General features: G+C 38.3%; 1 protein-coding gene across 1 annotated transcript; it reads left to right on the forward strand.

The window, feature by feature from the left end:
• Positions 1–18,042: 18,042 nt before the first annotated feature.
• On the forward strand, positions 18,043–54,485 carry LOC110893462 (stress response protein NST1-like). The gene is made up of 4 exons (XM_035981352.1): positions 18,043–18,497; positions 52,242–52,314; positions 52,398–52,547; positions 54,402–54,485. The coding sequence occupies exons 1-4, from the start codon at positions 18,043–18,045 to the stop codon at positions 54,483–54,485; spliced, it is 762 nt and encodes a 253-aa protein (XP_035837245.1).
• The last annotated feature ends 17,604 nt before the right edge of the window (positions 54,486–72,089 follow it).

Genomic DNA, 72,089 nt, shown 5'->3' on the forward strand with positions numbered 1-72,089 from the left:
TGTAATGAAAAGGGGCACATCAAAAGTAACTGCCCTAAGTATGCCAAGAAGGCGGAAGAAACCAAGAAGTCAAATGCGAGAGTTTTTCGCATGGATGCAAAGGAAGCGGTCCAGAACGACAACGTGCTTACAGGTACTTTTCTCGTAAATAATATATTTGCAAGAGTACTATTCGATTCTGGCGCTGATAAATCCTTTGTAGACCAGAAATTTTGCCAACTACTAAATATGCCTATCAAAACCCTTGATGCGAAATACGAAGTAGAGTTAGCAGACGGCACGATAGAAACCGTCTCCACTGTCTTAGAGGGATGTGAAATATCCATTAGGAACCATTCTTTTCCCCTATCTCTACTTCCCTTCAAACTAGCGGGTTTCGACATAGTCCTAGGCATGGACTGGTTATCCCGTAATCAGGCCCAAATCATTTGCGGCAAAAGGAAGATAGTTTTAAAGACTCCGAGTGGTGAATCTCTTACCATTCGAGGAGATACGCAGTACGGGTTACCCGAGGACGTATCTATGCTCAAAGCTTCAAGGTGTTTGAACAGAGGCTGCGTAATTTACATGGCTCAGGTGATAATAGAAGAACCTAAGCAGAAGATCGAGGATCTTCCTGTCATTTCTGAATACCCCGAAGTTTTTCCTGAAGAACTACCTGGTTTGCCACCAGGTAGACAAGTGGAGTTCAGAATAGACATCATTCCTGGAGCGGCTCCGATAGCAAGAGCGCCTTACAGGCTAGCTCCAACGGAAATGAAAGAACTGAGGACCCAGTTGGATGAACTGCTGACGAAAGGTTTTATCAGACCTAGTTCATCTCCCTGGGGAGCACCAGTCCTATTTGTAAAGAAGAAGGACGGATCGATGCGGTTGTGCATCGACTATCGAGAGCTAAATAAAGTTACCATAAAGAACAGATATCCTTTGCCAAGGATCGATGATCTGTTCGACCAGCTGCAAGGAGCAAGCTATTTCTCGAAGATCGACTTGAGGTCGGGTTATCATCAGCTAAGGGTCAGAGATGAAGATGTACATAAGACAGCATTTAGGACTCGCTATGGTCATTACGAGTTCCTAGTGATGCCTTTTGGGCTCACGAATGCACCGGCTGCGTTCATGGATCTCATGAATCGCGTCTGCAAGCCGTATTTGGACAAATTTGTCATAGTCTTCATCGACGATATCCTTATATATTCCAAGAACCAAACTGACCACGAGAAGCACCTCCGTTGCATTCTCGAATTACTACAGCGTGAGAAACTCTACGCCAAATTCTCGAAGTGTGAATTCTGGCTACGAGAGGTTCAGTTTTTAGCTCACGTTGTGAGTGAGCGTGGTATCCAAGTGGATCCCGCTAAGGTAGAGGCAGTCATGAACTGGCCAGAGCCAAAGACGCCTACCGAAATTCGTAGTTTCCTGGGGTTAGCAGGATACTACAGGAGGTTTATTGAAAATTTTTCGAGGATTGCTGCGCCCTTGCCTTCCCTAACCAGGAAGAAAGAAAAGTTTATTTGGGGCCCAAAGCAGCAAGAGTCCTTCGAAATACTGAAGCAAAAGCTAAGCAACGCACCTGTGTTGACCTTACCTGAGGGTACAGAAGAATTCGTAGTTTACTGCGATGCATCACACACAGGCATGGGGTGTGTGCTTATGCAGAAGGGCAAGGTTATTGCCTACGCTTCACGACAATTAAAGGTGCACGAAAAGAATTACACCACCCATGATTTGGAGTTGGGTGCCGTTGTATTTGCACTAAAATTGTGGAGGCATTACCTTTATGGTATTAAATTTGTGATTTATTCTGATCACAAAAGCCTCCAGCACCTGTTCAACCAGAAGGAGTTGAACATGAGGCAGCGCCGTTGGATGGAAACCTTGAATGACTATGATTGCGAGATCAGGTACCATCCCGGCAAGGCGAATGTAGTCGCTGATGCCTTAAGCAGGAAAGAAAGGGTAAAACCTATTCGAATCAATGCCAAAAGCATTGAGGTCAAGAACAATTTAATTGAAAGGATTTTAGCTGCACAGCGAGAGGCTGTGTTGGAAGCTAATTATCCTAATGAAAAGTTAGGAGTAACTGAGGAGCAGTTGACTCTTAGCAAGGATGGAATCCTTAGACTGAACGGACGTATATGGGTTCCGATTTATGGAGGACTACGAGATGTTATCCTCCAGGAAGCCCATAGTTCCAAATACTCAGTCCATCCTGGAGCAGACAAGATGTATCAAGATTTAAAGGCAAACTATTGGTGGATAGGCTTGAAAAAGTCTGTGGCCGCCCACGTAGCAAAGTGCTTGACTTGTGCTCAAGTCAAAGCCGAGCACCAAAAGCCGTCTGGCTTCCTACAACAGCCTGAACTTCCCGAGTGGAAGTGGGAATGCGTAACTATGGACTTCATAACCAAGTTACCCAAAACCAGGAAAGGAAACGATACAATATGGGTCATAGTTGATAGGCTGACTAAATCAGCTCATTTTCTACCCATCAAGGAGACGTATAGCTCCGATATGTTAGCCCAACTTTATGTTGATAAGATTGTAGCTTTACACGGCATACCTGTGACTATTATCTCCGACAGGGATACCAGGTACACGTCTCACTTCTGGAAGAGTTTCCAGCAATCTTTGGGCACGCGTTTGAACTTTAGTACGGCTTACCATCCACAGACGGACGGTCAGAGTGAGCGTACCATTCAAACGCTAGAAGACATGCTTCGTGCATGCGCGATCGATTTAGGTGGTAACTGGGATAAGAACCTACCCCTAATCGAATTCTCCTACAATAATAGCTACCACACCAGCATAAAGGCTGCGCCTTTCGAGGCATTATACGGTAGGAAATGTAGATCGCCTGTTTGTTGGGCGGAAGTAGGAGAGGTCCAATTATCAGGACCAGAGATTGTTTTCCAGACAACGGACAAGATTGTCCAGATCTGGGAATGTCTCAAGGCTGCCCGCGATAGGCAGAAAAGCTACGCTGATCCAAAACGTAAGGATCTTCACTTCGAAGTAGGTGAAAAAGTGTTGCTTAAGGTATCACCCTGGAAGGGGGTGATGCGTTTCGGCAAGAAAGGCAAACTGAGTCCGAGATACATAGGACCTTTTGAGTTCATTGAACGTGTCGGATCAGTCGCCTATAAGTTGAACTTGCCTGAAGAGCTCAATGGAATTCATAACGTATTCCACATCTGCAATCTCAAAAAGTGCTTCGCCGATGAATCATTAGTGATTCCACATACAGATGTGCATATAGATGAGAGCTTAAATTTTATAGAAAGACCTTTGTCGATCGAAGATCGACAGGTAAAGAAGATTCACAGAAAACACGTACCGATCGTAAAGGTAAAATGGGATGCTCGTAGAGGTCCCGAATATACGTGGGAAGTCGAAGACACAATGAAAGAAAAGTACCCCTATTTATTTGAGTAAATCTCGGGTCGAGATTTATTTTAAGGGGGTGAGGATGTAACACCTCGAATTTTTGTGTCCAATAATGTGCTAACACGTGTCATTTGTTTACACGTGGCATTAATATTAAATAAAGGACTAATTTTGACAAACCTTGAAAGTATATAAATTCGAGGGTTATAAATGTCAACAAAGGTAAATATACTGTATAGTAACCCTAAATAAATGCTTGAACCTTCAAACGAATGTATCATAGATCGTACGAAAGCGAAACACGAAAGAAAGTGAGAGATTACAAGCTACAGGGGTTAACTGTGTCAACATGTTTAATTATACTTCTGAGTGACCCTTTAACGTTCCCAAGGCTTTGTAACGGTATTATACACTCACTAAAATATAACATATAAATTTCACGAAGTTTCGTTATGAAACGAGAAAGTTACGATCGAATTCGTAGGAGAAGGGTTAAAAGCGTCAATAATGAAAGTGAAGGCTTTCTGAATAAATTAATAAACTAACCGGGGACTTAACAACGCGGGTAAATAACACGAGGTCCTTAGTTGTAATTAACCGAGGGCCAAACCGCAAAGTTACCCCTTCAAACCCGAAAGGTCAGGTAAATCATTACGAAAGATTTCGTTATCAATTACCAGGATTTCATAATCATTACAAAAGATTTTAAAAACCTGAAAAACAGACCTCTCGCGACCCGCGTGAAGGTTAGGCTTAAGTTGAGGCGGGCCGCGAGTCACCTCAATTACGCGCCTGATGTTCTAAACTCAGGCGACCCGCGTAAAAGAGGCATGGAATGTCCATGCGGGCCGCGTGGGACGCCCAGATGCAGAAACTTTGTGTTTTCTTTCCTTTTGAGCATTATGAACGATCAAACCTCAATAAATGAGGCATGGGCACCCTACACTTGACCCATATCACTTAGGGACACCTGCCCATGATCCATGATCAAATATAGACTGAGTTGTGATGATCTTGAGGTGTTTTGAACATTATAAATAGCCACACTTGGCTCATAAGTTCACCACACTTCAAACACACTCAACTGTTCATTCCAAGAGCTCTCTAGCATTCCTCTGTGTTCTTAAGTCTTCTCTCAAACTTCTGTAAGTGATCCAACCCTTTGTGGTTTCACATTTCCTTAGTAAATAGCTAAAAACCAAACCGTCGTAAATACGGTTTGACTTTAAAATAAATCAGTGATGGTTCAGTCTTATGACGAATCAAAAGTAGTTTTGAGTTGGTATTTATGTGGGTAATAAACCCCTAAAAGGGTTCCCTCTGATCACCAATCTAACTATGTCAAATATCGAGTCAAACACGCACTTAAAAAGTCAACAGAAAGTCATTTTTGCCGTTTTCTACATAATCTGTAATGTATACGTTATGAAACCTGTTTTGATGTTCATAAAACATGATATTAAGCATATAAACTTGTTTGCGCTCGTTTGAATCGACCATTTGCTATATTGACCCGGTTCGGAGCCGAATGTTGCAAAAGTTTGACTTTTGCTTTGACTTCAGTACTGACCCGTTTTAGTGAGGTATAGATATGCCTTAGGACTCTCTTAGGACCAGGTTACATGATGGTATAAACCTCTGTGATCGGTTCATGAGTTATCCGAGTCTTTTGCGCATTTCCGTTAATCGCCTAAAAGTTGACCGTAACGCCATTTTTAAAATAAAACGAGTATTTCGGACACGTGTATGGACCAGAACCTTGCTTAGTAAATTATAAGCATGTCCTTAAAGTTTCACGTCAATCCGAGGTCTAGAATGAGAGTTATGCTAATTAGCGCAATTAAAATAAACTTTTGTAATAAACGGCGCAATTAGCATAACGCCTATCTAAACCAAGATTTCGTCACCAAAACTTTTACCCACTGTTATAAATTAATATTTTGGGAATTTTAAAGATTTTTAATAATTTTTACCTTGCTCATAACCTGCGGTTATGGCTACGGTTCGGTAAATACCGAATATGCCCTTTTCGGCCAAAACATGAGTTCTACAAGGTCTTTTGACCCGATTCCAGTTGCTACTGGTTCCAAATAATAAATAAAGTATTTTAGAATTTATAAACTGTTCGGGAAACTCAGATTTCCTGTAGAACTCGAAAAGCTCTTTAAAAGTCTTTAAAATGACCAAAAAGCCCCTACGGGGCATAATATTAACTTAAACTCGTTACGGGCATCACGGAAGGTATCCTACTGATACCACAACCTCTTTAAGGCGTATTGACTTAGGAAATAAGAGTAAGACTCTCATGGTTAACCGATTCGCCACGGTTCGGCTTATGAAACTAGTTTTCATAAATTAGCCGATACGGGTCAAATAATATTATTTGAACCCCAAAATCCAGAGTGTGAACCATAAACCCATATAAAACAAGTCTCTAAACTTGTTGGGTCAGAATCACACTCCATTCTCGGTTTTCGCCTTTTCGCGCGATTAAACCATATTTATATTCCGGAACCAACCGGTCTAGGCTACGGCCAATATAAAGACCCGTTAGGATTCTAAGAGGTTAATTAAAACCTTCGTTCCAGATTAGGAGCCCCGGTAAAAGCTATCGGCGATTTAATCGAACTAAGGATAATACTTGCAAAGGTAAATACTTTAACTTATTTCCCCTATATGGGCTTGGGTTACGGTATGTTAATACCGCTTGATTGAGCATTATATTTTTCCATCGCTTAGGTGGTTAATTAAATAATATGATCGGCTCATTTAAACAGTTTTGTTTCTTAAAAGCCTTTGGGGGGTTTAATGACCGTTGTCCCGGATATCCTTGGCATCATTTTACGAAATGGCCACGACCATCGACATCCCGGTGTAGGCGTACACCCGGTATATATTGTCGACATTAAATTAAAAGACGTAGCCGTTGGTTTTTATACTATGGTTTTACGCAATGTGGTGTGTCTATAAATCTTTAACCCGGCACGACCCGGGCTACTGAACGCATAAAAGAACATGTAAAACGTTCATAAGATTTTAATAATTTTCCCAAGTTATAAAAGAGTTTGTGCCTTGTGCATTCAAATCAATTTTAATACACATTTTCAAATGTGTCAGTTGAACGTATTTACCAGTGTAAACTGACGTATTTTCCCCAAAAAGATTAAGTGCAGGTACTATACGAAATGGGCTGGTATAGGCGTCCTAAGCATCGTACATAGTCTCGCAAACTCGATGCTGCATCTGAATGAACAATATTTATTATTTTGATCCACTGTGGATATATTCAACTTCTGTAATACATTTGATATTACAACCAGAGGTTGAAGTTTATATATTTATCTTAAGCTTCCGCTGTGCATTATATAATTGTGTGGTTTGACTATATTGTTGCCAACATCGTCACGTTAATCCCCCACCGGGCCCACCGGTGAAACACGTGGAAACAGGGGTGTGACACTTTCCCTTCTTACCAAAACGAACTACTCCCTTCCAGGGAGATACCTTAAGAAGAACCCAATCACCGACATCAAAATCCAGAGGCTTGCGCCTTTTATCAGAATTGTTGGTGCAGTTGTATGTCGACTTTATCTTCGTTCGAGTCTTAGATCAGATATGGCAGACCATGACACGTTTTACGAGATAACAACAAAATTAAAGTTAAAGTTAATTCCGCACGGAATTACCAAGGGTAATTCCGCACGGAATTATCCATCCTAATTCCGCATGAAAGTGTTAATATCGTTTGTATTCTAATTCCGTGTGAACCTGTAATTCCGCATGAAACATTTTCATGCGAAATTACTTGTCTATAAATAGTGGTTAGGTCTTGTCATTCCGTACGAAATTAGTTCCGGTGAGCCGAAGTGCTGCCGAAGTGTCTCCAAGTCTGTAATTGCATTATTATCAATACAAGAGACAGTTAATAGTGACTCCAGTGTCATATAAGCTAAAAAAAGACTGAATCAATGAATTCCGCCTCTGATTCAGTCTGAGATCTCTTCTGAACGACTCATTAGGTCGCCAAACCGATCCTACAAGAATAGCTCTTTTGTCTGCTCCTAGCCTTGATCAAGTTATCACGGCTCTTAAGAATCTTATCCGTTGTATCTTGAATAATTTCAGGGCCAGTAAGTTGCTTGTCACCAATCTCATGCCAGCTGAGAGGAGATCGGCACTTGCGACCATACAAGGCTTCGAAAGGAGCCATCTGATTACTGGAATGATAGTTGTTGTTGTACGTGAACTCTATCAATGGTAAATGTACATCCCAGTTACCACCAAAGTCGATGACACAAGAACGGAGCATATCTTCTAGGGTTTGAATAGTACGTTCGGTCTGTCCATCCGTTTGAGGATGAAAGGTCGTACTAAGATTCAAATGAGAACCCATAGCGGACTGAAAGGTTTGCCAGAGACGTGAAGTAAAACGACCATCACGGTCAGAGATTATGTCAAGAGGTTTGCCATGATGACATATAATCTGACCGGTATAGATTCGAGCAAGCTTCTCCACTTTATAATCTTCGCGAATAGGAAGAAAGCGGGCAAATTTAGTCAAATGGTCAATGATTACTCAAATACTATCATGACCAGCAGGTGTACGGGGTAGTTTAGTAATAAACTCTATAGCGATGCTATCCCGTTTCCAAACGGGAATTTCGGGTTGTTCTAAGAGTCCTGAAGGACGTTGGTGTTCAGCCTTAACCTTCGCGCAAGTAAGGAATTTTGAGACGTAAGCAGCAATGTCCTTCTTCATACCAGGCCACCAATAAGTCATACGCAAGTCATGGTACATCTTATCGGCACCTGGATGAATAGAGTAACGGGATTTGTGAGCCTCATTCATAATGAGCTCACGGAGGTTATCATGATCTGGCACCCAGATGCGATTAAGGTAGTATTGAAGTCCATCACACTTAGTTTCGTATTGATCCACAGTAGCACCACGTATTTCAATAAATAGACTACCTTCGTTAGCTGACGAATACTAAGGTCACGAATACAAGTATGAAGATCACTAGAGATTTGATAACAACGAATAGTATTAACATAAGTCTTACGACTAAAAGCGTTGGCCACTACATTCCCTTTGCCAGGATGATAGCAAATCTCGCAGTCGTAGTTGTTAAGCAATTCCACCCAACGTCTCTGTCGCATGTTCAGCTCTTATGGTCAGTGAAAACCACACACTTAGTTCCATATAGGTAGTGTCACCAGATCTTTAACGCAAACACAACTGCACCAAGCTCCAGATCGTGAGTAGTATAGTTTTTCTCATGTATCTTGAGTTGATGGGAGGCATAAGCAATAACCTTGTCCCCCTGCATGAGCACACAGCCCAGGCCATGGTTCGAGGCATCACAATATACTACGAAGTCGTCATTCCCATCCGGGAGAGCAAGCACAGGGGTGTCACACAGAAGAGTCTTAAGGGTCTGAAAAGATTCCTCTTGCTCGGGACCCCAAGCAAAAGGTTTCTCTTTTTGAGTCAAAGAAGTGAGAGGGACGGCGATCTTAGAAAAGTCTAAGATGAATCGGTGGTAATAACTCGCCAATCCTAGGAAGGAACGAATCTCAGATGCAGACTTAGGCGTACTCCAATTCTTCACAGCCTCGATTTTAGAAGGGTCAACATGAATACCTTGCTTACTAAAAACGTGACCAAGAAATTGCACCTCATTAATCCAAAACTCACACTTAGAGAACTTAGCATATAAGCGTTCACCACGTAACAGCTCAAGCGTCAAGCGTAAATGACGAGCATGATCAGCCCTAGTTTTCGAATAAATGAGAATATCATCAATAAAGACTATCACAAAACGATCCAAATAAGGTTTACAAACACGATTCATAAGATCCATGAACACAGAAGGTGCGTTGGTCAAGCCAAAAGGCATAACCACGAACTCGTAGTGCCCATAACGAGTGCGAAAAGCGGTTTTAGGTACATCATCTTCAAGAACACGTAGCTGATGATAACCAGATCGAAGGTCAATCTTCGAGAAATAGAACACACCTTGTAGTTGGTCAAACAGATCATCAATACGAGGGAGAGGGTAACGATTCTTAACGGTAAGCTTGTTTAGTTCACGGTAGTCGATACACATACGGAACGAACCATATTTTTTCTTGACGAATAACACAAGAGCACCCCACGGAGAGGTACTTGGACGGATGAATCACTTGTTGAGCAATTCTTGAAGTTGGCTGGATAGTTCCTGTATCTCGGAAGGTGCAAGTCAATAAGGAGCCTTGGCGACAGGAGTCACACCAGGTATGAGATCAATACGAAAGTCAACGGATCTAGGGGGAGGAAGACCGGGAAGATCTTCAGGAAAGACATCAGGGAAATCACATACTACTGGAACATCGCTTATGTTCTTCCCCTTTCCCTTTTGTTCCACCACGTGGGCTAAGAAGGCAAAGTTTTGTTTACGCAAGCATTTGTTCGCTTGAGTGTATTACATCAACTTCAGTCCCCTAGAAGGTCGGTCCCCATAGACGTGTAAAATATCACCGGACGGAAGAGGAAGATGAACAAACTTCTCGTGACAAGCAATCTCGGCATGATTATTACGCAACCAATCCATGCCGATGATGACATCAAAGCTACACAATTGCATGGGTATTAGATCAATAGTAAATACGTGGTCGTTAAGAGTCAAGGAACGACCACTGAGAATAGAATCAACTAGGATCGATTTACGATCGGCAATCTGCACTGAAAATGACTTAGGTAACTTAGAGCGTGCATAGTTTAACAAAGATTCGAATTCTACTGACACAAAGCTTTTGTCGGCACCAGTATCAAATAGTATCGAAGCGTAAAGGTTATTGACGAGAAACATACCATTAACGACATCATCGTCGTTACGAGCCTGATTAGCATTAAGATTGAACGCTCATCCACGAGCGGCTGGCTGTTGATCCTGGTTTAGCTGAGGACACTGGTTACGAAGATGAGTAGCATCTCCACACTTGTAGCATTCACAAACATCATTGACTGGCTTTGGATTTTGCTGTGGAGCTAGAAGTGCTGGTAGAGCTGCCTGAACTAGGGCTTGCTGAGCTGGTTGGGCCGGGTTGACTTGACGACAGTACGGAGTCGTGTGACCATAGCGATTACAGTTGGTGCACAAACGACAAACAGAAGTAGCAGGATGGTGAAAGTTGTAAGTTGCTCACTTGGGATGAGGCCCGGTGTACTGCTTTTTGATTTCAGGAGCAGGAGGGTTTGGAACAGCAGCAGCAGGAGCAGGCTTAGCAGCAGGGACAATTGCATTGCATCCTGAACCCTGAGACTTTCTCCTCTTGTTCTTGCTGCCACTTGGCTACTGAGTAACCTGGTCTGCTGACTTAGAGGGAGCAGGTGTAGCAAAATGTTTGTCACGGATGCGGTTGTTGTTTAAGCTTGCGGCCAGATGGTAAACTTCTTCAATAGTCTCCAGTTGAGCTGCTTCGATCGAATCACGCATCACAGGAGGTGACCATTGATGTACTTGGTTATCATGCACTTTGGAGTAGAAACCAAGTGAGGAACAATTAAGCTGAGCTACTTGAAATGGGTAGTATAAGCCAGATTGTCATCACCAATCTGCTTGAGATGCCAGAACTCTTCTTCAAGCTTCTGTTGTTCATGGGGGGGGGGGCAGAATTCAAGCATCATTAATTCTTGCACCTCGTACCATGGAAGAGCATAGGCTTCTTCATTTGAGCGGATGTTTCTCTCATTCGACCACCACTCCAGAGCTCTGCCTTGAAACATTCCCGTTGCACTCCTAGTCTTTAAATGCTCTGGGCACTCGCTGTTAATGAAGGTAACCTCGATGCTATCAAACCATTCCAGCATAGCAGTCACCCCATCACTGCCCATGAAAGGCTTAGGGTTGCAGGAGACGAAATGTTTGTAGCTGAACTTTGTAGGCTTTAGCTTCTTGCCCTTAGATTCCACAGAGGATGAATGTCATCTTTTTCTGAGACTTCTCACTGGATCTCTTGAGAGTGTCGGATAGCTTACGGGAAGACATCTAAAGATCCAACAAGAGGATCGATAAGTCTAGATCATAAGTCTCACATCAAATAGATTCACACATGGTAGCTTAAAGACTCAAGTTTCAACAAGTTTCATGTAGTTTAAAGATTTGAGTTTCCAATAAGTTTCACATAGATTCTAGTAGATTCAACATCCGCAAACCCATGACCTTCGCATGGAACGTTGTATGAAGGTTCGGCAACATGTCAGAAACACTTATATATAAGAAGTACCAGCGGCGTATCCACCACGTTTCGGGCAGATCACTTCCGCCTCGTATTCGGTGTCATGTTACGTGTCGCATTTGCCCACCATAACAAATACACTCATCATCATCATCACATACGTATTTTAATCAAATAGTTTCACATAGATTAGCGTTCAACATTCTCACCATAGTCCACAAAACAATGAATTCCCACATGGCACGTTCTACAAAAGTTCGGCAACATGATGGAAGCACTTACATATAGGAAGTACTTACATATAGGAAGTACCAGCAGCCTATCCACCATGCTTCAATCATGCCATGTCCGTCTCGTCATCGGTGGCATATTTCGCAAATCATAACATTAACTCCATCATTCTCACAAGACTTTCAAATAGGCTAACCAAAAAGTTTCAACAACTTCACGACGACCTTGCAAAACTACAAACTTCACTTAGCGCATGGTACGAAGGTTTGGTAACATGCCAGAAACAATTATATACAGGAAGTACTAGCGGTGTATCCACCATGTTTCGGACATGCCACATCCGCCTCGTCTTTGGCACTAGGCTTCAATTCGTATTTTGTCACTCAAAACAACACATACGTACTAGAGTACACATGGATTACATATAGGTTACACAAGTAGTTTCTCATAGCTTAGAGTTCACCATTCCTATCACCGGCCTGCAAAGCACTAAATCTCGCATGGCACGTGGTACGAAATTTGGTAACATGTCAGAAACACTTATATATAGGAAGTACCAGCGACATATCCACCATGTTTCGTCCATGTTACTTCTGTCTCGTCTTTCTGTGCCATGTTACGTTTAGTGTCTTGCTACCATAATAACTCATAGATTCCTCAGGTAGTTTCACATAGTATCATAGTCGATCAAGATTCTCACATAGATTAGCACGATGAATAAAGCTTCATAAATTTAGTTTGATTCCGAGACATTAGAATTATTGTTTTAGGTTGCCGACATACGTGCGATTTGTGTAAAAAGTTTTAAAATAAACGAAGAATCAAGTTTAAAACCACATATAAAGATCGAGATAACATAAAAGATAGGCACATAATACATAGGATTGTTCCGGGTAGAGGAACGTTGACTAACCAAAGTGATTCAAACCCCTCTCGGATTGAGGCAACGTGTCTTGACTTACTTAGACAAATACGACATCGATGTTAGGCCTACGATATTCGTCCTTTTGGTCATTTCACGTTCCTAATTGATTCGGAATTTTGAGACTTTGGCGAGACATATTAGAAAATCAAAGAGTGGGACTAGTCATCAAGGTATGAGTTTCACCTCTATCTTGACAACATCGTACCTAATAGCGTCGGTACTTATCAACATATAAGACCTACTAGGATATAATGTGGAAATTTCCCATCAAGGTTCGGATGTCACTCCTAACTTGAGGGCAAATATCGTGCAAAATAAAAACACTGATTAGCAGTGTTTTCAAAGTATCCAAGTGTATGTTGTGTCAGCCTTAGGAATGGCATGTAAGCTTAACAGGAAATGTGCTGCTAGGAAGCAGATACGGTAGAATGCATAAGTCTTAAACAACAAATAAGAGTCAAGATTCCTAGAACTACAGACTAGCCAAAGTATTCCTACTTTTCCTAATTCCCTATAGTTATGGCTCAGATACCAATCTGCCACACCCCAACCGATGGCGGAAACATCGGGGCGCGGCACTAAGCGTTCAGATTGCTCAAAAGTTTCCATAACACTAGATATTTCGATATAGATTAAGTAGATTCAAACATTGTCTAAGACCATCCATGAATCAAACAAAAGTATCACATACAAATCATTAAATATTGTTTTCAAGTTTCTAGGTTAACTAGGCGTGAGTTTCTATCAGCAACCTAACTTGTTTTCTTGAGTCCAGCATCTTATCAGCCTGCAGCATATATTAAAATAATGTCAATACAACAATATACTAGCGATTATACATGTCTGAGTATATAGCATATTAGTTTAAAAAGACTCATATCCATCATGTAAACGATAAAATAGTTTCAGCCATGCTAGTGTTCGCAGTCCAAGTGATAGCCCAAGTGTCCCAATGCATTTACCACTTTCCCAAGAATCAAGGAAAATCCTCCTAACAATACCCCCGAGAATAATGGGAGGTGCATTCTCCTATAGCGTTACTATTGTTAAGGCGGAACTACACACAAGGATTAAACGTTCACATAGCATAAAGAATCAAGAATCCAAAAGTATCAAGTTTCACATTTACATAGGATAGAGTAAGATTTGAATAGTTTCAAGTTTCATAGAATACATGTTGCATCCCAAAAGTTTAAAACGAAAAGGGATCGAGTATACTCACAGCGGTGCTAAGTATCGACACCTACTACTAGGATTAAAGGGAGCTCTGAGATTAGCCTGATTATAGATTAACAGATAAGTGTCGGCAGAATAACGAGAATCGTACAAAGTGTCTGATCAGTCTTCTGATCGTATGGCCATCCGGATGGATGGTCATCCGGTTGGATGACATATAGATGGGACGGATCACCATCCGATCGGATGGTCATCCGGGCGGATGGACATTCAATCGAATGGTCATTCGATCCAAAATGAGTTTCCAAAAAGTTTATCTATTGAAATTTTCATTGTAACAAAATTACAAGTCGTTTGATCGGATGGTCATCCGATCGGATCACCGTTCGGTCGAATGACTCTTCGAGTGTAACTTTAAAAGTTAAAGATTCTGATTTAAAATAGTCCAAGTGTTGAAGTTTATAGAGACAGTCCACCTGGTCGGTCGGTCAATCGATTGGATGGCCGTCCTATCGGATGGTCGTTAGTCCTTGGTGTTCTTGTCTCTTTGAAACGTTGTAAAATTTCTAAGTTTTGAGTTTAACTGAGACGGCCTGGAAACCTATCAAGACAACGGAAACCTGCTAAGGTTCAGCTCGTCTGATCGGTTAGGAATCACCCCGTTCGATCGGACGGCTGTTCTTGAGTAAGTTTCATGTCTGGCCCATAATTCCGGTCATCTTCTCCGGTGATGATCCATTTCCAACTTGGCTCCAGACTATACACCAATTCTACAGCCCCTTTGGGTCCGGATTTCACCATTTCAAATTGAAAGTTTAAGGAAGTTTAAAGATAGACATAAAATCGACTGAAAAAACCTTGATTTAGTAAAGATTCGGTGCAAAAGCACATGAAATCCCTTAGATCTGAGCTAAAGCTTGACAGGAACGACATCACATAGCCGTTTGTACAAATCGCCATGATGAAGTCATCCTCAAGAGCTCGAGTCTTAGAGATTTCGGGGTGAAAAGTGGATTTCGAGGAAGAATCATGTGAGGAATAGTGCATAGATTGAAGTTGTACAAGATTTAAGTTGAAAACTTACAAGAATCGGCCTAAAATCGAAGAAAAGTGCCTGAGAATGAGAGTGCGTGCGTCTGGATCAGAGGGCTCTGTCACATCAGTGAGGAATGATGTGATAGGTCCTATTTATAGTGTAAGAGGAGAAGTGAGGCGGTGCGCAGACGGATCGGATGGCTGTTCGGTCGAAGGGCCCTCCGATCGGATGTCCATTCAGACAGTCCAATCCGTTTTGCAACTTTTCCGTCTTTAGTTCGTTTTGCGAGTTAGATTGAGTGTTGCGTTGCATATTATTGTGTAATTTTATCACATAACAAGATTATTTAATTAACACAAAAGTTTCCAAGTTTACATAAGTATCAAGTCTCAAGTCTCTCGTTTAACCAAGTCTCAAGTTTCACGAGTCTCAAGAGTCAAGAGTCAAGAGTCAAGAATCTAGTTTCAAAGTATCAAGTATCAAGAATCAAGTCTTCAATAATCAAATATCAAGTATCAAGAATCTAGTATTAAGAATCAAGTATCTAGAATCAAGTAGCAAGTATCAAGAATCTAATATTAAGAATCAAGTATCTAGAATCAAGTGTCATAGTATTAAGTATCAAGAATCAAGTGTCTAGTGTTAAGCATCAAGTATCACCAAGATTCAAGTTTCAAAGAATCAAGATTCATAAAGTATCAAAAGAGTCAAGTCTCACATATTATAAGGACCAAATTTGACAAAAGCTAAAAGTTCAGGGACGCAGGGCGTTACATATGTAGTCAAGAACGGATTTATTTGTTCCTCTTATTCATTGGGAGTAAGATGTCTAAGGCCTGCTAAAGTTAAATCAACAGAGAGTGATCACTCTATGTCTCTTGATTTAACATGACATCTGTAACGAAAGGATAAATGATAGATTCACCTAAATCATGTTCAAGTAAGGGACTTGGAGGGGATGATGTTATTGAATGGCACTTAGTCATACGTATTAGGGTAGTAAACTATAGTTAGGTGGTATTTACTGCTTGCATCAATCTTTTATGTATCTTGTGCAAGTGGGAGATTGTTCGACTCTGTATGCCCAAGACACATATTAAATTGATGTGGCTAGTACGTTATGATCCAAGTCAGGTCATACTCAATAACAAGCTAGACAAACACTTATAATATTTATTTATGATATGATCAAACAAATAAATATTAACAATTCGAACATTTATAAATTGGTTTTCTAAATAATTGCACTTGAGAAACTAATAAATTATATGGATAATTTATTTTGAGAGAATATTTTATTGTTAGTGCAGTTGTCTGTCGACTACATCTTCGTTCGAGTCTCTCAAATAGAAAGTCAAGTCGCTACGAGTTTCACTACGGATTGTCTACGGCAATATCCAAGGGGGAGATTGTTGATGCATTTCATGTCTATCGCCTTCGTCAATCCGAGTTGTAGTGAAAAGCCGGAAGAAAGCGAAGCGCATAACGTTATATCTAGTTAGAAATGGCAAGGTGGCAAACTTGTAATTAATGTGAATGTTCATTTAGTTGCCTTGACCATATAAATAGGGATTATGTCACTAAGTTAGGAAGAGACTTTGGTAGATCTTGAGTTAGAATTTGGAGAAGACTTGGAGAGAAGATTCTAGAGAGAGAAAGTAGAGAGAGAAAGTAGTGTAAACGTGATATCTTGTACCGAATTGTCACATCTATCAATGAAATCACGTTAGTAGTACGTTATCGTGTGTTCGGTCACGTTCGTTCACGGATTCCGCACGTGAAACGTTCGTTACGCAATCGAACGGTCACCAAACCGGTCCTACAAGTGGTATCAGAGCTAGAAGCTCGATTGCTTGATCAAACACGTCGTTCTCGTACAGATTTCAGCCGATTCAGAGCCAAATCAGATCCGAATTTCATCAATTTCATCACTTTCTACTCATTCTTTACGTTTTTTACTGAAAAACGTCAAATTGAACAGGTAAATACAGTCCAAATCATCTGATTTTTGGATATATTGTGCGTTTTGTCCCGATCTAAAACCCTACCAAGTTTCAGCTCGAAATTCCGAGCCGTTTAGGAGTAATTGCGATTTTTCTGTCCGAGTTTACGTAAACTTTCAGCTTGGAACCGCCTTTGTGAACACCTCTGGAACCGCTCATAATCAGTTGATGTGGAACCGCTCGAAAATACTGTCTGGAACCGCTCGTAATTAGTTGGTTGGAACCGCTCATAAGTACGTGTTGGTTCGCTCGTAATTAGTTGGTTGGAACCGCTTATAAGTCACCGTTGAACCGCCTTTGTGATCAGGTTGTGGTCCGCTCAAAAAGCTTTATTAACCCAGATCGCTTATTAGTCATCGTTCTCATGAGTGTCTGAACTTTTACAGGTTGTCGGCCATTTGATGTTTGTCTGTTCTAAAAAAGGAATACTTATCCATTGACCCAATCCATTAATAATATCACCAAACCCACCGCCCCTCTTGTCCAATCCCATGTTTGTCAGTTCATTAAAACAACCGCCCAAGTAATCCAACAGTTAAAAGGCTTTTCCATCGCCCCATTTATTGAATCAATATAGTAAACACACCGACCCATTAGATTCATCTCCCAATCACAGCCCACTTGTCCACCGCCACGTTATTTTCAAAATTCAGGCCCATGTGAAGCCCTCTTATAAATTTGTTGTTGATATTGATTAGTTTACCCAAAATTTTTTTAAAACTGATCGTTTTTTTTAAAAAAAAGTTTAAAAAATTAAAATGATGATGTTTAAGTGATGTTGTGAGCCGAAATTTTTGAGGGGATTTGTATTAACAGTGCACATTCATTGGAACGGGTTCACGGATTTTCGACACGAGTTCTAAATCAATTCCATCGACACATACTTTTACGGTTTCAGTTCAGTTTAAACTGATTGTTTACTTGTGTGTTTGCAGGTAATCCAAGGTGTTTGTCAAAGAATAGGATCCTCGCCCGAGAGAATCCTCACTCGATTTGTTGATCTTTGTTATTCGAATTTCATTATTAATTGAGAATTCGTTTTTGTGAATCGTTTGATAACGAAAATGGATTTTGCAATTAATATTGTACTGAACAAGTTCAATAATTTTTCAGGTATCGATGGAGAATCGATTGAAGAATTGATCGAAAGGTATGTCGAGCTGTATTGGATAATGGTGAGTTTGAAGATAACCAAGACAAATGAGGAATGGGTTAACAAACTGGAAAATGCTTTACCGGGTGATGAATGGAGAACGTATCTGTCAGATTGGAAGACGAGATACTTAGAAGTGAGTTTGGGTGAGTTTATCGATAAGATTAAAGAGCGAGAACTTGAACTAGAAAAGATTAGAAGTGAAGCAACTGATGAAGCAAAATGTAAATCTGATGAAAATGTTCGAGAGGTAGAGGAACAGGTTAAAGAAATTTCAGCGATCAAGCTTGAGAAGAAAGCTGAGGATGTAAAGATGACCGAGAAGTGTTCAAGATGTGACAAATTTGAATCAGACAATGTCAAACTGTTAAGTGATTTGGACAGTTTGACATTGGAAAACAAAATTTTGAAAGAAAAAGATTCGAAAGTTGGAGAATCTGTGAAGAATGCATCAATATGTTTCAAATGTGACAACTTTAAGACCGATAATGACAAACTCATAAAAGGTGCAAAAATTTTGGCATTGGAGATCAAGAAGTTGACAGATGAGAAGCAAGCTGATGATAAACAGATTCTTATGATTCAGGAAATTTGTGAGAAACTGAAAGTTGAAAATGACAAACTGTTGGGTAATTTGAACAGTTTGACATCAGAAAACAAGGTTTTGAAAGAGAAAGAAAAAGACTTAGAAAATGAAGATTTCTGGATTAAGTTGGAAAACAAGAATTTGAAAGCGAACGAATCAAAATTCCAAGAACAGTTAAAAATTTTGGAAATTGAAAAATCTGTTCTTGAAAATTTGAAAAATGAGAATGAAAAATCAATCAAGTCTCATCTTGAAAAAATCTCTCGGCTTGAAAGTGAAGCTGAGAATTCAAGAGTCAAGATCGAAGAACTTGAAAAGAAGTTGATCGGTTTTGTGACTTCATCTGACAAGTTGAATATTCCTTGTCCAAAACCAATCAATTGTATTCCAATAAGTGACAGTGTCACAAACTTTGACAATGTCAAAGTTGAAGATTGCGATGAGAAATCTGATGATGAAAATACAAAAATTGAAAAACAAAAATTGTTTTTAGAATTAAAAGAAAAATTCAAAAATACTGTTTTGCAATCTACTGAAACAGGTGAATGCTCAACGCAAAAACCTGTTAAGAAGATTGTAGAACAGAAACAAAAAGTTAAAAATTTGAAAAATGCTCAAAAAGAAAATAAAAGCTCATCAGATCGATCATCCAATCGAAATCAAAAACCAAAAAAATTGAAAACCGAAAACTCAAAAATTGTTGGTAATAAGTGGTGCAGGTCAGACCACAGTGCTCAAAAGCCAAATCCAACAATCAAGAAGAGGAAAGAGTATCACCAAGCCAAACAATGCTTTGATCTAAGCGTTTGGTATGACAATGGTGATTGGTATGATAACAGAGTGTGCTACAAATGTGGATATCAAGGACACATTGCTGTTAACTGCCAGAGACAGAGATTTGAGACAAGAAGATGCTATAATTGCCAAATCGAAGGACACATTGCCAGGGATTGCCCAAGGAAATCAAGTGAAAGATTGAGGGTTAATTCTCAGAAGTTGGCAAAGAAAACAGTCCCTGTCAAGCCCAAGGTACTGAAAGTTTCAGAACAGCATGTCAAAGAACAGAAGGTCCAAGAACCTAAAGTTCAAGAAAAGAAAGTGAAGCTTTCTCAAGGGCAAAAAGACAAACTGAGAAAGAAGAGGAAGAAGGCCAGAGAATATCTGGAGAAGATTTTGTCCTCGGGTTCACCCGACAGATCAAAGAAGAGTGCTGATGAATCGATTCACTCGACAACAAAGTCAAGTAAACCGAATTCGTCAGATACAAATCTGAGGACAAAAGAGGAGATAAAGAAAAAGGAGAAAAAGGTCGGCGATGAATCTGACATGTCAAAGTCAGACAAGCCACCTTCAGGCAATGAATCTGAGAAAAAGGTCGGCGATGAATCTGACGTGCCGAAGTCAGACAAGCCACCTTCAGGCGATGATTCTGATTCGTCAAAATCAGAAGAGCCAGTTATTGAGGTAAAATCTGAGAATTCAGATTTAACAATGGATGATACGAACTTTCCTCCATTGCTAAACAAGAATTCAAAATCACCCAAGGACAGTCAGGCTTGGGTGAAACTGTTCAAATGAAAAACCTGACTTGCCGGAGTTCCCAGGTTGGTAAGCGTGGAACATGAATCGGCACATTTCTTGAGAAATTTCACTCTGGTGATTTTTCGTCTTTCAAAAGATAAATCAGGGACATTAAGTTGTACTTGATTCATCTTTCATACAAGTAGTAATTTGTAAAACAAGGTGATGAAACCCCGAGTTTATGAAACAACACACAAAACTAATTTTCCGGAAAAACCATTTTGATTAAAACAAACTTAAGTGTTTTGAAATCACAATGGGAAAATAGTTTGTTGTGAGGGGGAGTTCTGATTGTTTACGCCAAGTGGATGGAGAATTCAAGTGATTCTCATCAAGTTGTCAAGTTTGTACAGTTTGTTTCAAATTTTCTCAGAAAATCAAAATTGAAACATATTTTGATTTTAGGGGGAGAAAAATTTTAAAAAAAATTAGAAAATTTGAAAATGTCAAAAACATTGAAAAATTTAAAATGAGTTTTGTTGATAAAAGAGGAAATGATAGTAAATCAGTGGACTATCACAGCATGCTAAGGAAATGAAATGTCAAATGTGATAAACGATCTCACTAAAGATGTGACGATAGGCTCAGCTAGACTAGTAGATTTGCGATAACGATACAAATATAAATGAAAAAGCCTAGTTCTAGTGGGAAACATGGTTGAAAGCATAGTACTTAGTTTTGTCCTTCTTGACTGTGTGCCTGCTCAGTAATCGCTGATTGTCGAAAGACATAAAACTGGTTAAGTTTGTGAACTTTCACTACTTTGCTGAAAAATCGCTGTGTTTGTGCATTTCATTTTGCAAAGATTTAAACTTGTTTGATTTCTTTATTTTGTTTAAGCATCGGACATCCTCTGCGTATACGGGAGTATCGACCTGGATGTTGTTGCCTAAACGTTCTGCTTTATTTTCTTTGGTGTTTCGTTTAAGCTTTGGACCTCCTCTGCGTATACGGAAGTATCGACCTGGTGGTTAAAGCCTAAACAACTTCAACTTGTTTTATTTTCTTATTTTGTTTAAACATTGGACTTTCTCTGCGTATACGGAAGTATCGACCTGATTGTTAATGTTTAAACATTCTGCTTTGTTTTCGCACATATCACAGTTGATGAAAGTTTAAAGGCATTACTTGAGTTAGTGTATTGCATGATGAGGGGATATGCTGAGATCGTGGGGTCCATAAGAACTTAGTGCATAATTAATATACCTTAAACGTATCGGTAAGCATTTTGAAAGTTTTTAGATTGAGCTTAAGTGGACAACAATATCGTCAATCAACGTGAATCGTTTAGAACTTAAAATGTCTAAAAGCTTAACGGTGCGTGTGATGTGTCTAAAAAAACTGATATGATCCTCTTACACAAACTCACAAAAATATGTTTGTACATATTTCATTTCTGCATTTTATTTCTGCATTTATGTTTCTTATTTTAAAAAATCCAAAAAGATTTTCGACAACTGATGTTGAAAAGCTGATTTTCAAAATCTCAAAGGCTAAACATGATGAACAGACAGGTTGGTTAATTGGTTTGAAATGTTTAAGATAATTCATTAATTTGAATTAGAAATTGGAATGTTTCAAATTGTATTAGAAAATTCTCAAACGTTTAGTTGATTCATTAAGTTGAATCACAACTTTATTGGTTTGTAATAGAGAGTTTGAGATGTGCAGGTTTTGAATTTGTTGATACAAAAAGCCAGACTACGATCCCGACAGCCAAGTCTAAGGGGGAGTCTGAAGACGAGCTCAACACTAAAGGAGCTTGTATCTGAAAAGCAAGGCGTCGATCCCAAAAGCACGGAAGCTTGACGAAAGGGGGAGCCTGAAGATTCTGAAGAAAATACAGATCCTCTGGGATTCTGTTCGAACAAGAGTATTTGAAGACTCTCACTAAAGATTCCGTCAACATCCAAGGGGGAGTTTGTTAGTGCAGTTGTCTGTCGACTACATCTTCGTTCGAGTCTCTCAAATAGAAAGTCAAGTCGCTACGAGTTTCACTACGGATTGTCTACGGCAATATCCAAGGGGGAGATTGTTGATGCATTTCATGTCTATCGCCTTCGTCAATCCGAGTTGTAGTGAAAAGCCGGAAGAAAGCGAAGCGCATAACGTTATATCTAGTTAGAAATGGCAAGGTGGCAAACTTGTAATTAATGTGAATGTTCATTTAGTTGCCTTGACCATATAAATAGGGATTATGTCACTAAGTTAGGAAGAGACTTTGGTAGATCTTGAGTTAGAATTTGGAGAAGACTTGGAGAGAAGATTCTAGAGAGAGAAAGTAGAGAGAGAAAGTAGTGTAAACGTGATATCTTGTACCGAATTGTCACATCTATCAATGAAATCACGTTAGTAGTACGTTATCGTGTGTTCGGTCACGTTCGTTCACGGATTCCGCACGTGAAACGTTCGTTACGCAATCGAACGGTCACCAAACCGGTCCTACATTTATCTTGTTATTTAATGGGTTAAATAACATTATAAAAGCTTGTGAGATATTGTATAAGTATTATAACATATGATGTTATATTTTATAAAAGTTATAAAATATAAAACCAAGACTTAAATTGTTAAAAAGAAATTTTGAATTTTTAAAAAAAAAAACCCACAAGTGCCACCCCCCCCGGAGTCTTCCCAAGGTCATTTTTGGTCCAATGAGAATGCATGCAATTGTCAAACTAGATGACTCTTGATTGGGTGTTTATGAAGGCTACTTGTCTCATCCTTTTAAACATTTTGCATGACTAAAAATCAAGTGTAAGACTTGAAAATTTCCTCTCAAATTTTCGGCCAGCATAAGGTGGTTCCAAGGGTTTTCAAATTTAATCTTAAGTGAAAAAAATCCTAGCTAAAATCAAGGTGTTTGTTGGAAGGCTTGGGGTATACAAGCTTGAGGTCTTCTACTTTGAGGATTTCCGTTCAAGAAGCATCATCCTCTTCATATCTTTTACTCTTGGAAGGTAGTATTCTAAAACACCATATGGTTATGTTTGATAGCATGCATGTTCGTATATGGATCCGGGTATTGGGTTTTACATATAAAAGGAATTTTATATCTTGTAAGTAACATGTTTTAAATAACTTTTCCGTTGCGTTCTGATCTTATATGGATAAAATCACTTTGATAAACATGTGAAAATGTCACACCCCAACCACGTAAAATAACAAATCGTGGCGGAAACGTCGGGGAGTGTCGTAACAGAATCATTGTTTCATAACACATGGATTGAAGTTCTGTTTTATTGAATTAAATGTATTACATTGTATCAAAACTAGAAACAAAAGATGAACAATTAACTTCCATTGTTATTAAGTCACTACGGCCTTGTCCATTCCTATGTGAGGATGCATCAATATCATCATCAAACATCACCAACTATGGTACCTGAAACATATGTGAAAATACGTCAGCATAAAAATGCCGGCGAGTACATAGGTTTTATGTGTGTTAGGACCGGTTCTGACTCCGTAATGATTGCGAACCGAACGTGTGACGTGCGGAATCCGTACACGAACGTGACCGAACACACGAGACGTGATATAACTGTGATTCTATTAGAAATCTGAAAACGTACAGCACCTTGAATCACGTACAATGAACTTGCTCTCTCTAGCTCTAGCTCTCCAAAGCTCCAAATGCCTCCTAAAGTCTCTAAAACTAACCCTAAGGGTTCTATTTATAGGCAAAGGATAGAAGGAGAGTTCTCCTTATTTACAATAATGCCACCTTGCCCTTTTCTATCTAATATTACAATATAAGGCTAAATTCAATCATTTTCAGTTACGGTTTGCATTGACGGAGGCGATAGACATAAATGCACCAACAGACTCCCCCTTGTCTTTCTCTCTCTCTGAGTCTTCTTGAAACTTTAACACGTTTTCAGCAATCATAGACTCCCTCTTTCTTGAACAGTATCCCCATGGATCAGTCTTCAGCTTCAGCATCCCTTTTCACCAGACTTTATCTTCAGGCTCCCCCTTTCGTCAAGCTTCCGTGCTTTTGGGATCGACACCTGGCTTTCCGGTTACAAGCTCCTCTGGGATAGTTACATGGCTCCTTGAATCCACGCTCCCCCTTGCGATGAGCACGTCTTCAGACTCCCGCTTAGACTCGGCTATCGGGATCGTAGTCTGGAACAACATCTGCAATCCTCAAACATTTATAAGTAAAACATTTTGAATATCCAGGATTAATGACCTGGCTTTCTCAACATATTCTAAAATATTTTGACAATGAAAGCAACGTCGGTTTTCCAGGAATCGTAAACTGACTCTATTAAACTTTCTAAATCAAGATTCTAGCTTTAAGATATAAAAATATGAATATATCAAGAATTAACTTGATTCTCTTTCCCTATCAACAGACTTGATGGATTTGGCAGTTTCAGCGAACAAGATCGGAAACTGGCTCTTTTACAGATTTTAACAATATGAGCATCCAAATCCCTCATAGTTAATCATCCAAGTCCAACTTAATGACCTTGGAGATATCACAAACTGTTTTTGATTTTTGATTTTAAAACTTCAAGTTTCAAATTAATGAACTTGTTTTATTTTCAGAAACACGATCAACATACTTAAATTTTGAAACTCAGCATTCAGACATCGGTTGTCGAAAATAAAATGAATCAAAATCTTTTTGTAATTTTTTGAAACATAAAGCAGTAAAGAAATATTTATAAACATATTTACGGATAATATTTTTGTTTGAGTTCGCGTCAGAGGGTCATATCAGTGTATGACAAATCACTAGTACCGTTGAGCTTTTTAACACTTTAAGTTCTAAACGATTCACTTAGATTGTCAGTATTCAATCGATTCGAGATACTGATTAGTGTTTTATGGACTTAAACTTATTCACGTGTCCCACCTCAGAATATACTCCCGTATCCAGACTCCTATATTCAGTCTTACAGGTGCATGTACACTAATGATATCTGTAAATGGGTAATGCGAGTCCATGAGAGCTCAGGTTAGAGCTTCCGTTCAGACATAGAGATGATGGCTCGACTTTCGGTGTGTCCCGTTTGGGGATCTTTTCTTCAACAGCATATGATTAGCATTTTTCAATGTTTCATCATTTTTTATGCTAAGGGTGGGCTTTATGAATAAAGCAGTGCAGAGTATTATATGAGGACTAGGCTATTGCTCCAGCAAAATCAGAAGTCCCGGTATAATATCCCAGATATCATCACGTACAAAGACCTAGTATGTCAGAAATAGAAAGCCCTTCAAACAAGATTTCGGGGGTTACCCATATATCCGAGAGATGTTCCCCACGAGATAAGTAAGTATTTGATATTTAGTTTTATATCTTGAAAACAATCTACTTAGCGTGTAAAAACCTACTGGCATATCATCAGTGAGACCGTTTATCACGTTTAACTTTCCATTTGTTTAGCGTACTGTGATTGTCTACTGATGTTCTATCATTTCCTCTTTTTACACAAAAAACTCATTTTTGAATTGTATCATGTTTTTGGCTTTTTCAAATTTTCTAATGTTTTTGGATTTTCTAAAATTTCATACTCCCCCTAAAATTCAAAACCATTTAAAAAAAATTTGATAACCAATGTAGATAGCTTTGTCTCGCCATCCATTTTCTGCATCTCATGCTCTGTTTTGCAGAAAATATACTATACCCCCATGATTTACAACACACTGATTTTCGACAGTTTGAAAACCGTTTTTCAATCTTGTGAAAGTAATCAAGTTTGTTCAGCCGTTTGGATTTCGGCGTATTCAATCAACATATTTTTGAATTTTTTATTTTTTACAAATTTAAAAACAAACATATTTTTTATTTTTCTAACTTTTGACAAAATAAAAACATATTTTTGGTTTTTTAAATTTTTCAGTTTTTAATGTTTTTAGAAATATTGTTTATTTATGTACAGAAATCAAACAAACTCCCTGATTAACCATCGCAGGGATCAGCAGCCTCCTCCTCGCGTGCCAGGCTGCTTCGATTCTCCTTTGGTTGACATTCAGTATTCTTCAGAAGCACCTGCACATTCAAAGTATTCAATTACTTGAACAATTTAGCCCAGGTCTGTTTGACCTTAGGCATTTCAACACAATATGCATCATTTAACTTCAGAAAATCTTTGTCATTTTGTACAAAGACTTTGTCAATTTTCACTTCAACTTTTTCATCATTTGCCGAAGTCATTAACAGACCATGTTTAACCTTTTGGAGTCCCTCGTTTGTAAAAATGTGACTCTTTTTGAACATTTGGTTTTGAACAATAGTTGGTTTCCAAAACTCGTTTGGTTTTGTTGCATCGACAGTTGTTTTCCAACTTTGTGTTGTTCTAAATCTGGGTGTGTGAGAATTCCAGGTTTGTCTTGAATCGAACCTATTCGGGTTTGATTTCCAAGTTCGATTCAAAGCAAACTTGTTTGTGTTGTACCCGCAAGTTTGTTTTGAATCAAATCTGGTTGACCTTTGTTTCACATTCTCAGATTTCTATTTCTCAACGTCATCAGACTTCTTTTTCGTTTCAACATCAACAGGTTTCAGATTTGGACACTTGCGAGCAAGATGTCCTGCTTGATCACATTTAAAACATGTTCTTTTTGAGACATCTTTGACCTGTGGTTGTTGCATTTTCTTTTGAGCATAGAACTCTTCATTAGACTGTCTTCTAAATTGGAGTTCTTTCTCTTCTTCTGAAGTTGTCCCATGAACAAAATTCATTTTAGTCTGATAATTTGGCGTTTCATTTTTATTCCAACTTTGTTTCTTCTTATAACCCAACCTAGCCTTCATGTTTTTCTTCTTGAAACTAGGTTTATTATAAAAAGTTTTGTAACACTTTCCTACAAACTTTGGAATTTCAGACTTTTCAATCTCAATCATTTTAAAAACTTTATCAATCTTTTCTGAAATCACATTCTGAATCGCGAATACAATATCTAAGAATAATTTGTCCGATCCGATCATGGTATAAACCAATCCTTTTGAATCATTATTCAAATTTTTCTCAGATTTTGAGTTTTTCAGATATTCTTCATGAATACTACCTTCATTTTCATCATGTGATTCAGATTTACCAGTTTCAACCGACTCTTCTTTCAACACACTTTCAACGACCTTACCTACCACCTCTGAATCACTTGAATCATTAGATTTTGAATAGGTTACGTCAATGCTAACTGGCAATTGATCTACCATGTTGAAAGCTTTTTCGACCTTTTCATCATCATAAAATGCAAACTTTTCCGGTGGAGGAACTTGATGAAACTCTGAGTCAATGCCCGTTTTGTTTTTCTCAGAATCATCATCACCCGGTTTTATGTTGAAAATTCTTTCAAGCACATATGATGACGCATGATAACTTTTTAATTTGTTGTTATCCTGTTCTAAATTAGCAATCTGACGCTTTAGCTTTGCAACATCCTCAATGTAAGAATTTACAACTTGTTGCTTTATTTCATACTATCGCTTAAGCGTATCAGTTGTTTCAGAAATCGTGATTGAACAAGTTTCATGTCACACCCCGACCACGTAAAACAACAAAGCGTCGCGGAAACATCGGAGAGTGTTGTGGCAGAATTATCGTTTCATAACCATGGATACAAAAAGTGTTCCGTTTTATTGATAATATTAAACTTTAACATTTTCTTAACACATAACAAACAGGTTACATATTGTCTATCACAGTTACTATGTCACTAAGGCCTTGTCTAGATCCTATGTGATGCATGCATCCTAGAATCACATCATTCAACAACACCTGAAACATATGTAAAAACAAAGTCAGCAAAGAAATTGATGGCGAGTACATAGGTTTTATAAGAGTATCGGAATCATGGCTTCGTTTACATGTTGCAGTACTTTATTAGTGTCACACCCGACCACGTAAAACATCAAATCGTGGCGGAAACGTTGGGGAGTGTTGTAACAGAATTATTGTTTCACAACCATGGCATTCAAAGTTATATTTTATTTATCAAACAAACGAGATACATTGTCTTAAAACAACTGAAACAAAGAGTATATCACATAAATTAAACTAAGTCTATCTTCATTTTAAGTCTCTAAGGCACAGGTCCGCCCTAGTGTCACGATCATCATCCCAAGCAACAGCTCCTGAAAACACATGTGAAAATGGGTACGTCAGCATAAAAATGCCTGTGAGTAACATAGGTTTTGAAAGGTAGGATTCATGACTTAGGTTTTAGAAAATGTTTAATAAAATTCAGTCATGAACCTTGTAAATTGTTTTGTTTTGTAAATCATTTGAAAAGCGATAAAATCAGAAAAATAAAAGAATAATGTATGGTTAAATGAATAACCAAGTAAAATAAGTTGTATAAAACAAATTTTTTTGTAAATCAAAGTCTTGTGAAAAATATGTTATATGTATAAAATGTATAAGTTCAAATTGAATGACTTAAATAACGCCACGACATGTAATATAATACAAGCACTTATATATAGGAAGTATCAGCGGCGTATCCACCATGTTGCACCATACTACATGCGTCCCGTTACTTAAGTCACTTAAACCAACCACCAACGTATAATGTTCATGTTTAACCAACCATCAAATGTTCTTGTAATAACCAATGTCGAATGTTTAAAAGTCCAAAATGAAGTCATGTAATTTGTCGCATAAACCAAATGTAAAAATGTACAAAACAAAGTATTTTGAATGTATCAAAAAATTATGTTTTGCAAAGTAAATGCATGTTTTAAATGATACAAACATTTATGTGGTAAGGTAACGCATACATTCAAGCCTTGAGACAGACGGATAACCCTAAGTCAAGGTTATCAAAAGAAATGTTATCGGATTCAGTCATTTCTTTCATCCAAACAAACCTAGGATGTCAGGAACGGGATTTGTCAAGTCGTATGGTACCATTACTTACTACCGAGCGGCATAGCTAATGTTAATGAATGTATATAAGTCCCGTTTGTGCAAACCAAATGTTATACCAAATGTAAACATGTTATATGAAAACAATGTACTAAGTATGCTAAGTTAACATATAAAGCAGAAAAGTCATGTAAATCAATGTGCTAGCATGCTAAGTTAACATACATAGCAAAACATTGTAATGAAATCATGTACTATAAGTGTATTAATGAGCATAGCAAGCATATGATGTGAAAACAAGAAAGCACGAAAGTAACAAGTAGGCACATGTGTTTCACCCCAAAATGTTTGAAAAACAGTAAAAGAGGGGTCTATGTACTCACTTGAGATTGCTCAATAGACTTTAGATATCCACTAGCAAGCTAGAAGATCACGGATTCAAACGGCACCTAATATAGGTATCTACATTAATAAATGGACCTATCGGAGGATCGGGTAGTACGAGGGTTTGTAAACCAAATAAGTGTGGGAACTTATGTAATATGGTTTGACAAAGCCTACATACTAAAACGAAACTTATCCTAAGTGCTTTTGACCCGTTACGACCCGTTTAGGTAGCTTAAGCTACTTTAACGCGTCGTTCGCGTAAAACGCGTTCGGAAAGCCTAACTAGCAATATGACAAGTGAAATATGCCTTAACATGTTTAATATTGTTGCTAAATCAGTTTAGATGTCAAAAGTTACATTACATAGGCTTAAAATGAATTTTGGCGATAAAAGGGTATTTTGGTAATTTTCTTAAGGCATAGAAACTGCTTATCATACAACTACTTAAATGACGTGACCATAAGGTATAACCTCGGAAGGTTATTCCCTATACAACTATGGTCACCTAAAGTGTTTGGTCGGATCCTAATGATCGACCGAATGGGTCGGGTTCGAAAGTATAAGCGATTGATAAGATCGCTTACCTTTACGACCCTAGACAAGCACAATTCTAAAAATGTCGAGCTACACATGCTAGAACATGTTTAGTTAAGTTAGAAAACAGGTTTGGTATTAAAACAAACTGTTTTAATACCCTTAGAATAGTTTTCTTACAAAATACACGAGAAAACACATTTTGGCCGAAACTACGACTCGTCACTGAGCCTAGATAATGTGGTAATCAGTAGGTATAGTTACTAGGGACTATAACCATCGTGATTACGCTCACGTTATGAAGTTCAAACGAACTTCGCATTGACCATAAACTGGTCAATGCAGATAGTCAAACGCAGTTTGACTTTAACGCTAAAACGAACGAAAAACGCAAAAGAATACTTACAGAAGGTCCCCACAAGGTTTGATTCCGATTGTCTCTCAGGTAGGAAGCATATGCTTCCACTTAGATAGCTTGAATCAGATCAAATGTGAGGAAATGAGGGAAACGGGTTGGGTTTATATAGGCATGCACAATCGTTAGGATCGTTTCTTGGAGAAGGGGGCACGATCTAAGCCGTACATTTGCCATATCCTAATTAGGTACCTTGATGGGCACACAAAGCAGTCCATAGAAACTCAAAAACCATGTGCACAAGTGGGGAAAAGCTGGAACAAGCTGGAAAGCACTTTCAGCTGTTCTGGGGGTTGCTTACGGACCGTAAGCAGGTCCATACGGTCCGTAAGGACCCTGTAGACCAGCATAGTTTGCATTTTGACAGCTTTGGTCCCTGTGCGCGTATGGTCGTGTTTTGGCACTTCTAACACCCGTCAAACCCATTTCTAATCCTTATAAGGATGTTAAAGTATGGGGAACATTAAACATGCTCAAAAATATGCCGGATGTTGGTTCGTTTAGCCGTACGATTGTGTTGTTCGGTTAATTACGACGGAAGTTGTAACGGACGCAAAAACGGTCCAAATTGTGCGACGAATGGATTTTTATCAAGCCAATCACTAAAACATAATATTTAATGGTTACATAAATTTTTGGATATCCGGATGTACTCAAAACGTAAGTTATGCGCGAAAATGCAAACTTATGCACTTTTTGACGCTTTTAGTCCCTGAATGAGCATAAAGTTTATTTTAGCACACCGAACCCCTCAAAGCCTATTTCTAAGCTATGTAAAGGATACTTAGGGTGTGTTTAACTTATGATCATGTTCCAGACTGTTCGTTACAGTTCAAATCGGCATACTTTCGCATTTTGTCAATTTTAGTCCCTATAAGCGAATAAACTTGATTTTGCCATACCAAAGCCTTCAAAACTTATTTCTAAGTTATGTAAAGGTTATTTAAGGTATGTTAAGCATAAGTTGATGTTCTGGAGTATTTATCATGTTTAACTTATTACGTTTTCGCACCAGTTTGCGTATAATTCTCTAGAAAGCGATAGGGAGTTTGAAATTCAATAAAAGTCAAAACATGAAAAACATCAAACATAAAGAAACAAACATTGGGATCAAATAACTTTATTTCATTGATAACTGAACTGTTTACAATGATTACAAGCACAGATGTCACAATCTCCCCTACTTGTGGAAATTTCGTCCCGAAATTTGTTTAGAGGAAACTCGTAAGAATAGATGCGGATACTTCACCTTCATTTGATCTTCACGTTCCCAAGTAAACTCAGGTCAACGTTTAGATTCCCAGCGAACTTTAACCAAAGGAATGCACTTACGATTAAGCCATTTGACTTCACGATCCAAAATTTCCACAGGTTTCTCAAAAAAATGGAGTGTTTTATCAACACGAATCTCGTCAAGCAGTATGTGGAGGTTCTCATTAGCTATACACTTTTTGAGATTGGAGACGTGGAAGGTTGGATGAACATTACCAAGTTCTGGAGGTAATTTGAGTCTGTAGGCTACCTTGCCGATTCTTTCGACGATCTTGAATGGTCGAACATATCTAGGTGCAAGTTTTCCTTTTTTTCCAAATCTGATCACACCTTTCCAAGGTGAGACCTTAAGTAATACACGATCACTGACTTGAAATTCCAAGGGCTTGCGTCGTCAGTCCGTGTAACTCTTTTGACGGCTTCGAGTTGTCTGAAGGTTATCACGAACTTTCTTAACCTTGTCAGTTGTCTCTAGAATGAGGTCAGGTCCAGTAAGCTGCGCCTCATCGATCTCATTCCAGCAGACTGGTGAACAACATTTTCGACCATAGAGAGCCTCGAAAGGAGCCATGTTAATGCTGGAGTGATAACTACCACCAAAGTCGATCACACAAGCTCTAAGCATATCCTCCAAAGTCTGGATTGTTCTTTCAGTTTGGCCATCTGTTTGCGGATGATAAGCTGTGCTCAGATTTAGTTGGGTCCCTATAGCAGATTGCATGGTTCTCCAAAAACGAGAAGAGAAGCGAGCATCTCTATCAGAAATAATGTTCAAAGGAACACCATGTCGAGATACGATTTCATCCACATAGATTTTAGCCAGCCTTTCTGCAGAAAAATCCTCACGGATTGGCAAGAAATGCGCTGATTTAGTAAGACGATCATCAATTACCCAGATGGCATCATGACCTTTCTTAGTGCGTGGAAGTTTAGTAATGAGATCCATAGCGATGTTTTCCCATTTCCAAACTGGAATCTTTGGTTGCTCCAAAAGACCAGAAGGATGTTGGTGTTCAGCCTTAACCTTGAGACAAGTAAGGCATTTTGAAACGTACAAGGCAATGTGCTTCATCATACTAGGTCACCAATACCGAGTACGAAGATCCTTATACATCTTGTCTGAGCCAGGATGAATAGAGTAACGAGACTTATGGGCCTCATCCATAAGCAAGGTGCGAATATCATCTTGGCTTGGGACCCACAAACGGTCCATGAAATAATATGATCCATCATCTTTCAGCACAAGATCAGGCTTAATGTGATAGGGTAATTCCTTACCCATCAAGTCTTGTGAAACACAAGCATGTTGAGCCTGAGAAATGCGTGCTTGGATATCAGATCGAGCTTGAATATCAGATTGAACACGAACACAATGAAGCTTAGTACGTTCCTTACGACTTAATGCATCAGCCACGACATTCACTTTACTAGGATGGTAGCGAATTTCGCAATCATAGTCGTTTAGGAGTTCGACCCATCGTCTTTGCCTCATGTTGAGTTCTTTCTGATTGAAGATATGCTGAAGACTTTTGTGGTTAGTGAAAACCAGATATTTTGTGCCGTACAAATAGTGTCTCCAGATTTTGAGAGTGAACACAACTGCACCCAACTCAAGATCATGAGTGGTATAGTTTCTCTCATGCACCTTCAATTGCGTTGATACGTAGGCTATGACTTTGTTCCTTTGCATCAGAACACAGCCAAGACCCAATTTCGATGCATCACAATAGACGACAAAATCATCATTACCCTCAGGCAAAGTCAGAATAGGTGCATCACAAAGCTTCTGCTTCAAGGTCTGAAACGCTTCTTCTTGCTTAAAACCCCATTCAAAGGGGTTGTTCGTCTGAGTTAGAGTAGTTAGAGGAACTGCAATCTTCGAGAAGTTCTCAATGAAGCGGCGGTAATAACCCGCAAGACCAAGAAAAGAACGAACCTCAGTAGGAGTAGTTGGCGTGTCCCAATCCTTAATCGCACTGATCTTGGAGGGATCTACATGAGTACCTTGTTCGTTGACAATATGTCCCAAAAATTGAACTTCCTTAAGCCAGAATTCGCACTTGGAGAATTTAGCAAAAAGTTGCTCTTTCTTCAGGAGTTCCAGAGTAAGACGAAGATGTTGCTCGTGATCAGCTTGCGTCTTAGAATAAATCAAGATGTCATCAATGAAAACGATGATGAACTTATCTAAATAAGTGTACGACCGGTTTTGAGACCGTTCGATTGCATAACGAACGTTCGACGTGCGAAATCCGTGAACGTGCATGACCGAACACACAATAACGTACTAGAAACATGATTTTATTGAAGATATGACGTGTACAAGCAACGAGAATCACGTGGAGAGACTTTCTCTCTCTAGACTTTCTCTCTCTAAACTTGGATCTCTAAAATCTTCAAATGGAGCAAAAGTCTTTACACTAATACAATAACTCTCTATTTATAGGCCAAGGCTTTTAATGAGATTTCTCATTAATTACAAGATTGCCACCTTGCCTTTTGACTAGATATAATACTTTAAAGACTCGATTACTTCAGTTTCTCGCTACGGCTCGGATTGACGAAGGCGATAGACATTAATGCACTAACAATCTCCCCCTTGGATATTGCCGCAGTCAATCTCGTAGCGTCTTGTCTTTCTCTTTCTCGAACAGAATCCCCGTGGATCTGTCTTCAGCTTCAGTTGCTCTCCCTCTTGGTAGTCTCTTTCTTCAGGCTTCCCCTTTCATCAAGCTTCCGTGCTTTTAGGATCGACGCCTGGCTTTCCGTAGCAACAGAATCAGAAACCTACACATCTCAAACACTCTATTACCAATCAACAATGTTGTGATTCAACTTAATGAATCAACTAAACATTTGAGACATATCTTCCAACTTCTCATCATCTTAACCAAACCAATTGTTCATCTTGTTTAGCCTTTGAGATTTTGAATATCAGCTTTTCAACATCAGTTGTCGAAAATCTTTTTTGGATTTTTCATACTATGAAACATAAATGCAATGACAGAAATTAAATGCAGAAATGAAATATGTACAAACATATTTTTGTGAGTTTGTGTAAGAGGATCATATCAGTTTTTGAGACATATCACTAGCACCGTTAAGCTTTAAACATTTCAAGTTTTAAACAATTTACCTAGATTGTCAGTATATTTGTCCACTTTAAATTTTCACACAAATTTCAATTGATTCGAGATATGATATTAATGTTTTAGAAACTTGAACTTAAATGTGTATCACTCCACTTGAATATATTCCCGTATCCAGATCCCATTGTTCAGTCTTACAGGTGAGTATACCACAGATGATATCTGTTAAGGGGTAAATTGCGAGGGCCATGAGGGCTCAGGTCGATACTTCCGTATACGTAGAGAGATGACGGCTTCGACTTTTGGTGGGTCCCCTTTAGAGGATCTTTTGTTACAACAGCAGTGACTATCAATTTTATTGTTTTATCAACTTGCTGAGGGCTGCGCTTATATTTCAAAGCATTTTGCAGAAAGTATTATTCGGGTACTAGGTCAGTATTTCCATACAGCAGAAGTCCCGGAATAATACCCAGATATCATTGAGTATAAAGACCTAGTATCTCAGAAAGAGGGATCTTTCAAACAAGATTTCGGGGGTTACCCATATATCCAAGAATAGTTACCCACGAATTAAGCAAGTTTGAATTTAGGTTTATATCTCATTTCAATTTACTAAGTGTGCAAAAATCTACCGACACATCCGTATTAAGATTGTTTATCACTTTTAAACATTACATATCTTTAGCGTGTTGTGTTAGACCACTGATGTACTATCATTTCCTCTTTTATGCAACAAAAACTCAATTTTGATTTTTTCAATGTTTTTGGCATTTTCAAATTTTCCAATTTTTTAAAATTTTACTCCCCCTAAAATCAAAATATGTTTCAATTTTGATTTTCTGGGAAAATTTGAAACAAACTGTACAAAAAATTATTTTCCCATGGCGTAAACAATCAGAACTCCCCCTAACAACAAATTATTTTCCCATTGTAATTTCAAAACATTTAAGTTTGTTTTAATCAAAATGGTTTTTCCGGAAAAATTAGTTTGTTTACCAATCATTTATAGGTTCGGGGTTACTTCATCACCTTGTTTTCTTCATACACATGACAGATTTTACAATTTCAGTGTTACCATAAACCATTTGTAGAAAATCAAGTACAACTTAATGTCCCTGATTTACCACATGTAAGACGAAAAATCACCAAAGTGAAATTTCTCAAGAAATATGCCGATTCATGTTCCACGCTTACCAACCTGGGAACTCCGGCAAGTCAGGTTTTTCTATTTAAACAGATTCACCCAAGCCTGACGGTCCTTGGGTGATTTTGAATTCTTGTTCAACATTGGTGGAAAGTTTGCATCATCCATTGTTAAACTTGAATTCTCCTTTTTTCCCTCAACCAATGGCTCCTCTGGCTTCGATGAACCAGAATCATTGCCTGCAGGTGGTTGTTTGACTTTGGCACCTCAGATTCATCGCCGGAAGGTGGCTTGTCTGACTTTGACACGTTAGATTCATCGCCGACCTTTTTCTTCTTCTTTTCTTCTTTCGTCCTCAGATTTGTATCTGATTAATTCATCTTGTTTGACTTTGCAATCAAAGGAGTCGATTCATCAGAACTCTTATTCTTATCAACGGATGAACCCGAGGACAAAATCTTCTCCAAATATTCTCTCGCCTTCTTTCTCTTTTTCCTCAGTCTGTCTTTCTGCCCCTGAGAAAGCTTCACTTTCTTTTCTTGAACTGTCTGTTCTTGAACTTTAGGTTTTAGAAACTTCTGTTCATGGGGCTTGACTTTGACTGGAATTTTTGCCAATTTCTGAGAATTAACTCTCAATCTTTCATTTGATTTCCTTGGGCAATCTCTGGCAATGTGACCTTTGATGTTGCAATTAAAGCATCTTCTTATCTCATAACTCCAACCTTGGCAGTTAACAGCGATGTGTCCTTGATAACCGCATCTGTAACACACTCTGTTATCGTACCAATCACCATTTTTAGTCCAAATGCTCAAATCAAAGCACTGTTTGGCTTGGTGATATTCCTTCCTCCTCTTGATTGTTGGATTTGACTTTTGAGCACTGTGGTCAAACCTGCACCACTTATTACCAACAATTTTTGAGTTTTCATTTTTCAATTTTTGTGGTTTTTGATTTCGATTGGATGATCGATCTGATGAGCTTTTATTTTCTTTTTGAAAATTTTTTGAATTTTTTATTTTTTGTTTATGTTCTACTATCTTCTTAACAGGTTTTTGCTTTGAGCATTCACCTATTTCAGTAGATTGCGAAACAGTATTTTTGAATTTTTCTTTTAATTCTAAAAACAATTTTTGTTTTTCAATTTTTTCATTTTCATCATCAGATTTCTCATCACAATCTTCAACTTTGACATTGTCGAAGTTTGTGACATCGTCACTTATTAGAACTGAATTGATCGGTTCTGGACACACATATGGTGCAGAAGTCATAAAACCTTTCAATTTATTTTCTAAATCAGCAATTTTATTCCGATCACTTTCAGCTTCTTTTTCAAGCTGAATGATTTTAGCAAGATGAGAATTTGCAATTTGTTTTTCAAGATTATTTTTACCAAAAATATCTTTCTCATCTTCTAAAATCTTTATTTGATTTTGAAAATCATTTTCAATTTTTACTTTTTCATTTTCTAGATTTTGTTTTTGATTTTTCAAAACATTTTCTGATTTTTTAAGATTTTCATTTTCTAATGACAAACTCTCTAAATCCCTCAAGAGTTTGGCATTTTCAGATTTCAGATTTTCACAATTTAAGCACTTCTCGGTCATCTTTTCAGCTTCAGCTTTCTTCTCAATCTTGATGACTGAAATTTCTTCAACTTGCTTCTTTACCACTTGAACATTTTCCTCAGATTTGTCTTTAACTTCACCAGTTGCTGCTTTACTCTTCTCTCCTGAATCAGACTTCAATTTTCTAATCTTTTGAAATTCAAGTTCTTGAGCTTGAATCTTTTCAACGAACAAGCTCAAATTGAAAAATTCATAGTTTGAATTGTTCTTCAACATCATCAAGTAAGTACTCCACTCATCATATGGCAATGCGTTTGCCAATTTGTCTTTCAATTCCTCATTGGTCTTGGTTATCTTCAATCTCCTCATCTCCAAATACAACTCGACATACCTATCAAGCAATTCTTTCGTAGACTCTCCTTGATACCTGAAAAATTATCAAATTTGTTCAGTGCTATATAAATCTCAGAACCCATCTTCGGTAATGAAAAATACACACAACAAATTTTCAAACAACTCAAAATTTCACACAAACAGATGACTATCCTATTGAATATCAAAGATTAGGCGACAACGGATCGAGTGGAATTCGCTCGTGCATGTATCCGATGCTTGACAAATCACCTCGGATTACCTGAGAACAACAAGCAAATGATCAGTTTAAACAAATCAATCTATATGAATGGGCCACAATTTTCAACAATCAAATGACTTTGTATTGGGCCGAAACGAAAACTTATTAAACCAATGGACTTTATATCATGAGTTTGGCCTTTTACTTGAACCCAAAAGCTTATCCTTGAAACAAATTAATATCAACAACTTGAAATCAAATGTAATTGAACCTTTACACTGTTGTTGAAAAAAAAAATTTCACAAGCAATCTATTAATTCAACTAGCCGACAATTTATAACAATTCACATGCAAACAAATGATGAGTTCCTGAAATGATTAATGTGCCCTCTGACAACCCTTCTTAAACCGATTAAAATTGAACTAATGATATTTTGAAAATAGTCTGATTGGGCCGATTAGTTTTGAAGAGTTAACAGTCACATGCAATTCTTAATTGTTCAATAAAAGTGTATGGGCCAAACTTTATGGTCAATTTTTGATTGGGCCGCACAACTTATTTAATCAAAACTCATGACAAAAATCAAGTCATTATCACACAAATTTTCTGATTAAACTGTTTAATATGGACTTTGCCTTGATTGGGCCAATTTTTAAACCAATTACATGTGTTGGTCGGTTGTGTTGTCACATTATTCACACAACAAATCTCAATGAGCCGATAACTGTGACTAGATCAACTTGATTGCAGACAACTTTAATTTTTCATTGGACCTCCAACTAGTGGGTCGGTGTATAGAGTAAATGATTGGGCCTTCACTTCACTTAGTGGATGACAAAATTGCATGGGCTGACAACTAATATATCCGACAATTGGACCGCAATTCCACCTCACTTAAAACCGACGAATATTGTTTCTGATTAGTCCACACACATCACTTAGTGGACGACAAACCTATTACACAACACAAACTGATTCGGTCACTAAAATGAGTATCACATGAACTGACACTATGTTAATCGAGTATGATTGGGCCGTCAATTTACATGACTGACAAACAATTAATCAGATCTATCGACAACAGATGTCCGAGAAGAATATGACTTAATCATTAGGCCGCAACTTAATATGAAATCACATGAGCTGAGCTGAGCTGTCTATTCAATTCATGTGGTCGGCAACTGTGAGTTGTTCAGACACAATGATGATGATGACAGTTATAAGTGAAACCTATTGGACCATATGAGTGGAACTAAATTTTGGTGACCTTATGAGCGGACCTCAACTGTTACTATGAGCGGACATATTGTTGTTCACAAAAGCGGACCAGACATGTCACAATCATCATCCTAAGCAACAGCTTCTGAAAACACATGTGAAAATAGGTACGTGAGCATAAAAATGCCTGTGAGTAACATAGGTTTTGAAAAGTAGGATTCATGACTTAGGTTTTAGAAAATGTTTAATAAAATTCAGTCATGAATCTTGTAAATTGTTTTGTTTTGTAAAGTGATAAAATCAGAAAAAAAGAATAATGTCTGTTGACTTCGTCTGTATTAAGTCTTAGGTCAAGATAAGTCAAGATAGGAGCTTGAAAGTAAAAATTAGTGTTTATTATAGGGGTTTCGCTCATGTGTACATTTGTTAGAATAGGTTTCGCTTATTAGAACATGAGGTTTCGCTCTTAGGGTTATCATGGGGTTTCGCTTATTAAACTCATGGGGTTTCGCTCTTAAGGTAGTCCATATGAGCGAAATCACAGGAACTATATATAGCAGCTTTGAGCGAAACCACATCATTTAGGAGTGTACGTTGGAGTGAAACCTGGTCATGCTTTGTGTAACCAAACTCTGTCAAAATTGATTCAGAAACCGTAAATAGAGAAGGAATTGAAAAGGAAAAGCCATGTAACTTCATGTGCATTGATTCCGCCTTTGTATCTGAAGATGAACGTTCTCAACCGACTGTTTAGGGTGGGAAACCGGTCCAACAAGTGGTATCAGAGCACAGGACGAGGAGTTCATACTACTACAGCTTGATTCTACCAGATTCTCTCATTTCTACTCACTTTCTCTCATACTTTTTCGATTTGAACTGGTTCCTACGGTTGAAATGGCCTGAATTTTGAATATAACATGTGAAACATACAATTAACAAACCCTAGAAAGATTCAGGTTAAAAAACGGCTTAAAATGGTAAAAACTGGTTAAAAGCCATATTTCGCTTATTCGGACATCGAAGGTTTCGCTCAAAATACCTAGTTTCGCTCGAAGGTTTAGCTCGAAATTACCCTGGTTTCGCTCATACGGTAGTTTCGCTCGTACGGACTTGGTATTTCGCTCATAGTGACATCTTGCTGGTTTCGCTCAATCATACACTTTTAATTTCGCTTATCTGTCAAATAGTAGTTTCGCTCTTAAGGACATTCACTGGTTTCGCTTATTTGTCATACTAGTGATTTCGCTTTTGTGTCATTAAGAAACTGATTTCGCTCATTTGTCACAGTTTTTCAAAATTTCGAAAATTTTTCTAAGTATTGGCTGATTTTGCAGGTATATTCAAGATGGATGATATATTCTTGAACCCGTTCAGCGACATGTACGCATTCTCTGGAAATTCTGGAAATGATGATACTTCGTCAAGCAAAGAGAACGAGAGTCAGCCGAATGCGAAGAAAAAGGAAGCTTGGGAATCTGAAAGTGCCTTTGGAACCTTCAATAAACCTCCAAAACAAATGGCTATCGAGGAATACAGTCGGTGGTCAAGAAAGTTTGAAGATTGGTTGATGGCATTTGCGTTTCCCAGCTGGAAAAGTCTGAAAAACGGTTATGTCAATGGAAACAAAAATGGTGAAACTCTCACATCAGCTGAGGAGATCGAATCATTTGTGGCTGAGCCAAAATGTGTGGCATTGTTATTTCAGTCCGTCCGGGAAGACATAATCTCATTGATCGATTATTCAAATGCAAAAGATCTCTGGAAGAAGCTAGAAACAAAATGTTTAGGAAGTTCAGAAATTGTGAAAAAAAACAAAAGAAAACTTCTTAGAAAAGAGTTTGATCTTTTTGGATGTTTAAAGAACGAATCAGTTTGTAAAATGATAGAAAGGTTTGGTCATCTGAAGCTAGAATTAGCAAGACATGATATCAGATATCCTGAGGATTAGCTTATCGACAAATTGTTCGATTCGTTACCAGACGAGATGGATTGGAGATATTATGCGTTGATGCTCAAAAATACCATCAAAGATCCAGAAAAGTTGACTTTAGATTTGCTGATTGAAAAACTCAAGAGTCACGAGTTGGAGTTGAAGAAGACATTCAAAGTCAATCACTCATCTTATTAACAGAATTTGGATTTGTATTATCCGAAGAGCATGATGCCAAAAACAACTTCTCCCAAGACTGCGTTTTCTACTGAGAATGTGTCCACAGCAAGCAAAGAAAGTCAAAGCAGTCAAAGCAGTGGAAATCATAGTGGTTATCACAGTGGATCTTCATCATCTGCAAGTCATTCTGATGCAAAGTTTCAATGCAACATCGCAATAGACTTAAAGAATGCTCAGAATTTTGATGAGGAGTCGGCTAAACAGCAAATGATCTTTCTAGCATCTGTGTTGGAATCCTATGAAGGGTTAGTAGCAAGGAAGATAGGCAACACCAACTTAACGAAAGAGGACTATGATCAAATAGATCCTGATGAAATGGAATTAATCGACATTCGTTGGTGCATGGCCAGTGCGGTTCGTCGAGCACAACGATTCATGGAAATAACCGGAAGGAAGACAATTGGTGGTCCATCTACCAAGTTAGGGTTTGACAAGTTCAAGGTGACGTGCTTCAAGTGTAAGCAGAAATGTCACTTCAAGCGAGAATGCAGAAACGCATATGCTGATGAGTCGGAGAACCCTTTCAGAGAGGATTACTACAAGAAGGCGATTTATCATCCGAAGAAATCCGAGCTGCCTTGATTGAAGCAGGTTGAAGACAACAAAGAGAAATCTAGAGCTCTTGCGGTGATTTATGATGATGAGGGGTATGATTGGAGTAAAGAGGTTTTACCAGAGGAAGATGCGGTTGGCTACGCTTTCATGGCAAAAACCGAACCTATTCCGTGGAAAGACAACAGAACTGAAGAGCAAAAGTATAAATACAGAAAAATGTTGGCTGAAAACAGAATAATTAGAATATCTGGCATCTATCTGGAAGCGAGGAGAGCGAGAAGATGGGATCCGGACAGGGAGTGTTATCTTGACCCGTATGGAAATATTGCAGTTGATGACCAAACTCTTGATCTGGAAGCAATAATCAAGGAGTTTAAAGATGAGGATGAGTATTGGCAGAATAAATGGTGGGGAACTGGAGACGAGAAAGAGAAAGAAGAGAAAGAGAGGAAGGAGAAAGAAGAGAAAGAGAAAAAGGAGAAAGAAGAGATAGAGAAGTCAAAGAAGATTGATACTGGGGTTATTGACACAACGCAGGAGTTAACTGCTGAAAACCTCGGAAAAATGGCTGACAAAGTGCTGGCTGCTAAGGCACTTGAGGTAGACTCTAACTCCGTGTCTGAGTCAAAACGTCAGGTCAGTTCAAACTTGTCAACAAATGCGTCAGGTAAGAAAATTGATGGAAATCTTGATTGCAAAAATTGCAACAAAGAGTGCAAATTTTGTAATACAGTCACGTATCTCAACGGAAAGAAAGTTGAGGATCTGACAGCAAAAGTCAGAAGCGTTGAGAATCAAATTCTTGAGCGTGACAAAAGAGTTAAAGCTTCGACTGAACGGATTAAAGAATTAACTAACCAAATTGAAAATGATAAAATTGATCATGAAAGAGTTAAAAATGAAAATGAAAAGTTAATTCTTGAAAACCATCAGATTTCTTAAAAGTTTGAAAAACTCAAAAGCACAATGAAAGATAATGATGATCGAATTGGTAAAACTTATAAAGAAAACGTTCAGCTAAAAGCAGTGCTGAGAGTAAAAGAAGAATCAATCAACAAACAACTGGATGAAATCGCTAAATTGAAACTTAAATTTCAAGAGGCTGAAATTGAAAATGAGCGAATCTAGTTGAAGCTTAACAGTTACAGCTCCGCAAGCTTTGTTTTGCAACACATTGTTCCAAAACCCATCAGTAAAAACAAAGCTGGTGAAGATGTTTATTCTGATGGAACCGGGGTGGGTTTTCATAGAGTTCCACCGCCGATTCTGGATAATTACACGAAAAAGCAATCTGGGTTGGTTGAAATTGAAGAAGAAAGTGAAGTGAAACTTCGAGAAAGCATTGATGTCACGTTCACATCTTCCAATGACAATACTGTCCAAAATAATGTTGTAAAATTTGTTGTTGAAAATGTGCTAGAAACTGATAGTGACACTACTGAGGAAGATGGGTGTTTCTTGGACAAATACATTCCGAAACAAAAATCCAAGAACAACTTAAATGAAGAATCAAATCTTGTTATGTACAAGATGTTGGGTTCAGATAAGTTGTTTTCGGATTCATAGTTTCCAATTGAGAATGTAAACATGAACAAATTGACAAATGTTTTCAAGTTGGTCGAAGTTGAGTTGTCAGAAGTGAACAATCTGAGTCAAACGAAGAGAAAAATGAGTTTTGAGAAAGGAAAAGCTTACAACAAGAAATCTGTTAATCCATCGCGTTTTTACAATAACAACAGAAACAATTGGTCAGGAGGTTATTAGGGGGGTAAGTCTTATCAGAAAAGAAATGTTCCAAACAAGAAGTTTGTTGAGAAGAAAAAGTTTGTGAACAGTTCGAGTTCACTTGCTGATGAAGAGAAAGAAATTTTTTCAAAATCAAACAAAGAGTTCTTTGAGAAGAAAGTTTCTCAATCTCAGTCTGAAGGCACAAGTCGGGTAGTTGATACTCGAACATGCTTCAGATGTAATCAAGTTAGTCATATTACACGAAAGTGTACCAACGTGAAGCCTAAAACTGAAACTGTGAAGACTCAACAAAAGAAAGTTGAGGTGAAGGGTAAAGCACCAACCGTTGTTGAGAAAAAGAATGTGAAAAATGACAACATCAAAGTGAAAAATGAAACTGTAAAGAAGTCGATAACTAAAAATGAAAATTTTATAAACGTGTTGCATTATCTCAACACGTTTGGAAACCAAAAACAGAGAAAAAGGTTTCACCTTCTAAGGATTCAATTCAAGTTGATTATGATGCAAATTTTCCACCTCTGGAGGCTGAAAACTTTAAAATTCAAGTTGCGAGAGTTAAAACTGTCAAGGTTACACCTAAGGCTGATGAGGTCTGGGTGGACACCATGTTTGACAAAGCAGTTTGAATTGCCGGAGCTTCCTGGATCGCGAAGCATGAATCGGCATCTTTATTGAAGTTGGTTAAGTCAAAGTTTGTTATGTGTAGGATCTTCCAAAACTTGTATCCAGATGGATCATGGATAGTGGAGCTTCAAGACATATGACAGGGAAGACTGCGTTGCTGTATGATGTAAGAAACATAAATGGAGCATACGTAGGTTTTGCGGGTAATCAAGGAGGAAGGATTATTGGTGAAGGAACGTTATCCAACGGGATTGTGACGTTTGAGAGAGTTAACTACATTGCTGAGCTGGAGAACAATCTGCTGAGTATCTCCCAGATCTGTGACAGGATGTATACTACTCACTTCACTGACAAAGAATGTTTGATCTTGAAACCAGGATTTGTTATTCTTGAGGAATGGATTATCATGCGGGCATCGAGGGTTAATGATCTATACGTGTTGGATATGAGCGTAGCTACTACAACCACGGGTCAGGCTCATTGTTTTGTGTCCAAAGCAACTGAGAAAGAATCGAGATTGTGGCACCGCAAGATGGGGCATATTCATCTAAGGAAGATGAATCACTTGGTGCACAATGATTTGGTTACAGGAGCTCATGTCAAAGGTTTTCATCTGGAAGGGGAGTGCATTAGCTGTGTAAAAGGCAAGCAGAAGGAAAAGTCACACCCTACAAAGTAAGTCAATTCAGTTTCGAGACCTCTTGAAAGACTTCACATGGATTTATTTGGTCCTGTGAATGTCAAAAGTATTACAGGAGATTACTACTGTTTGGTCGTTACTGATGATTATTCCAGATTTTCGTGGGTTTCTTTCTTGAAGACGAAAGACGAAACATTTGACAGTTTAATGGCGTTGCTCAAGAAGATTGAGAATTTGTACCAAAGGCGTATCAAAAGAATTCGAAGTGATAATGGTACTGAATTCAAGAACAGCAAAATGGAAGAATTTTGGGACGAAAGAGGTATATTGCATGAGTTTAGTGCTCCGTACACTCCGCAGCAGAATGGAGTCGCAGAACGCAAAAACCGGACACTAATCGAGACGGCTAGAACTATGCTCGCAGATTCAAAGCTACCTAGTAATTTCTGGGCTGAAGCTGCTTCCGCCCCATGCTATACGCTCAACAGGGTTCTCACTGTCAAAAAGTTCAACAAAACATGCTTTGAGCTAATCAGTAACCGCAAACCGAATTTGAAGTATCTAGAACCGTTCGGGTCACCCTGTACAATTATAGAGCCTCATGGAAAGTTTGGTCCGAAGTGCATTGACGGAATATTTGTTGGTTATGCAAATCCGATGCGACGTGTCTTCGTTCTATGTGAGAAGCGGATTATTGATGCTGCAAATGTTGAATGTCAAGGTTATACTATGCCGCCGCAGAATCCGGGAGATTCATGGCGTTATCATTATGGCAAACTATGGGATTCGTTTGACATGAGAGAAGAATCAGAGGATGATAAAGATTTCTTTGATGAGCTGGATATTTTGCGTGAGTATGAGTCGCAGCAAAGGTTCCCAGCTGAGTATTCTAGAAGACCTCGGGAAACTTCAAATGACGATGAAGGAGGTCCTAGCAATGCTGGTGAACATGATGATGAAGTTGCTCCTGGTAATCAGTCGGCAGTGAATGATGATCAAGAAGCTGATAACATGCCAATATTTGATCATGGTGATTCAGATTCTGAGGGGAAGCAGATCCAGATTTCAAGTCAAACAAACCAAGTTGGTGAACAAGATGCAGATCAGAATGTTACTAATCTGGAGGGCAATGTAGATGTTCCAAGTGAAGTGATGCCGCGAACTCTTTCATATCATCCAGAGGAGTTGATCATAGGAGAATTGCAAGTAGGCGTTCGCACGAGACATCAAATTGACCAGGGCCTTACATGTTTTTATTCTACAGTAGCACCTTTACAAACTGAATTTTCATTAAGTTGTTTCATTTCGCAGATCGAACCACGAACTTACAAAGAGGCACTTACTGAAGACTCTTGGGTCATTGCGATGCAAGAAGAGTTAAGTCAGTTTGAAAAGTTGGGAGTGTGGAAGCTAGTGGATTTACCGGATGGTCAAAGGAAAATCAATACGAAATGGGTATTTAAGTGTAAGAGAGATGACAGAGGAGTTGTTGTAAGGAACAAAGCTCGACTCATTGTTCAGGGCTTTAGTCAACAGGAGGGGATTGATTTTATAGAAGTCTATGCTCCTGTGGCACAACTAGAGGCAATCAGAATTTTCCTTGCATTTACGTCTTGGAAGAACTTCAAAGTTTATCAGTTGGATGTAAAATCGGCGTTTCTTTATGGGAAGGTCAAAGAGGAGGTTTATGTCGGTCAACCGCCGGGCTTTACTGACCCAATCCACAAAAAGAAGGTCTACTTATTGGACAAAGCACTGTATGGTTTACACCAGGCCCCGAGAGCCTGGTACGAGACTTTGTCTCAACACCTACTAGCCAACAAGTTCATTTGTGGAAAAGTGGATGCCACTCTCTTCACTAAAGAAGTCGACGGTCATCTTCTGATAGTTCAGATTTATGTAGATGATATAATCTTTGGGTCGACAAATGAGAAATTGTGCAAAGATTTCGAACAGGTGATGAAGCAAAAATTCGAAATGTCATCAATGGGGGAGATGAAATTCTTTCTGGATCTACAAGTTGAACAACTACCTGAGGGAATTTTCATTCACCATACGAAGTACGTTCGTGATATTCTAGAGAAATTTGGGATGTCAATTTCTACTCCAGCTGCTATCCCACTTGCAACAAATCATGGGATTCACCCAGATCTCACCGGAGACAGGGCTGATGAAACGTTTTACCGTTCGATGATAGGTTCTTTGATGTATCTAACTACTTCACGTCCTGATATCATGTACCCAACGTGCCTCGCAGCAAGATATCAATCTAACCCGAGAGCTTCGCATATGATTATTGTGAAGAGGATATTACGCTACCTGAAAGGAACTCCTTCATTGGGGTTGTGGTATCCTAGAAAAGGCGATTTTACGCTCGAAGGGTATTCCGATTCGGATTTCGAAAGCTGCAAAGTCAATACCAAATCAACGACTGCAGGATGCCAGTTCTTTGGACCTAGATTGGTTACCTGGCAGTGTAAGAAACAAACGTCTGTGGCATTATCTACATGCGAAGCGGAGTATGTTTCTGCTAGTAGTTGCTGCTCTCAGATCCTGTGGATACAGCAACAGATGCGCGACTACGGTTTGCAGTTTCTTAACACACCTCTTTTTGTTGATAATGAGGCCGCTATAAATATAACAAAGAATCCAGTACATCACGCTAAAACTAAACACATAGAAATTCGTCATCACTTTATTCGCGATTGTTTCGAGAAAAAGTTGATACGAATTGAGAAAATCTACACTGACGAACAAAAAGCTGATTTACATACCAAAGCTTTTGATAAAAATCGGTGTAAATATTTGTTAAAACTTAACGGTATGAAGTTTCTTTCGGTGTCGGATGGCATAATTGGCGTTGATGAGATTACTGTTGCGGATGAAGATGAGAAACAATATGCAATGGTTTGTTGAGTTTTTACCTGTTTTGCTATTTAGGGGGAGTAGATAGTTGTATATAGTTTATTTTCAGAAAATACAAAAACAGTAAAAAATGGAAAAATACAAAAACATGATAAATTTGAAAAAGAGCTTGTGTAAAAAGGGAAAATGATAGTACATCGGCTAGACAATTACAGTATGCTAAAGATTTGTAAAGTTTAAATGAGTTAAACAGTCTCACTAATGATGTGTCGATAGGTTTTCGCACATTTAGTAGATTTATTCGGGATATAAACCTAAAATTTCAAACTTGCGAAATCTCGTTTGAAAGGTCTCGTATTATGATATACTAGGTTGTTATACTCAATGATGTCTGGGGTATTATTCCGGTACTTCTGCTGAATGGAAGTCCTGACCTAGTCCTTGGATAATATTTTCTTCAAATGCTTGAAACATAGCATAAACCCTCAGCATGCAGATGAAACAATAAAATTGATAGTCGTTGCTGTTGTAACTAAAAGATCCTCTAAAGGGGACATACTGAAAAGTCGAAGCTGATATCTCTCTGCGCATACGGAACTATCGACCTCAGATCCCTCGGCCCTCGCATACCTAATTTATATACAGATATCATTGTAGTATACTCACCTGTAAGACTGAATATTGAGATTCTGGATACGGGAGTATATTCAAGAGGTGGGACACATGAATGAGCTAAGTTCACAAGACATCTAAATAGTATCCTGAGTGAATTGAAATTTGTGTGAGAATTTAAGATGGATCAGTATATTGACAATCGAGGTGAATTGTTTAAGTCTGAGTATGAAATGAAGCTTAACGGTACTTGTGATTTGTCTGAAAAGCTGATATGATTCCCTGACACGCTCGCCAAAATAAGTTTGTATATAGTTTACTTTGTTTACTTTCTGCAATTTAAGTTTTCTGCATTTCATTTCTTAGTTTAGAACACTTTATTAAAATCCAAAAAGATTTTATTTCTGCTTTATATTTGACAAACCAAAGTGGAGAGTTAATCGTTGGATTCTTGAAGATTGAAGCAGATGCAGGAGATTCTAGACTGAAGAATGAGGAGAGCTTATTTTGTTGGAGTTTGAGATGTTTTCAAAGTTAAAACAAGTTCATTAGATGATGCTTGTTACATTTTTTTCAGAAAATGTTTGAAAAAGTTTTTACAAAATCAGTCTGTATTGTCAAAAGATCAATCAAGGTCATTAAATTAGACTTGATAGATTAATTGAGTAATCAGGGTTATTAACTTGGACCTGAATACTTGAGTGGATTTCTAGTACTGATAGTTTGTGTGATTTTGTTAAAAGATAGAATTGTAATGATTGATGTTTGAGACACAGGTTTTGGACTTCATTATTCCCATGGAAGCTAAATGTTAAAGCTTGAACCAGATGCCTCAGATTCTAGCATACTGAGAGGGGGAGTCTTTGAAAGGGGGAGTCTGGATCAACAGCTAAAGGTAAGTCTGAATCATGTAATAGAATATGTGTTAGTGCATTACGTCTATTGACTTCGTCTTGTATCATGTAATAGAATAGGATAGGTTAGAATAACCAGTGCACGAGGTTCGAGAGTCGAAGTTTAGTGGTTAAGCAAGAGGTTTCGCTCATATGGACACTGTCCATAAAAGCGAAACCACAAGCATGTAGTTTCGCTCATATGGACATGTCCATATAAGCGAACCACCCGAACTATAAATAGTGCACTTTTTGTTCATTTGGCAACGGATCTGGAACTTGTAACGAAGTGTTGCCAAATTGCTTTCAGGTTGTAAACGTTGTTAAATCAATCAAAGAAGCATTATAATTAGCTTGAGCATCCGTTTCATTGATTCCGCCTTTGAATCGGATTCACAACTCTTCTGATTGACTCATTCGGGTTCAACAACGATCCTACAAGTGGTATCAGAGCTCAGGAGGAAGAGTTTAGCTCAATTGGATCTGTTTTCTGTCTTCTACACCTTCTTTTTCGATCTGAACAAGTTTCCATGGTTAAAATCGGCCAAATTTTTCACAGAATGTGTATTAGTGGATATTAACAAAGCCTTGAAAGTTTCACATCCAAATTCGGATTAAAAATGGACCAAATTATCTTCGAATGTAGTTTGGCTTATTTGGATATTGTATTTTTTCGCTTTTAGAACCACATGGATTCGCTCCAAAGACCATGTTATTTCGCTTATGTGTACACTTTAGAATGAGGTTTCGCTCATAGGAACTTGAGGTTTCGCTCATAGGGTTACCAGAAGGTTTCGCTTATCTGGTCACCTGTTATTTCGCTCACGAGTTCAAGATAGTTTCGCTCATAAGTCCTAGATAGTTTCGCTCATTTGATCATCTGGTTTCGCTCTTGTGAACAAATTCTAAGGGTTTCGCTTATTAGTCATCAAAGGGTTTCGTTTATTAGTCATCAAGTGGTTTCGCTTTTGTGTCTAGTGTCATATTTCGCTCGATAGTGAATTTTTCCGAGTCAAGATTATTTCACGACAATCAAGTGTCAGTGTATTTCAGATTACTTGATATTGTTTAAACTGATTGAGTTTGTTTGATTGCTTTTAGGTGATTAAAGATGTCAAACAACGGTGAAGAGTTCTACAACACATTCTACAACGCGTTCACTTCCGAATCGACAGATCTGAGTTGAAAAAATATTCAAGAGAGATTTCGGAGAATTTGAAGTTTGAGAACATGTACGGAAGCCAACAGAAGCCAGCAAAGCTAATGAAAGTTGAAGACTATAACTGGTGGAAAAACAGATTTGAGGGTTGGGTAAAAGCTTTCGCTCCTAAAAGCTGGTTAAAATTGACAAATGGATACATTGAACCAGTGAAAGAGGGAGGAGAGTTAATAGATCCAAAAGATTTCACAGACATAAATGTAAAAAATGTTGTGGCTGAATATAAAATGATCACATTAATCAAACAGTCAGTGAGAGAGGATATTATCTCGTTACTTGAACAAGAGAAAACTTCAAAGAGTTTGTGGGAAGTGTTAGGGAAAAAGTGTGCAGGAAGTAATGAAATTGTCAAAAACAAAAAGAAATTGTTGCGTAAAGAGTTTGATTTATTTTGTTGCATGAAAAATGAATCTGTTTGTAAAATGATCGAGAGATTTGGACATCTGAAAATGGAGCTGGCCAGACATGAAATCAAATATTCTAAAGAGGTGATGGTGGATAAATTGTTTGATTCATTGCCCAATGATCAAGTTTGGCAATACTTCGCTCTAATGCTGAAAAATACAATCAAGCCTGATGATTTAAAAGTGGATTTGCTGATTGAGAGGCTTGAAAGCCATGAGTTGGAGATAAAAAGATCCAAAGTCAACAGTCCAGCTTATCAGCAGAATGTGGAACTTTACTACAGAGGAAATACACCACAGGCTGGGTCTCCAAGAATAGCGTTTTCTGCAGAAAGCTCAAATTCAGTAAACAATGAAAGTCTTCTCAGTGGTTTTCACAGTGGATCTTCTTCAAACACTTCAAGTCAATCTGATTCCAAGAATTTGTTTCAGTGTAATATCGCAGTGGATCTGAAAAATTGGCAGAACTTCAGCGAAGAGTCGGCAAAACAACAGATGGTTTTCTTGGCATTTGTACTTGAATCGTATGAAAGCCTCGTTGCAGGGAAGATTGGTAATACCAATTGGACGAAAGAAGATTATGATCAATTAGACCCCGAGGAGATGGAACTAATGGATATAAGATGGTGCATAGCCAGTGCGGTTCGTCGAGCACAGAGGTTCATGGAGATCACGGGGAGAAAGTCAATTGGTGGACCATCTACCAAACTGGGATTTGATAAATCCAAAGTGACATGCTTCAAATGCAAACAAAAAGGTCACTTCAAGCGCGAGTGCAGAAATGCGTATGCTGCTGATGATTCTAAAAACCCGTTCAATGAAGACTATTACAAGAAAGCGATTTACCATCAGAACAAGTCTGAGCCACCAAGATTGAAACAGCCTGAAGAAAAGTCAAGGGCTCTTGCAGTTATATATGACGATGAAGGTTACGACTGGAGTCAAGTTTGCCCTAAAAAAGATGCTGTTGGGTATGCATTTGTGGCTGATGCCGATCCTGATAGATGGTGGAAAGCAGACTATGCAAGATAGGAAATTGGAAAATTAAACAAACCATTCAAAGAAGCCTAGAGAGCAAAACGATAGAATGAAGAATTGGAATGTTACATGGATCCACGGGGTAATCCAGTTGCTGACCCATAAAAAGTGGATTTCAAAGCTGTAACAAATCTGCTTCCAAGGCAAGCTACTTTCAACACACGAAGGTTATCTGATAAAGAGTATTTGCCTGATTTGGAGAAGAAGATAAGAGAGGTTTGTGAAGCAAGTCTACCGAAGGTGGTAGAGATGAAGAAGAGAAAAGAAGAAGAATTGAAGAAGTAAAAGCGGTTGCGAAGACTGCTGCTGAAGAGGAACCGAAAACTGAAGAGAAACAGAAAGCTGAAGAAAAACAGAAGATCGAGGAAGCACTTAAAGAAGAACAAAAAGAGAACAAAGAAGAAGTTCAGAAAGCTAAGACAGAAGAATCGGTGCTAGAAGAGACTGAGGTAAGAGAATCTTCTGACTTATCGAATGCTAAAATTGTCAATGAAAAGGAAAACAAGTGCAGGAATTGCATAGAAATGTGCAAAGCCTGTACTGAAGAAGATGATATCATAAAACCAAAAGACAATGACATAGTTAAACTTGAAAATGTTTTCACAACAAAATGTAAAGAAATGATTGAAACAGAAGAAATTTTGAAAATAAAAGTTGAAAAAGTGACACAGAAATGTCAAGGTCTTGAAAAGGATAATGAGGTTTATCGACAACTGTGTACAGCAAAATGTGTCGATTGTGTTGAAAAAGAATCTAAATTTCAAGATTTACAAAAACAGTATGATTCTTTAAAATGGTCGAGTCAGAGAGTACAAGAAGCTTTTGATACTTTGAAAAGCCAAGTCAAAAGTTTTGATCAAAGATTGTCTGAAACTTTAGTCACTAAAGAAATGTATGAAAGAAAGTTTAAATAAAAGCAAATTGAAATGAACAAGTGTGTTGATGAAATTTCTAATCTTAAACAAGTCTTGGCTGAAAAAGATAAGATTGTTACAAAACTTCAAAGTTCTCATAACTCTTCGTACATTCTCGAACGCATTTTCAACATCACACCAGATGACAAAGATACTAATAATTGCAAAAAGGGTATTGGTTTAGAATTTCATCAGGTACCACCACCATTGAGAAACAATTATACTTTTTATGATGAAGAAAAGGTGGCAAAGGGTTTGAACATAGCTGACCAATTACCTGAAAGTATCGATGTGACTTACACCAAATCTGATGATGCTGATGATTCAGAGGTGGTAAGTAAGGTTGTTGATAGCGTTTTGAAAGATGAGTCTACAAAAGGTAAGTCTTGAATCACAGGATGAAGATGAAGGAAATCTTTATGATAGATATCTGAAAAACACAAAATCTGAGAAAAATTTGAATGATGATTCAAAGGGATTGGTTTATACCATGATTGGATCGGACAAACTATTCTTAGATGTTGTATTCCCGATTCAGAATGTGATTTCAGAAAAGGTCGATAAAGTTTTCAAAATGGTTGAGATTGAGAAGTTGGAAATTTCAAAGTTTGCTGGTAAAGGTCATAAATCTTTTTATAACAAAACTGGTTTTAAAGAAAAACATGAAGGCTGGTTTGGGTTATAAAAAGAAACAGAATCGAAAACAAAACGAAAAACAGGATTTGCAACAAAAATTGAATTTTGTTCAAAGAAAAAGTTTGAAAGAAGAGGAAAAACTCAAATTTGGACAGCAGTCTAATGAGGAGTTTGAGGCTATGAAAAAGAAACAACAACAGGCCAAGGATGTTTCAAAGAAAGTGTGTTTTAAATGTGATCAAATTGGACATGTTGCACGAAAATGTCCAAATCCAAAGCCTGTTGATGTTGAAAAACAGAAATTTGAGAGCATGAAACTAAGGTCAACCAAATTTGATTCGAAACAAACTTGGAGGTACAATACAAACAAGTTTGCTTAAAATTAAAATTGGAAATCAAACCCAAATAGGTTCGATTAAAGACAGACCTGGAATTCTCACACACCTAGATTGAGAACAACACAAAGTTGGAAAACATCAGTTGATATGACAAAACCTCAACAGTTTTGGAAACCAATTGTTGTTCAAAATCAAAAGGTTCAAAAAGAGACAAATTTTTACAAAAGAGGTACCCCGAATGGTCAAGTATGGAGTGCTAAGAAACAAGTGATGTCGGTAAAAGATGAGAAAGTTGAAAAAGTTTTAAATGACAAATAATTTCCAAAATTGAATGAAAATTATTGTGTTGAAATGCCTAAGGTTAAACAGACCTGGGCTAAATTGTTCAAATGATTGATAAAGTTTGAATGTGCAGGTGCTCAATGAAGCTGAAGATTGTGAGAATGGTAGTTGGGACAGCCTGGCACAGGAAGAGGTTGCTGAACCCTGGTTTGGTTGAACAGGGAGTTTAGTTTGATTGATTTCTGTACATAAATAAATAATATTTTCAAAACCCTAAAAAATCTTGAAAAATTTAAAAACCAAAAATATGTTTGTTTTTAATTTTGTTAGAATATATGTTGATTGAATACGCCGAAACCCTCACGGCTGAACAAACATGATTACGTTCAGCAGATTGAAAAACGGTTTTCAAACTGTAAAATCAATGTGTTGTAAATCATGGGGGTAATTACTGTTTTTATTGTATTTCAGTTCACAAGATGCAGAAAATGGATGGCGAGACAAAGCTATCAGTATCGTGTTGTCAAATTTTTAATGATTTTGCATTTTAGGGGGAGAAAAATTGTCATTAGAAAAATACAAAAAAATTAGAAAATTTGAAAAATACAAAAACATGATATAATTTGAAATTTGAGCTTTGCGTAAAAAAGAGGAAATGATAGTACATCAGTAGGCAGTTACAGTATGCTAAAGAATTGTAATAATTATATAGTGTTAAACAATCTTACTGATGATATGCCGATAGGTTTTTATACACTTAGTAAACTTTTTCGGGATATAAACCTAAATTTAAACACTTGCTTATTTCGTGGGGAACACTACTTGGATATATAGGTAACCCCTGAAATCTCGTTTGAAAGGTCCCATATTCTGAGATACTAGGTCTTTATACTCAGTGATATTTGGGGTATTATTCCGGGACTTCTGCTGAATGGAAGTTCTGACCTAGTCCCCGAATAATACTTTCTGCAAATGCTTGAAACACAGCATCGCCCTCAGCAAGCTGATGAAACAATAAAATTGATAGTCGCTGCTGTTGTAACTAAAAGATCCTCTAAAGGGGACACACCAGAAAGTCGAAGCCGTCATCTCTTTGCGTATACGGAAATATCGACCTGAGCTCTCACGGATATCATTTGTGGTATATTCACCTGTAAGACTGAATATTTGGGATTCTGGATACAGGAGTATATTCAAGAGGTGGGACACATGAATAAGTTTAAGGTCTTAAAACTTCTAAATCGTAACCTGAATCAGTTGAAATTTGTATGAAAATTTAAGTGGATCAGTATATCAACAATCTAAGTGAATTGTTTAATTCTTAAAGTGAAATTAAGCTCAACGGCACTTGTAATTTGTCAACAACTGATATGATCCTCTGTCGCATACTCAAAAAAAATATAGTATGTAAATATGTTTGTACATATTTCTTTACTGTTTTATATTTACAGAAAATACAAAAAGATTTTGATTTCTGCTTTATTTTCGACAACCGATGTTTGAAATGCTGAGTTTTAAAATCTGAATAAGCTGATTGTGTTTATGAAAATAAAACAAGTTCATTAATTTGAAACTTGAATTTCCATAAAAAAATTCAAAAACAGTTTGTGATATCTCCAAGGTCATTAATTTGGACTTAGATGATTAACTATGGAGGATTTGGATGCTTATACTGTTAAAGAGTTAGTTTTGATCTTGTTTGATGAAATTGCAAATTATTTGTATATTGATGATAGGGAGAGTGTTTAAAAATTTGATTTGTCAGATTACGATATCTGGAAGCTTAAAATGTTGTTACTTATCAAGTGTATGAGTGAGTGCAGAAAAAGTCCAGACTACGATCCCGGAAGCAGAGTCTAAGGGGGAGTCTGAAGACAAGCGGGAAGTTAGAAAGAGCTTGTAGCTGGAAAGAGAGGTGTTGATCCCTAAAAGCTCGGAAGCTTGAAGAAAGGGGGGAGCCTGCTGATTATGAAGCTGTTGATGATAAAATCAGTGATGAGATCTTGATATAACATTCAAAAGAGAGAAGCTGATCAAAAAGAAAGAGTGATGGATGCTTACATTGTTACAATCTGAATGAGAAGGCAAAATGATCAAGACTGAAGAGGTGTCATAACAGAGAATAGTCACTGAAGACTTCGTCAATATCCGAGGGGGAGTCTGTTAGTGCAGTACATCTATTGACTTCGTCTTGTATCATGTAATAGAATAGGATAGGTTAGAATAACCAGTGCACGAGGTTCGAGAGTCGAAGTTTAGTGGTTAAGCAAGAGGTTTCGCTCATATGGACACAGTCCATAAAAGCGAAACCACAAGCATGTAGTTTCGCTCATATGGACATGTCCATATAAGCGAAACCACCCCAACTATAAATAGTGCACTTGTTGTTCATTTGGCAACGAATCCGGAACTTGTAACGAAGTGCTGCCAAATTGCTTTCAGGTTGTAAACGTTGTTAAATCAATTAAAGAAGCATTATAATTAGCTTGAGCGTCCGTTTCATTGATTCCGCCTTTGAATCGGATTCACAACTCTTCTGATTGACTCATTCGGGTTTAACAACGATCCTACAGAATGTTTATGATGTGAAGATAGAGAGTTGGAGAAAAGACCAAGACTGAAGACTTCATCAACATCCAAGGAGGAGTCTGTTGGTGCACGGAATGTCTGTTGACTTCGTCTGTATTAAGTCTTAGGTCAAGATAAGTCAAGATAGGAGCTTGAAAGTAAAAATTAGTGTCTATTATAGGGGTTTCGCTCATGTGTACATTTGTTAGAATAGGTTTCGCTTATTAGAACATGAGGTTTCGCTCTTAGGGTTATCAGGGGGTTTCGCTTATTAAACTCATGGGGTTTCGCTCTTAAGGCAGTCCATATGAGCAAAATAACAGGAACTATATATAGCAGCTTTGAGCGAAACCACATCATTCAGGAGTGTACGTTGGAGCGAAACCTTGTCATGCTTTGTGTAACCAAACTCTGTCAAAATTGATTCAGAAAGCGTAAATAGAGAAGGAATTGAAAAGGAAAATCTGTGTAACTTCATGTGCATTGATTCCGCCTTTGTATCTGAAGATGAACGTTCTCAACTAACTGTTTAGGGTCGGAAACCGGTCCAATACCAAGTAAAATAAGTTGTATAAAACAAATTGTTTTGTAAAACAAAGTCTTGTGAAAAATATGTTATATGTATAAAATGTGTAAGTTCAAATTGAATGACTTAAATAACGCCACGACATGTAATACAATACAAGCACTTATATATAGGAAGTACCAGCAGCGTATCCACCATGCTTGCACCATACTACATGCGTCCCGTTACTTAAGTCACTTAAACCAACCACCAATGTATAATGTTCATGTTTAACCAACCATCAAATGTTCTTGTAATAACCAATGTCGAATGTTTAAAAGTCCAAAATGAAGTCATGTAATTTGTCGCATAAACCAAATGTAAAAATGTACAAAACAAAGTATTTTGAATGTATCAAAAAGTTATGTTTTGCAAAGTAAATGCTTATTTTAAATGATACAAACATTTATGTGGTAAGTTAACGCATACATTCAAGCCTGGAGACAGACGGCTAACCCTAAGTCAAGGTTATCAAAAGAAATGTTATCGGATTCAGTCATTCCTTTCATCCAAACAAACCTAGGATGTCAGGAACGGGATTTGTCAAGTCCTACGGTACCATTACTTACTGCCGAGCGGCGTAGCTAATGTTAATGAATGTTTATAAGTCCCGTTTGTGCAAACCAAATGTTATACCAAATGTAAACATAATATATATGAAAACAATATACTAAGTATGCTAAGTTAACATACAAAGCAGAAAAGTCATGTAAATCAATGTGCTAGCATGCTAAGTTAACATACATAGCAAAACAATGTAATGAAATCATGTACTATAAGTGTACTAATGAACATAGCAAGCATATGATGTGAAAACAAGAAAGCACGAAAGTAACAAGTAGGCACATGTGTTTCACCCCAAAATGTTTGAAAAACAGTAAAAGAGGGGTCTATGTACTCACTTGAGATTGCTCAATAGACTTTAGATATCCACCAGCAAGCTAGAACATCACGGATTCAAACGGCACCTAATATAGGTATCTACATTAATAAACGGACCTATCGGAGGATCGGGTAGTACGAGGGTTTGTAAACCAAATAAGTGTGGGAACTTATATAATATGGTTTGACAAAGCCTACATACTAAAACGAAACTTATCCTAAGTGCTTTTGACCCATTACGACCCGTTAAGGTAGCTTAAGCTACTTTAACGCGTCGTTCGCGTAAAACGCGTTCGGAACGCCTACCTAGCCCTATGACAAGTGAAATATGCCTTAACATGTTTAATATTGTTGCTAAATCAGTTTAGATGTCAAAAGTTACATTACATAGGCTTAAAATGAATTTTGGCGATAAAAGGGTATTTTGGTAATTTTCCTAAGGCATAGAAACTACTTATCATACAACTATTTAAACGACATGACCATAAGGTATAACCTCGGAAGGTTATTCCCTATACAACTATGGTCACCTAAAGTGTTTGGTCGGATCCTAATGATCGACCAAATGGGTCGGGTTCGAAAGTATAAGCGATTGATTAGATCGCTTACCTTTACGACCCTAGATAAGCACAATTCTAAAAATGACGAGCTAAACATGCTAGAACATGTTTAGTTAAGCTAGAAAACAGGTTTGGTATTAAAACAAATGGTTTAAATACCCTTAGAGTAGTTTGGTTACAAAAGATGCGAGAAAACGCATTTTGGCCGAAACTACGACTCGTCACTGAGCCTAGATAATGTGGTAATCAGTAGGTATAGTTACTAGGGACTAAAACCATCGTGATTACGCTCACGTTATGAAGTTCAAACGAACTTCGCATTGACCATAAACTGGTCAATGCAGATAGTCAAACGCAGTTTGACTTTAACGCTAAAACGAACGAAAAAAACGAAAGAATACTTCAGAAGGTCCCCGCAAGGTTTGATTCCGATTCTCTCTCAGGTAGGAAGCATATACTTCCACTTAGAGAGCTTGAATCAGATCAAATGTGAGGAAATGAGGGAAATGGGTTGGGTTTATATAGGCATGGCACAACCGTTAGGATCGTTTCTTGGAGAAGGGGGCACGATTTAAGCCGTTAATTTGCCATATACTGATTAGGTACCTTGATGGGCACACAAACCAGCCCATAGAAACTCAAAAACCATGTGCACAAGTGGGGAAAAGCTGGAACAAGCTGGAAAGCACTTTCTGCTGTTCTGGGGGTTGCTTACGGACCGTAAGCAGGTCCACATGGTCTGTAAGGACCCTGCAGACAAGCATAGTTTGCATTTTGACAGCTTTGGTCCTTGTGCGCGTATGGTCATGTTTTGGCACTTCTAACACCCATCAAACCCATTTCTAAGCCTTAGAAGGATGTTAAAGTATGGGGAACATGAAACATGCTCAAAAATATGCCGGATGTCGGTTCGTTTAGCCGTACGATTGCGTTGTTCGGTTAATTACGACGGAAGTTGCAACGGATGCAAAAACAGTCCAAATTGTGCGACGAATGGATTTTTATCAAGCCAATCACTAAAACATAATATTTTAATGATTACAAAAATTTTTGGATGTCTGGATGTACTCAGAACGTAAGTTATGCGCGAAAATGCAAACTTATGTACTTTTTGACGATTTTAGTCCATGAATGAGCATAAAGTTTATTTTAGCACACCGAACCCCTCAAAGCCTATTTCTAAGCTATGTAAAGGATATTTAGGGTGTGTTTAACTTGTGATCATGTTCCGGACTATTCGTTATAGTTCAAATCGGCATACTTTCGTAGTTTGTCAATTTTAGTCCCAGTAAGCGAATAAACTTGATTTTGCCATACCAAAGCCTTCAAAACTTATTTCTAAGTTATGTAAAGGTTATTTAAGGTATGTTAAGCATAAGTTGATATTCCGGAGTATTTTTCGCGTTTAACTGATTACGTTTTCGCACCAGTTTGCGTATAATTCTCTAGAAAGCGATAGGGAGTTTGAAATCCAATAAAAGTCAAAACATGAAAAACATCAAACATAAAGAAACAAAAATTGGGATCAAATAACTTTATTTCATTGATAACTGAACTGTTTACAATGATTAGAAGCACAGATGTCACAATTAGACTACAAGAGTCAAAATACAAACCTCGTTTTGAAAATTGTATTGCAACATAACTAACCAACTCAAATCAAGTTGGTTATAGTTTATAAAATCTCGTAGCCATGATTCTTAACCCAAAAACATTTTGTTTTAGAAAATCATCTTGTAAAACATCTCGTAAAAACTCGTTAATAACACATCGTTGTGTGACATCGTTTCAAAATCGTTACCCAAGTGAACTAAATAACGCCACGGTATGTAATATGTTGAAAACACTTATATATAGGAAGTACCAGCGGCGTATCCACCATGTTTTCACCATATCACACCCGTCCCGTTATCTAAACACTACCAAAAACCTATTGTTTACCCAAATCGTTTAACTCGTTAAAATCGTTTTCCAAATCGTTTACTCGTTTAAATCGTTTAAATCATCCTCATTTTAATAGTGAGAAACTTATTTGTGGTTGTCTCGCTAACAACATTCAAACCTTCGTGACTTGCATTAACAAACCACCAAAGGGTAAGTTAATAATCACAGATTCGGTCGTTACCCACAACCCCTACACATAACCATGGGTGCAGTGCAATAACGGGATTTGTCAGATCCTATGGTACCATAACCTAATACTGGTCGGCTTGATCAGTGCTAATGAATGTCATTCGTTATGTAACTACAACCATCAAGTTTGTTTACATTATTGAAATCGTTTTTAGTTTTGTAAAAATTGTTTTAGTCGTTTTTGAAATCGTCGTTTAAACTTTGAAAACATTTTGTACATATGAATCACCCCAAAACAATTGAAAACAGTAAAATAGGGGAACTATGTACTCGTATGTAGTGCAAATTATCCTCAATCAATAGAACTTCAACAACTCAAGTAAACTAGAGAAATCAAGCAGCACCTAGTAATCGATTCATTAATCAAACAATAGACATCTAGATCAGAAGATCGGATAGAATGAGGTCTTGTAAACCAAATGAGTGTTGGAAATCATCTGATATGGTTTAACTAAGCCTACATCCTAAGAGAAACGTAACCTAAGCGCTTTCGACCCATCGCGACCCATTAAGGTAGCTTACGCTACTTTAACGAGTTGTGCGCGCGAAGCGCAATCGAGACGTCTAATTAGTCCTATGACAAGTATTATATGCCCATACATGTTTAAATATGTTACATAATCAGTTACGTGACAAAAATTTAGGTTACATATGCTTAATTAGCAATTATGTATAAAAAAGGTCATTTTGGTAATTTACCTAAGGCATATAAACATCTTATCATACAACTACTTAATCTAGGTGACCATAAGATATAACCTCGGAAGGTTATTCCCTAAGCGACTATGGTCACTAAACATGTTTGGTCGGATGCTAATGTTCGACCAAACGGGTCGTGTTCGAAAGTCTTAGCGGGTGTTTAATCCGCTTGACTTACGACTCTACACAAGCACTAATCTAAAAAGTGACGAGCTAAACATGCTAGAACATGTTTAGTTAAGTAAGAAAACAGGTTTGGTATCAAAACAAACGGTTTTGATACCTAAAAGTAACTTGGTTACAAAATACGCGAGAATACGCATTCTGGCCGAAGCTACGACTCGTCACTGAGCCTAGATAACGTGGTAATCAGTAGGTATAGTCACTAGGGACTATAACCATTGTGATTACGCTCACGTTATGAAGTTCAAACAAACTTTGCATTGACCATAAACTAGTCAAAGCAGAAAGTCAACGCAGTTTGACTTTAACGATAAAAATGAATGAAAAGAACGAAAGAATACTTACAGAAGGTCCCCGCAAGCTCTTGATTCGATTTACTCTCAGGTATGAAGCATAAACTTCAACTTAGAGAGCCAAAATCAGATCAAGTGTGCTTTGGGAATGAAATGAGGGTGGGTATTTATAGATTTCCTTGAACCGTTAAGATCGTTTATCGAAAACCGAGCTTCAATCTTAACCATCCATGTGGGCACATGGTTTACAAATACAAGGGGCATCTAAATACCATCAAAATTGGCCCATAGAATCAAGGAAAACATGTGCAAGGCTTGAATGAGCTGGAAATAGCTGAAAACCAATTCTGCTGATCTGGTGCTGCCTTACGGACCGTATGGTCTCCCCCTTGCGGACCGTATGTGGTCTGCAGACCAGCAACTTTCAAAAGTTGGCAGATTTAGTCCCTAAAGCCCAAAACTTGCTATTTGATGCATTTTTGACACGTTTAAGCCCCGTTAACCTCATTTCAAGGCTCTAAAATGAAGTTAAAGTATAGGGAACTTAAAATGTGCTAAAAAATACCACGGATGTTGGTTCGTTTGGTCGTACGGTTGCGTTGTTCGGTTAATTACGACGGGAGTCGTAACGAACGCAAAAACGATCCAAATTAAGCGACGAATGGATTTTTATTATGTCAAACACTAACATAAAATATTTTAATGCTTACATAAATTTTTGGAGGTCCGGATATATTCAGAACGTAAGATATGCGCGAAAATGCAAACTTGTGCACTTTTTGATGCTTTTAGTCCCTATTGATCAATAAAGTTTATTTTAACATACCGAACCCCTCAAACCCTATTTCTAAGCTATGTAAAGGATATTTAATGTATTTTTAACTTATGATCAAGTTCCGGAAAGTTCATTACTATACAAATCGGTATAGTTTCGCAGTTTGACACAATTAGTCCCTGCGATCAAACAAACATGATTTCCACACACCAAACCATCCAAAACTTATTTCTAAGTTATTTGCAGGTTATTAAGGTATGTTAAGCCTATTTCACTATTCCGGAGTGTTCATTGCATTGAACTGGTTATATTTAAGCATTGGTGCGCGTATAACCTTCCAGAAAGCGATTTAAAGCTTGAAATCGGAATCGAATCTAATTGAAAAATCACCAAACACAAATACACACATAATAAGACGAAACACATATAATAACACCAAAGCACATTGTTTTATTAATAAACATCATCCTTTTACATCGAACATCGATTATAGAACACAGTTGTCACAGTCTCCCCTACTTCAGGAAATTTCGTCCCGAAGTTTTAACTAGAGGAAGCTTATGAAAACAATTGCGGATATTTCATCTTCATCTGGTCCTCACGTTCCCAAGTAAACTTTGGGCCACATTTGGATTTCCAGCGAACTTTGACTAATCGAATCCGTTTGTTCTTCAACTGCTTGAAAGCACTGTCCACGATCTCCACGGGTTTCTCGACAAAGTGCATCGTTTCATCGAATCGGATCTCGTCGAGAGGGGTGTGAAGATCAGCATCAGCTAAACACTTTCGCAAATTGGACACGTGAAAAGTCGGGTGAATATTTCCAAGCTCTGGAGGTAGCTCTAATCGATAGGAAATCTTCCCAATTCTTTCCACAATCTTAAATGGTCCCACATATCGAGGTGCAAGTTTTCCTTTCTTTCTAAATCTCACGACTCCCTTCCAAGGTGAAACCTTGAGTAGGACACGATCTCCGACTTGAAATTCTAAGGGCTTGCGTCGCATATCCGCATAACTCTTTTGACGGCTTTGAGCTGTCACAAGATTATCACGGATTTTCTTGACTTTGTCTGTTGTTTCCAGAATGAGCTCAGGTCCAGTAAGCGAAGCTTCACCGATCTCATTCCAACAGACAGGTGAACGGCATTTTCGACCGAAGAGAGCTTCGAATGGTGCCATATTAATGCTAGCATGATAACTATTGTTGTAGGAAAACTCGATCAACGGCAGATGAGAATCCCAATTACCACCAAAGTCTATCACACATTCTCTAAGCATATCCTCCAAAGTTTGAATCGTTCGCTCAGATTGACCATCTGTTTGGGGATGATAAGCAGTGTTTAGATTCAGTTGGGTTCCCATAGCACATTGCATGGTCTTCCAGAAATGAGATGAAAATCGAGCATCACGATCAGAGATGATATCCAAAGGAACAGCATGTCGTGACATAATCTCATCAACATAAATCTTTGCAACTTTATCAGCAGATAGGTCCTCGCGAATTGGAATAAAATGAGCTGATTTTGTTAATCAATCGATAACAACCCAAATAGCATCATGACCTTAAGACGTACGCGGTAATTTATTGTTGAGATTCATCGCAATGTTCTCCTACTTCCAAACCGGTATCTCTGGTTGTACAAGAAAACCAGAAGGTCGTTGATGTTCAGCATTGATTTTGAGACAAGTTAGGCATTTCGATACATACAAGGCAACATCCTTCTTCATACCAGGCCACCAGCACTGAGTACGAAGATCCTTGTAAATTTTTGTCACACCCCGGCCGTGTATAACGTGCAACCACGGCGGAAACACCGGGAAGTGTTGTGGACAGAATTAATTGTTTCATAACCATGGAAACCAAAGTTACATTTTATATATTTAACAAGAGTAATACATTGTCTTAAACAGGAAAACAAAGAGTTCGTGACATAATTAAACTAGTCTATCTCCATTTTTACTCTCTAAGGCACAGGTCCGCCCTAGTGTCATGATCATCATCCTATGGAATAGCTCCTGAAAACACATGTGAAAGTAGGTACGTCAGCATAAAAATGCCTGTGAGATACATAGGTTTTGTGAAAGTGGGATTCATGACTTGAGTTTAAAGAAATGTTTAATAACAGTCAGTCATGAACCTTGTAATTTGTCTTGCTTTGTAAACCATTTGAAAAACGATAATATCAAATGATATGTAAAATAAATGTAAGGTTAAAAGAATAACCTAGTAAAATGAGTATGTATAAGATGAGTTGTTTGTAAAACAATGTCTTGTGAAGAATATGTTATTTGTATAAAATGAAATATGTTTATACTGAAATGATTTAGATAACGCTACGATATGTAATATAATGCAAGCATTTATATATAGGAAGTACCAGCGGCGTATCCACCATGTTTGTATCATATTACATACGCCACGTTACTCCAACCATTTACCCAAACCAACCACCATGTAAATTGTTCATGTATAAATCAATTGTCAAGTGTTATTGTGTAAACCATATCGAAATGTCTATGTTCAATGTAAACCACCAAGTATGTATATCAATGTCAAAATGTTTATGTTTAATGTAGATCATGTAATGTGTACCCAAAATATATCTTGTATGGTAAGTGAGATGTATCAACTAAACCATATGTAAAATGCACAAAACAAGGTGTTGAAGTAAAACATGGTTTAAATCAACGTTATGTTTTGTGGAACAATGCATGCTCTTCTGATATTAACATTTATGCGGTATTGTGAAAATGCATACATCCAAGCCTTGAGACTGTGGCGATAAACCCTTAAACAAATTAAAGGTTATCTAAGTTATGTATATCGAATTCGGTCATTCCTTCCAATCCAAACAAACCCAGGATTTCAGGAACGGGAGTTGTCAATTCCTATGGTACCACTACCTACTAACGAATGGCGTGATCAATGTTAATGAATGTATTGTTCCATGTTAAAAAACCCAAATGTCATACCAAAATGTAGGCATGTGATGTAAACAATTGTACTAAGTATGCACACAATGGGCATAAATAGCATGAAATGTAATGTGAAGCAATGTATTAATTACGCACACAATGGGCATACATAGCATGAAATGTACTGTAAAACAATGTACTAAGTACGCACACAATGGGCATACATAGCATGAAATGTAATGAAATCATGTACTATAATGTACTAACGATTCATAGCAGGTATATGATGTGAAAACATGGAAAGCATGAAAGTAACAAGTAGGCACATGTGTTTCACCCCAAAACAGTTTGGAAAACGGTAAAAGAGGGTTTCAATGTACTCACCTGAGATTGCTTTGAAGTTCTTGTATAATAACCAGATAATGCTAGAGATCACGGAATATCAATCGGCACCTAATAGGTAGCTATATTAATACACCGGACCAAAATCGGAAGGATCGGATAGTATGCGGGTTTGTAAACCAAACGAGTATGGAGGCTCGTGTAATATGGTTTAACAAAGCCTACATACTAAAATGAAACCTAACCTAAGTGCTTACGGCCCATTACGACCCGTTTAGGTAGCTTATGTTACCTTAACGCGTCGTTCGCGTAGAACGCGTTTGGAACGCCTAACATCGTGACCATAAGGTATAACCTCGGAAGGTTACAGCTATGGTCACCTAATGTGCTTGGTCAGATCCTAATAATCGACCAAATGGGTCGGGTTCGAAAGTATAAGCGATGGTTTAAATCGCTTACCTTACGACCCTATATAAGCACTAAACTAAAAGTGACGAGCTAAGCATGTTAGGACGTGCTTAACTAAGTTTAGAAAACAGGTTTGGCATCAAAACAAACGGCTTTGATGCTCCTGAGTAGTTTGGTTACAAAATACGCAAGAATGCGCATTTTGGCCGAAACTACGACTCGTCACTGAGCCTAGATAACGTGGTAATCAGTAGGTATAGTCACTACGGACTATAACCATCGTGATCACGCTCACGTTATGAAGTTCCATGAACTTCGTGTTGACCATAGGCTGGTCACACAGAAAGTCAAACAAAACTTTGACTTTCGGACTCGAAAAGCGAATAAAAGAACGAAAGAACACTTACGAAGGATCCCCGGATGCTAATCTAGATCAAAATGGCTCAGGTATGAAACAAAGGTTCCAACTTAGAGCTTTAGATCAGATTTTTGTGGGTTTTAGCCAAAAGGGGGAGGGGGTATTTATAGGAAAAGTAAAGCCGTTAGGATCGTTTCTTGAATATCGTGCCACGATCCAAACCGTACACTTGTCAAGATGTTGTGGTGGCTTAATGTGACCCTAACTCTACAGATTGTGAAAGGGCATTGCCCATTGGGATGTTTGAAAGGTCAATCTTAGCAAGAAAACAAAGTTTCTGTTACTGAAGGGGCCATGCGGCCCGCATCAGGATCAGACAAAACTCAGGCGGGCCGCCTGGCTATGTCTGATCTGCATAAATTTTAGAAATGGCAGTTTTGGTCCCTGTTGCATGTTTAAGCCATTTCCGACACTTCTAAGTCCCGTAAAGCCAACTTCAAGGGCCTAAAATGATGCCTAAACATTGTGGACATGAAACATGCTCAAAAATGTGTCGGATGTTGGTTCGTTTGGCCGTACGATCGCGATGTTCGGTTAATTACGACGGAATGCGCATAAGCGCGAAAGACGATCCAAATGACGCGACGAATGGATTTTTCTCATGCTGATCACTAAGGCATAATATAAGGATGCTTACATAAATTTTTGGATGTCCAGATGTATTCAGAACGTAAGTTATGCGCGAAAGTGCAAACTTGTGCACTTTTTGACACTTTTAGTCCCTGAATGATCCAAAAGTTTGTTTTAGCATACCAAACCCCTCAAAGCCTATTTCTAAGCTATGTAAAGGATTTTATGGTATGTTTAACTTATGTACATGTTCCGGAATGTTCGTTACAGTTTAAATTGGCATACTTTCGCAGTTTGTCAAGTTTAGTCCCTGTAAGCGAATTAATTATTTCTAAGTTATGTAAAGGTTATTTAAGGTATGTTGAGTATATGTTGATGTTCCGGAGTATTTGTCGTATTAAACTGAGTACGTTCACGCACCAGTTTGCGTATAATTCTCCAGAAAGCGATGTAGAGTTTGAAATTGAATAAAAGTCAAAACATGAAAAATGTAAAACACAACCAAACAAACAATGGGATCAAATAACATTGTTTTATTGATAACTGAACTGTTCACAATTATTACAAGCACAAATGTTACAGTCTCCCCTACTTGTGGAAATTTCGTCCCGAAATTTATTTAGAGGAAACTCGTGGAAAAAGATGAGGATATTTTGCCTTCATTTGATCTTCACGTTCCAAAGTAAACTCGGGTCCACGTTTAGATTCCCAGCGAACCTTAACCAAAGGAATGCGCTTGCGTTTAAGCCACTTGACTTCACGTTCCATGATTTCTACCAGTTTAAGCCACTTGACTTCACGTTCCAACGAATTTCGTCAAGCGGTATGTGGAGGTTTTCATCAGCTAAACACCTCTTGAGATTGGACACGTGAAAGGTTGGATGAACATTTCCAAGTTCAGGAGGTAACTCAAGTCTGTAGGCTACCTTACCGATTCTTTCGACGATCTTGAATGGTCCAACGTATCTAGGTGCAAGTTTTCCTTTCTTTCCAAATCTGATCACACCTTTCCAAGGTGAGACCTTAAGTAATACACGATCACCGACTTGAAAATCCAAGGGCTTGCGTTTTAGGTCCGCGTAACTCTTTTGACGGCTTCTAGCTGTCTGAAGGTTATCACGAACTTTCTTAACCTTATCTGTTGTCTCTAAAACGAGGGCATGTCCAGTAAGCTAAGCCTCGCCGATCTCATTCCCGCAGACTGGTGAACGACATTTTCGACCATAGAGAGCCTCGAAAGGAGCCTTGTTGATGCTGGAGTGATAACTGTTGTTGTAGGAGAATTCAATCAAAGGAAGATATGAATCCCAACTACCACCAAAATCGATCACACAAGCTCTAAGCATATCCTCCAGTTTCTGGATTGTTCTTTCAGATTGACCATCCGTTTGCGGATGATAAGCTGTGCTCAGATTAAGTTGGGACCCCATAGCAGATTGCATGGTTCGCCAAAAATGAGAAGTGAAACGAGCATCTCTGTCAGAAATGATGTTCAAAGGAACACCATGTCGAGCTACGATTTCATCAACGTAGATTTGAGCAAGTTTATCAGCCGAAAAATCCTCACGGATTGGCAAGAAAAGCGCTGATTTAGTAAGACGATCAACAACTACCCAGATGGCATCGTGACCTTTCTTTGTGCGTGGAAGTTTGGTAATGAGATCCATAGTAATGTTTTCCCATTTCCAAACTGGGATCTCTAGTTGCTCCAATAATTCGGAAGGAAGCTGATGTTCAGCCTTAACCTTAAGACAAGTAAGGCATTTGGATACGTATAAGGCAATGTCTTTCTTCATACCAGGCCACCAATACTGAATACGAAGATCCTTATACATCTTATCTGAGCCAGGATGAATAGAATAATGAGACTTATAGGCTTCATCCATAAGCAGGGTACAAAGATTATCTTGGCTCGGGACCCACAAACGGTCCATGAAGTAATATGATCCATTGTCCTTCAGTTCTAGAGCAGGAGTTATGTGATAAGGAAATTCCTTATCCATCAAACCTTGTGAAACACAAGATTGTTGAGCCTGAGAAATACGTGCTTGGATATCGGTTTGAATAACAGATTGGACACGAACACAATGAAGCTTAGTACGTTCCTTGCGACTCAAAGCATCGGCTACGACATTCGCCTTACCAGGATGGTAGCGAATCTCACAGTCGTAGTCGTTTAGAAGTTCAACCCAACGTCGCTGTCTCATGTTGAGTTCTTTCTGATTGAAGATATGCTGGAGACTTTTGTGGTCCGTGAAAACCACACATTTTGTACCGTACAGATAGTGTCTCCAGATCTTAAGAGCGAAGACAACTGCACCCAACTCAAGATCATGAGTGGTGTAGTTCTTCTCATGTATCTTCAACTGCCTTGATGCGTATGCTATGACTTTGTTTCTTTGCATCAGGACGCAGCCAAGACCTAATTTAGATGCGTCGCAATAAACGACGAAATATTCATTGCCCTCAGGCAATGTTAGGACAGGCGCGTCGCAAAGCTTTTGTTTCAAAGTTAGAAACGCTTCCTCTTGTTTGACTCCCCAATCAAATGGCTTGTTCTTCTGAGTTAGAGCAGTTAGAGGAACTGCAATCTTTGAGAAGTTCTCAATGAAGCGGCGGTAATAACCCGTTAGACCAAGAAAAGAACGAACTTCAGTAGGAGTAGTAGGTGTATCCCAATCCTTAATCGCACTGATCTTGAAGGGATCTACATGAATACCTTGTTCGTTGACAATATGTCCTAAGAATTGAACCTCTTTAAGCCAGAATTCACACTTGGAGAATTTGGCGAAAAGTTGTTCTTTCTTTAGGAGTTCCAAAGTAAGACGAAGATGTTGCTCATGATCAGTTCGCGTCTTAGAGTATATGAAAATGTCATCAATGAAAACGATGATGAACTTATCCAAATAAGGTTTGCAGACCTTATTCATCAAGTCCATGAAAACAACAGGAGCATTAGTCAAACCGAATGGCATGACTGTGAACTCGTAATGTCCATAACGAGTGCGGAACGCTGTCTTGGGAATATCTTCTTCAGGCACACGAAGCTGATGATATCCAGATCGCAGGTCAATCTTTGAAAAATAAGAAGCGCCTTGCAATTGATCAAAGAAATCATCAATGCGAGGTAGGGGATATCGATTCTTGATGGTGAGCTTGTTAAGCTCACGATAATCGATACCCATCCTAAAAGATCCATCCTTTTTCTTGACAAAAAGAACGGGAGCACCCCAAGGTGAAAAGCTAGGATGGATAAAACCTTTGTTAGAGAGCTCTTGAAGCTGCTTAGATAACTCTTGCATCTCTGATGGTGCAAGACGATATGGAGCTCTGGCAATGGGATTTGCACCAGGTACGAGATCAATACAGAACTCGACTTGGCGTGCTGGGGGTAGACCAGGTAAATCTTCAGGGAATACTTCAGAATAGTCCCGAACAACAGGAATATCTTGAATAGACTTACCTTTGCCCTTATTTGCCGTAACATGTGCTAAGAAAGCCACATAGTTCTTCCGTAGATACTTCCGTGCTTTAAAACAAGACATGAGTTTGAGACCACCTTCAGGCTTCTCACCACGAACCTGTAGGATCTCGCCTTTCGACAACGGCACACGAACAATCTTCTCAGAACAAACTATCTCTGCGTGATGCTTAGATAACCAATCCATACCCACTATAACGTCGAAGCTTCCAAGTTGCATAGGCGTGAGGTCAATAGGAAAAAGATGGTTGTTAAGGTTCAACTGGCAGTTGCGGAGAACAGAATCAAGAACAATGGGTTCACCGCTCGCCACTTCTACTGTCAAAGGTTTACCTAGTTTCGTTCTAGACATGAGAAGCATTGGCTCAAAAGACAATGACACAAAACTCTTGTCGGCACCCGAATCAAAAAGAACAGATGCAGGCTGATTATTAATAAAGAACGTACCATTCACCACTTCATTGTCTGCTTGTGCCTCTTGAGCATTCATGTTGACGACTCGTCCTCGAGCCTGAGCCTGATTCTGGTTTGCATTCTGGTTCTGGTTGGCTAGTCTTGGGCACCGGTTTCTGTAATGGGTCAGATCCCCATAGTTATAACAAGCACCTGGTAGGTAGTTTGGTCGTGCAGCTTGACCCTGTTGCTGAGCAGGAAGCTGAGCAATTTGTTGAGCAGGGTTCTGAACTGCGCGATTTTGAGCAAACTGACAAACATCGGCAAGATGACCTGACTTCCCACAGTTAGTACAGAAACGACACTGATGTTGCGGCTGATGGTGACTGTTGCATCGATTGCACAAAGGTGCACTTCCTGAATAGGGCTTCTTTGCTGGAGGCTGTGCGGCTTGGTTGGGAGCTGCCTGGTTAGTTTGGGCAGTGACAACAAAATTTTGGGAAGCCTTACGCTTCCTTGACCCCCTTGAGGAACCAGAATCCTTTCCCTTCTTGTTTTGACCTTTCTTGCTATCTTCCTTGTCAGACGACTGTTTCTTGCCCTTGTCACCCTTCCTGTGTAATTTATTCTTTCGA

Source organism: Helianthus annuus, chromosome 12, assembly GCF_002127325.2.
Source record: "Helianthus annuus cultivar XRQ/B chromosome 12, HanXRQr2.0-SUNRISE, whole genome shotgun sequence".
Classification (NCBI taxonomy): Eukaryota; Viridiplantae; Streptophyta; class Magnoliopsida; order Asterales; family Asteraceae; genus Helianthus; species Helianthus annuus.

Coding starts and splice junctions, on each gene's coding strand:
- LOC110893462 (XM_035981352.1), top strand. CDS start 18,043: ATGGATTTTGCAATTAATATTGTACTGAACAAGTTCAATAATTTTTCA. Junction 18,498..52,241: donor GAATCAGACAATGTCAAACT/GTTAAGTGATTT, acceptor TCTGCTTCCAAG/GCAAGCTACTTTCAACACAC. Junction 52,548..54,401: donor CGGTGCTAGAAGAGACTGAG/GTAAGAGAATCT, acceptor TTGAATGTGCAG/GTGCTCAATGAAGCTGAAGA.